This window comes from Macrotis lagotis, chromosome 1 (assembly GCF_037893015.1).
Source record: "Macrotis lagotis isolate mMagLag1 chromosome 1, bilby.v1.9.chrom.fasta, whole genome shotgun sequence".
Classification (NCBI taxonomy): domain Eukaryota; kingdom Metazoa; phylum Chordata; class Mammalia; order Peramelemorphia; family Peramelidae; genus Macrotis; species Macrotis lagotis.
The window spans coordinates 918899503-918971323 of record NC_133658.1 but is presented as its reverse complement, the minus strand read 5'-3'; the positions used below and the strand labels follow the sequence as shown (position 1 = coordinate 918971323).

The following is a 71821-nucleotide window of genomic DNA, read 5'->3' as shown; positions in this document are numbered from 1 at the left end:
TGCCACTATCCATATACTATAGTAATCTGGATTTGGTCAGATCAGGGCATGGTATAGTTAAGATGATTCACATTTATTTTCCTAACATTGTACATCTTTTAATCCAGGTGAAGATCTCAACTGTATTTAGGGCCATCATCTCCTTACCTTGTTGATTTCTCTAGGTTTCCAACCACTAAAACCACTAGATATTCAGATAAAAAAAGTCACCAAGTGAAATTTCCCCTTCTCCCTTTCTTGAACACCATAAAATGTCATGTCTAGATTGGTCTCTAAACTTGAAAAAAAATTCTCTTTTGGTCAGCTTGAGAATGAGTAAAGCAGGAAGGGAGAATTTGTGGGAAAATCTTGAAGAGGAGATGTAAGATACTGAAATATTTTCTCTCCTATTCATGTCCATGGAGCTCAACTGTGGGATAGGTTTGAGCAGTTGAGGAACTCTCTTCCTCTTCCCTCTATTGGCAAATAGAACATGAACATGGGTTAGGGTTTTCTCCACAGAGTATAGGCAGGGACCTGGCACTCTTACTACCAACCATCTTGTACTGATCCTTTCTATCACAGATGCTGGACTGAGGGGTCATTTCTACCCTATGTCTGGATCTGGTATACATAAAAGTTTCAGGTATCCAGATGATGGGCAATTTAGTAAAGAAGATCCAAGGTCCTCAGTAGACATGGATCTGAACTATTGGTTTCTAAAAGGTAAATATCCCATTTGGATGATTGAAAAAGATAGGTAGGAAGAATAAGATACAGGCTTTGAGAGACCTGGTTTTCACTTGGTGAAGAATATCAGAAGACATTGAAATGAGAGGAAGATAGTTGGTCAATGTAATCAGGAGAGTGAGATGAGAGGGAGAAAGGTAGTTTTGTGACGTTCTTAAAGTTGGGTGACCATTGGAACAAGGAGTAATCTTGTATCCTCTTTAAAATCAGGTGATTTACCAGAAACTGAAACTTAGCTTCACAAAATAATGGAGAAAGGCAAAATGGTGTCACTAATGTTATTTTTTTTTTTCTGAAGCAAGTAAAGCGGTGTTGATCTATCCATGATTGCAATCTCTCTTCAGGTATCATTTCCCTGTTTTCTTCCTCATTCAGCTCCCAGATAGATATTGGTGTCTAATAACAGAATTATGGAATACATTGTAAGGGACTTGAGCAATGATGTGCTCCTACACTTTCATATAAGTAGCTCCCAGTATAGCATACCTTACTAATGATCACATTTCATTGATAAGTCAAGTCTTCATACCATCAGATCCTATATTATGGATGGAGAAGTAGTTTCCAATGTTGCTCAATTTCTCAGATCTCAGAAGTTTTTATTTTTAAGCAGAGGGAATTCATCTTACCAGGGATACCTGGTTATGAAGGTTCACATTTGACTTCCAAGAATCTATGAGGCATCAAATTGAGGCATCAAAGGACATCATTATGTCCTTGGAAGAAATAAAATTCTGATCTTCCAAAAGAGTTTTTAGTTTTTACTGAATTTTTCTAGTCCCATTTTCCTCAGATTCAATGAGGAAATATTTTTGCTAAGCAGGAACAAAAGAAACTTGAAGGAGAATGATGTGCCCTCCTCTTTTTTTGTTTTGGAAAGTGGACCCATTACACACATATAATTCTTCTCCCAGGAAATAACCATTTTGCATATCCATCCCCTTTCCTCTGTTCAAGAGACTAGATGAAGTTTAGAAAGAGACAGAGACACAGAGAGACAGACAGGCAGACAGACAAAGAAAGAGAGAGAGAGAAAGAGAGAGAGAGAGAGAGAGAGAGAGAGAGAGAGAGAGAGAGAAAGTGAAAGAGGATCTGTTGATCTGTTCTATATTCTCCTTAGTTTAGAGGGGCCCATTTTGTCCTTTGAAGCCTTCTTTCCAACAATCTCATCAGCCCTAGAAATCACTAGGCAAGGACAGGGAGGCGAGTGCCTAGTACCCACTCCTGTTGGGTAGACTGAAGGAGATAACAGGCTAAAAAGTGGGTAGAGGACATAGAAGAAAAGTTTGATAAGGAGGAATAATTAAACTGAGTAGTTATATTCAGAGAATGATTGATTGGGCAAAATGTTACAAGGTGCTCTGTAGTCATTGATTTTTACTATTGGTTTCTAAATTCAAAATATCTAGATACATGTACACACCCCAGCCCATACTAACTCTTCAGAAAGTTGAAAAATTAAGAGTCATATTCCCATTTCCCCTTATCAGCAACTTCTTCAAATCCCAGAGGTCTTAGATCCTACCTTTAATCAAAACCTCAACTCCTGCCCCATCATGGGATCATTCTGCATATACCTCCTTCTGGAGAGTATATTCAAAGACATGCATTTATAGATTATAGAAGGTCAAAGTGAGATGACCTGACTTGACTGGGCTAAGGGAGCAAGAACTAAGTGCAGGAGACTGAAAATAATACTCATAAACAAATATGTGTAAGAAAATGGGGAGGTATGACTAAACTAAGGTCACTGGGGCATGAGGACTACCTTCTAGGATGAGAAGATCTTTCAGAGGAAGCCCTAGGGACCAAGGTTATTCTGCAAGGTCCCAGGGAAGAAAACTAAGAGTGAGGTGGGGGAACTATGAATGACCCAGAATCAGCTGAAGGTAAGAAAGAATCTCTTACAGTCAGATGTATACTACTATGGACCAGGCGGCCTTTTGTGGTACTGAACTCCTTGTCCCTGGTGGCTTTCATCAGATTACTGGAATATCCCTTTACATTCTAACTGTCAGGAAGGACCAAAGCTCTGCCTCCTCTCTCAGTTCACACTAGCTTCTGGTTCAGGAATAGTGATGCCTTTGATGTCTCCCCCAACTGGGAGGACATCATCAACTCTGCAGAAATGAGTTGCCTTGACTGTGGCGAGCAACTCAAATATAATTCATCACTTTATAAACAATTTATCTTCAGGGCTCCACTGATCAGAGTTTCTTGTCACCTTAATCTGTCCTCCCCAAAGTTGACAAAATTTCCAAGAAAAAAAAACAAAAACACCCCCAAAACAGGACTGATCCTGTCATCACCTTACCTGTAGGATAAAATATAGGGCTCTGAGGGCAGATTTTGATGGCCTTATCAGTCTGGTCCCCAAGTTTCCTTCTCACCTTCCTGTGCTCTAAGGTCAGGGAAAAGAAACCCCTTTCCTTAAACTGATCTCCATCTATGATCTCATGCCATGACTGTGATACCCTCTTGGTTTTGAATTTATGAGCTTACATTTACAAGCCAATAACTGACTATCAAACTTTCCTAATGAAAAAAATTCAGAGCTGAACATAAAATTTGATCTTCAAACATGAAACTCAAGAGATAAATAGAAAGGGAAACAAGAAAAAAGAGAAAGACTATTATTCAAAAAGATTAAATGAGTTCCAACCCTATATGAGAGGAAGATCCTCATAACTCTTGAGAATTGTAACTCTGCTATAAGGAGCATACTAAGACAGAAGGTATGAACTTCATCTGATTTTGATGGGATGTTTGTAAAAAAAGAATTAAGATATTTTTAAAAAATGATCATCATGAAATAGGAGGAATGTGGGAGGCAGATTGGGTGAATTACACAGTCATAAAAGACCTATTATAGTAGAGGGAAAGTTTGAAATTTATTTTCCTCAGATTTGGTTCAATGTGAAAATATTATGCACTCCAGTTTAAAAATTTATCTTACTCTTCAGGCAATAAGAAAGTGAAAGAGGGGAGGAGAAAGAGGGACTTATAGAATGAATGGAAGAAATGAAAAGAACAGTAAAAGGGATGAAAAGGAAAGAAAAGGGAAGGAAAATTTAAAAGGAAAACATAGGTGAAGCAGGATGGGTTATAAAGAGAAAGAAAAGTACAAATAGTAGGGAGATAGGTTGGAGAGTAATAAAGAGTTAGTAACTGAAAGTGTGAATGTAAGTGGAAAAAGCTTTCCTATACAAGGGAAGTGGAGTGCAGAGTGAATTATAAACAGAATCTTACAATTTGTTGTTTACAAGGAATACATTTGAAGCAAAGGGATTCAACAGCTAAGATAAAAGGTAAAAGTTAAAAAAAATCTTCAGCTGAAGTTCAAAAAAGCAGGGGTATCAATCCTCATCTCAGGTAAGGTAGAAGCAAAAAGAGATCTCATAAAAAGAGAAAACTAAGGAAACTGCATCTTCCTAAAAGGCACCATAGACAATGAAGAAGTTTTAATATCAAATAAAGATGTACCAAGTGGTGTAGCATGGAAATTCTGAGAGGAATAGCTAAATGAGTGACAGGAAGACATAGCCAGCAAACTCCCTCTCTCAGAATTAGTTAAATCTAGAAAATAAGAAAAAGGAAACTAAGGAGGCAAGTAGAATTTTAGAAAAGTTAGATAAATTAGGCTTCTGGAGAAAACTACATGTGGACAAAAAGGAATATACCTTCTTCTCAGTGATAATTTGTACCTACATAAAAAATAGACCTGAATTGGGGCATAAAACCTTGGGATTAGATAAATCACACCATAACAAATTTCATGACATTAGATTAAAATTCATCTTTATTATAAAAAAGAAACAAAAAACAAAAACCTCAAATACTAAAAGGAATAACTTTCAAATCATGATGCAAAAATAAAATTACATGGAATTAAGAGTCATGGAAACATAAACTAAAAAACATCACTTGTACAAAAATATTCATAGCAACTCTGTGAGGGGTAAAGAAATGGAAATTGAGTGAATGTCCATCAATTGGGGAATGACTGAACAAATTATGGCATATGTTCATTATGGAACACTATTGTTCAATTAGAAAGCAGGAGGGATGTGAATCCAGGGAAACCTGGAAGGATTTGCATGAACTGATGCTGAGAGAAATGAGCAGAACCAAAAGAACATTGTACACCTTAACAGCAACAGGGGGGTGATGCTCAATCTTAATGGACTTGTTCATTCCATCAATGCAACAAGCAACAATTTTGGGGTATCTGCAATGGAGAATACCATCTGTATCCAGAGAAAGAATTGTGGAGGTTGAACAAAGAACAAAGTCTATCACCTTTAATTAAAAAAAACCAAGCTGTTATCTTATTATGTAATTTTGCTATAGTTTATTTTTTCCTTAATGATTTGATTTCCCTCTCAACACATTCAACTTAGACCAATGTATAGCATGGAAATAATGTAAAGACTAACAGACTGCCATCTGTGGATGATGGGAGGAGAGAAATGAGATTAGGGAAGAAATTGTAAAATTGAAAAATAAATAAATAAATTATAAAATGAAAATACTTTGAAAATCACATAAAGCAGGCAGAAATAAAATTGGGAAGATAAATGAGAGAGATGCAGAAAAATAATGAAAACCAAGTTAGCAGTTTGGTTAAGTAAAGACAAAAAAGAATACTGAATTAAATAACATGTTGAAAACCTGTTTAGACCAAATGGGGAAAAAAAGCATAAAAGGCCAATGAGAAGAATGCCTTAAAAAAGCATAATTGGCCAGTTGGATAAAGAGATTTTTAAAAAACCGTCTGAAGAAAATAACTCCTTCAGGGGCGGCTAGGTTGTGTAGTGGATAAAGCACCGGACCTGGAGTTAGGAGTACCTGGGTTCAAATCTGATTTCAGACACTTAATAATTACCTAGCTGTGTGGCCTTGGGCAAGCCACTTAACCCTGTTTGCCTTGAGAAAACCTAAAAAAAAAAAAAAGAAAATAACTCCTTCAAATGTAGAATGGAGCTAAATAAACCTGATGAATTTATGAGAAATCAAGACATACACACAAAAAATATTGAAACACTGAAAAATTAGAAGTAAATGTGAAATATCTCAATGGAAAACAACTGAACTGGAAAATAGTTCCAGGAGAGATAATTTAAAAATTATTAGGCTGCTTGAAAGTCATGACCAGGTAAAGAACTGAGCCTTCACTTTACAAGGAATAATACAATAAAATTGGCCTGAGGTGCTAGAAACAGATGGCAAAATAGAAATGAGTGAATCCACTGATTTCCTCCTAAAATAGATTCTCCTCGAAAACCTCTCCAAAATATTATAGACAAATTCTAAAACTCCCAAATCAAAAAGAAAGTGCTATAAGCTGCCAGAAAGAAAAATTTTAAGGGGTGGAGCCAAGATTGTGGCAGTACAGCTTTTCTTAGGATCTCTAAAATATTTTAAAAATCTTAAAATTATGATTCCAACTAAATTTTCAAGAGACAGAATCCACAGAAAGATCCAGTGAGGCAATTTTCCAGACCAATGGAACCTGGAAAATTGTGGGAAGGCTCTGTTGGAAGGGGGTGGCAGCATGCCAAGTGAAGGAGCTTCAGCCTTCTGGGAACAGCAGCATAAGCAGTTTCCTGACCTGCCAACCCAGGATGCACCAAGAACAACTTGAAAGATCAGAGGAGAAACCTCTGCCAGAGTGAGCACTAAGCCTGGGTCAGCATGGCCCTCCTGAACACAACTGTGGCCTTCAGTGAAGCCCAGATCTAAGGAAAAGGAAAAGGAAGCAGTCCCATAGAGCCTTCCAGCAGGGAGCCACCAGACACTTGCTCCCAGAGCACTCAGCTCATGGAAGGTAAGGGGACAGGGGGAGACTGTCATGGTCCATCCTAGAACTCTGGGGCTTTGTCCATATTCAGACCCTGGTCACAGTCTGGACTCCCATGGGGAAGAAGGGTGTGTTTGGGGTTATGCACAGACCAAAGCAGAAACAGAAGAGCAGTCAAGAGTCTCTCATAAGGCCTTGAAGAAACTGAGTCCTTGCAGGAGCATCCCAATAATACTGAAAAACTGAGGAAGCACTCTAAAACTAGGGCACAGACTGGGGAATGAGCAAACAGAAAAAAAGAACACTGTATACCCTAACAGCAACAGGGGGTAATGATCAATCTTAATGGACTTGTTCATCCCATCAATGCAAGAAATGACAATTTTGGGGTACCTGCAATGGAGAATACTATCTCTATCCAGAGAAAGAATTATGGAGGTTGAACAAAGAACAAAGTCTATGAGCAAACAGAAAAAAAGGAACCTGACCATAGACAATTTCTTTGGTCCCATGGAGGATCAAAACATACACTCAGATGAGAAAGTTGCAGCTTCTGCATCTATATCCTCCAAGAAATGTAGGAGTTTGTCTCAGGTTATTTCAGAACTCAAAAAGGATTTTGAGAATCAAGTAAGAGAGGGAGAGGAAAAATTAGGAAGATAAATGAGAGAGATGCAAGAAAAAACATAAAAACCGGGTCAGTGAGAAAGAAAAGCCAGGAGAAAGAACAGCTACCTCAGAATTTGTCTCCCGCAGCAGCCTTGGATGAATCCAGGTAGGTGAGTCTGGGCTCCGAGGGAGGATCGGCCCCAGATCAGCCAGATTAACAGCTCAATTGGAACCCGGAGTCTGAGGGCCTGAGAGCCGGACCTGCTGGATCAGCGGTGGGGCTGGATGAAAGGGGCTTGAGTCCGCGAGGAAGCAGAGGTGCTGGTGTTTGTGCTGTCACCCTGGAGCTCGGGGACCAGGCTGTGGGAAGTATTCTGGTGCAGGAGAACTGCAGACACCATCCCTAGGCTTCTCTGGTCTGAGAAACTCTGAGGGCATGCCTCCATTGCACAGAGGCCTCTCCTCAAACAAAGGCAAATTACTTCTGCCTCAGGCCCAGGTGTGTGAGCAGAAGAACCAGCCCAGCTGAGGAATCACCTCAGGCCAGGGTAAAGCCCACCATTTATTGAAGGCAAAAGAATTCAATAGTTCCAACTCCTGCCTTTGGGCAAAGGGAGAAAGTCTCCCAATAAAGGTCACAGACACCCCAGAGAGGGCAACCAGCACCTCCTACTGGCCAGCCAGAGAAACCGCATGCAGAAACTGCACTTCAGCGATCTCAAGCCCAGGTGAACCAGCCCCCCCTCCCCCCAACTCAAGGTCTTAGGATAATGAAGAAGGGTCAGCGGAAAGGTGGATCCATAGAAAAATTCCTGGAAGGGAAAGACCCCAACTCAGAGAGACCTGGAACCTCTGAGGAGAATACAATCTGGTCTCCAGCACAGAAAGACTTCCTTGAAGAAATAAGGAGGGAGCTTAAAAATTTGGGAGAGACAATACCTTAGAAAGTACAATTGGACAAACACAAAAGGAGAATAAATCTCTCAGATCATCAATTAGACAATTACAAAATGAGAATAATTCTCTCAGATCCTCAAACGAACAAATGCAAAAAGAAATTCTCTCAAAACCTCAATTGGTCAAATGGAAAGCTCTTTCAAAAGTAGAATTGACCAATTGGAAAAGGAGTTGCAAAAGGTTAATGAAGAAAAATAATGGAGTCTACAGAAACTAATGACTCCATGAGACAGCAAGAGTCAGTTAAACAAAATCAAAAACTAGAAAAAATAGAAGCAAATGTAAAATACCTCATAAACAAAACCACTGACCTTGAGAATAGATTGAGGAGGGGCAACCAGAAAATTATAGGACTTCCTGAAAACATTGAAGAGAAAAAAAGCCTGGACTTAATATTACAGGATCTAGTGATGGAAAACTGCCCTGACATCATGGAATCGGAGGGCAAAGTAGTTATTGAAAGAGTACATTGATCCCCACCAGAAAAAGATCCTAAAATGAAAACACCAAGGAATGTTGTGGCCAAACTGCAGAACTATCAGATAAAAGAGAAAATCCTGCAAGCATATAGAAAGAAACAATTTAAATATCAAGGAGGCACAGTAAGGATCACGCAGGACCTGGCTGCATCAACTTTAAGGCATCGAAGGGCCTGGAACAAGATATTTCGAAGAGCACGGGAGCTTAGAATGTAGCCAAGAATCTACTTTCCTGCAAAGCTGAGCCTTCTCTTCCAGGGAAAAAGATGGACATTTAATGAAATGGAAGAATTCCAAAAATTTCTGATGAAAAGATCAAAGCTAAACAGAAAATTTGGACATCAAACAGGAGGTTCAAGAGACACATGAAAAGGTAAAAAAAAATGCAATACAGTAAGTTGAAATTGGCTAAACCCCAGCATGAAGATAAAAAAAAAAAGATTCTCATAAACCTTGAGAAATGTAACTCTAACACAGAGAATACACCTAGCCAGAAATGATGGACATTCATGACCTATCCATGAGACTACTATCTAATAGGATGTAACTGGCTTTAACCCCACTTGGAAGAAACACTCTGAAACCAGGTCAGCAGGTTAGTCAAGGAGATCTAAAAAATGCTGAAGAAAAAAAAATTTAAAAACTAGATTAGGTAAAGTACATAAAATAAACCATAAAGTTAATGAGAAGAAGAATGCCTTAAAAGATGAGAATTGGCCAGATGGAGAAATTTCTCTGAGGAAAACAAACCCTTCAAATGTAGGAAGCTGATAACTTTGTGAGGAATTAAGACACTATAATTCAATAACAAAAAAATGAAAAATGTAAAATATTTCATTGAAAAAAAGAACTGATCTGGAAAGTAGATCCAGAAGAGACAATTTAAAAATTATTGGTTTATTTGAAATGCATGATCAGGAAAAGAGCCTTGACTTCATTTTTAAAGAATTTCTACAGGAAAATTGCCCTCGTATTCTACAAGGAGAGGGTAAAACAGAAATTGAGAAAATCTGCCAATCTCCTCCTGAAAGACATCCAAAGGGGAAAAAAAGGAATATTTTATCCAAGTTCCAAAACTGTCAAGTCAAAGAGAAAATATTACAAGTAGCCAGAAGGAAACAATTCAACTATCATGGAACTACAGTCAGAGAGGGTGGACAAGAATGGAAAATTATGAGGGATTTCATGATTATGAATTGTGTGTATTCTTGCATGGGAAGAAGATATGTTATGATAATTCATATGAACCTTCTCATTTATAAGAACAGTTCGAAGGAGCATATATAGACAGTGCACAGGAGGGAACTGAATATAATGGTTTAATATGGTATAAAGATAGAGTCAATGGTTGATAAAGGAAAGTACTCAGAGAAAAGGAAAGGAGAGGTAAAATAGGTGAAGATATTTCACATAAAAGAGTGAAGGAAAAGCTTTTGCAATGGAGTGGAAGGGGGAAAGGTAAGAAGGAATGAGTGAGTCTTCATTCTCATCAAAATGGTTCAGTGAGGGGCGGAGCCAAGGTGGTGACAAGAAGGGATCCAGTCTTAGGTGCTCTCTGATAAAACTTGAAACTAAGGACTCTAACTAAACTTTCGAGAGACAGAAACCACAGAGGGACACAGAGAGGCAGTTCTCCTACTCAAGGTAACCTGGAAAAGAGCAGAAAGGCTCTGCTCCCCGGGGTCAGAGGGGCAACCCACCAGAGGGGTGGCCTGCCTGAGCAAAAGAACTTCAGCCTCCTGAAGGCAGCCCCAGGGTGCTGGGAGCCTTAGCTCACAGCAGCAGGGGAGTCTCCTGAGCTGCACCCTGGGGAGCAATGGGCGCAAAGTGGGGGAACAGTGGGGGACCTTTGTCAGAGTGAGCACATGGAGCCCAGACCTCAGGGTACACAGCAAGCAGCTTGGCCAGCACAGTGCTGATCCAGAAATGGAAGCAGGCAGAGCCAGTAAGCAGGAGCCCCCAGGGCATGAGCCCATTGAGCTGAGGGAGGGAGAGCTCTATCCTCTGCCCCTGGCACAAGACTTTGGGGCTCTAACAACATTCAGATCCTGATCGCAGTCTAGGCCCCCCCATAGAACAGCAGGGCCCCCCCATCTCAGCCCTGTGGCAGAAGAGGGCGCTTATGGTCATTCACAGACCAGGAGGGAGGACAGAGCTTCACACACTGAGGCCCTTGTGGGAGTGTCCCAAAAACTCAGGAAGCACCCCAAAACCAGGCCTAGGCTGGGAAAATGAGAAAGCCGAGAAACAAGAGGAAGACCATTGAGAAATATTTTGCATATGAGCCCAAGAAGGATCAAAATACTAAGTCTGAAGATGAGGAAGCACAAGCTCCTGCATCTAAAGACTCCAAGAAAAACAGAATTTGGGCTCAGGCTATGACAGAGCTCAAAAAAAAAAAAGACTGAAAATCAAATGAGGGAGTTGGAAGAAAAACTGGGAAAAGAAAGGAGAGAGATGCAGGAAAAACGTGAAAATGAAGTCAGCAGCTTAGTCAAGGAAATGCAAAAAAATGCTGAAGAAAATAGCATGCTAAAAACCAGCTTAGGTCAAATGGATAAAACAGTTCAAAAAGTTATTGAGGAGAAGAATGCTTTAAAAAGCAAAACTGGCCAGATGGAAAAAGAGATAAGAAAACTCTCTGAGGAGAACAAATCCTTCAGACAAAGAATAGAATTCAAGGAGATTGATGAATTTACCAGAAATCAGGAATCAATACTTCAAAACCAAAAAAATGAAAAATTAGAAGAAAATGTGAAATATCTCATTGAAAAAACAACTGATATGGAAAACAGACTTGGAAAGATAATTTAAAAATTATTGGAATACCTGAAAGTCATGATCAGGAAAAGAGCCTTGACATCATTTTCAAAGAATTACTACAGGAAAATTGCCCTGATATTCTGGAAGCAGAGGGCAAAATAGAAATGGAGAGAATCCATCGATCCCCTAGAGAAAGAGATCCCAAAAAGCCAACCCCTAGGAATATTATAGCCAAGTTCCAGAACTCCCAAGTCAAAGAGAAAATATTACAAGCAGCCAGAAGGACGCAGTTCAAATATCATGGAGCTGCAGTCAGGATCACACAGGACTTAGCAGCAACTACATTGGAAGCTCATAGGGCTTGGAATATAATATACCGGAAGGCAAAAGAGCTTAGAATGCAGCCAAGAATGAACTACCCAGCAAGGCTGAATGTCCTCTTCCAGGGAAAAAGATGGACTTTCAATGAACCAGGGGAATTTCAAATGTTCCTTTTGGATTGGCCAGAGCTGAACAGCAGGTTTGATCTTCAGATACAGGACTCAGGTGAAGCATGGAGATTGGAGGAGAGGGGGAAAATATAAAGGACTTAATTATGATGAACTGCATGTATTCCTGCATAGAAAAATGACACTGATAATACTCATATGAACCTTCTCAGTTAATAGAGCAGGTAGAGGGAGCTTTTATAGTTGAAGCACAGGACAAAGCTGAATTTGAAGATAAAATATGGTGTAAAATGGAGTCAATAGAAAAAAAAAGGGACATGTAATGGGAGAAAGAAAAAGGAGAGGGGGAATAGGCCAAGATATTTTGTATAAGATTTTTTTTTATTACAATGAGCTATTGCAATGATATGGAAAGGGGGAGGCAAGGGGGAATGAGGGAACCTTTGCTCTCATCAGAGGTGGCTAGAAGAGGAAACAGCATATATACTCAATGGGGTATAGGCATCTGGAGTAAGAAGGAGAGAGTGGGGGCAGGGGGAAGGAGTGGGGATGTGAATAAAGGAAGAGAGGATGGACCATGGGGGGAGAGTGGTCAGATATAACACATTTTCTTTTTTACTTCTTGTAAGGGGCTGGGATTGGAAGACCTGTCCAGGACCATGGGGCCAGGTGGATTCTGTGCCTAAGGGGTGGTGTGGGAGCCCAGGGCTTCTTGGCCCCAGGACCAGGGATCTGTCTGCTGCACCACTCAGCTACCCTACAGCAGAGGCAGAGTGAAAGGAGAGAAAAAATATAGTACATGGTAGTGGAGAAATAAGAAAGGAGGGAGTTGCAATCAGCAATGGCAACATTGGAAAAATATGGAAGTAACTTTTGTGATGGACTTATCATAAAGAATATGTTTCACCCAAGACAGAGTTGTTGGTGTTGGAACAAAGACTGAAGCACATTTTTTATTATTATTATTTGGGGGAGGGTGCAGGGCAAATGGGGCTGGGTCACCTGCCTGGGGCCACATGGCAGGGTGATCTTTGAGTGTCTGAGGCCGGATTTGACCTGGGTGCTCCTGGCTCAAGGGCCAATGCTCTGTCCGCTACCCAGCCACCCCTACTGTTATTACTATGTTATTTTATTTTGGGTCTTTTTTTTTTCTTCTTTTTGGTTTTTGCAGGGCAGTGAGGATCAGGTGGCTTGCATGTCACACGGCTGGGTGATTGTTGGGTCTATGAGGCTGGATGTGGGCTCGGGTGCTCGTGGCTCCAGGACTGGTGCTCCATCCATTGCGCCACCTGGCCATACCTACAATTATTACTATTTTTTTTATTTTAATTTTTTTTCTCTCCCCTTTACTTTATCACTCAAGCAAGTCTATATTCATGAGGGAGAGGGGATATTTTGTTTACTCTTAAACAAGAATATTTTATTAATGTATAAAAAAACATTTGTACAAAATGAGAATAAAAAAATTAAATTAAATTGAAAAAGAGTTCAGGATAGTTGTTTAGTAGACTGGCGTAGCAATAACCATGCCTTGAGAGGAGCCAGCACAGGAGCTCAGTGACAGATGGCATTTTCTCCTTCCCAGATGCCTGAAAACGAGCAAATAAAGTTTATAGTTATTGAAGTGAAAGCAAACAGAGAATGTTTTCACTTGCTCTAAATACTGACCCTCAAGGGACAATTCCCATCCCTAATATAATAGTGTCACCAAAATACAGTTTTCTTGACCTATTTATTAATTCATTTCAAAGTTGTTTATTTTTAAAGGTTCAGATTTTGTAACTCTACTAAAAATTAATGAAATGCCTTTATTGTGATTCAGAGTATAATCAGGTTGAGGAGAAAGTTGAAAAACAATAAAATTTAGAAATATAAAAAAAATGGTTCAGTGAAGAAATAACATACACACTCAATAGTGCCTACAAATCAATCTATCTTAACCATCAGAAAAATGAGAGGAAAGGTGTTGGCTAAGGAGGATGGGATGGAGGAGTGGTCAGGTGATAGAAAAAAGGAAGATCCTGGGAGAGGGTAATCAGATATAACACTCTTCTGAAGTGGGACAGGGTTACAGGAGAGAGAGAATAGAATAAATGGAAGTGGGGAAGAATTGAATGGAAGGAAATGCTGCTAGCAATAGCAATTGGGGGAAAAGGATATTGAAACAATTTTTACTGAATACTTATGATAAAGAAGGCATCTCATCCCAGAGAGAGAACTAATGGAAATTGAGCACAGACTGAAGTACACTTTTTTCTCTCACTTCATTTCTCTTGAGGTTTCTCTAGCTCTTTCGGAGGAAGGGAGTTTATGTTTACTTTCTGAACAAGGTTCTTGTAATGATATGAAAATAAACCATAAAATATCTGTAGAAAACATAAAATATATGGGAATCTACCTATCAAGTTAAACACATAAACTATATGAAAAAAATTACAAAAGTCTATTCACTCAAATGAAATCAGATCTAAGTACTCATAGACAGGCCAAGGTAATAAAATAAAAATGAAAAGTCTACCTAAATTAAATTGCTTATTCAATGCATATCAATCAAACTGTCAACAATTATTTTAGAGAACTAGAAAAATAGTAAAAAAAGTTCATCTGTCAGAACAAAATGTCAAGAATATCACAGGATTAATGGGAAAAATTCAGTGGAGAGTGACATAGCCCATCCCAGATATAAAATTATAAAGGATGAGTCATAGCTGTTTGGCACTGGTAAAGAAATAGAATGGTGGATTAGTAAAATAGATTAGTGCAAAAGAAATAGTAATAAATGATTACATACATCTAATGTTTTATAAACCTAAAGACTACAGTTTCTGGGATAAGAACTCACTCTTTATTAAAAAACCTCATGGGAAAACTGGAAGATAGTATAGAAGAAATTAGGTACAGACCACTGTACACTAAGATCGAAATGGGTATAACATTTGGACATAAAAGGTGATACCATAAGTCAATTAGGAGAAGAATGAATACTTTACCTGTCAGATCTATGAAAGGGGAGGGTTTTATGTTCACGAAAGAGATAGAGAACATTATAAAATACAAAATTAATTATTTTGATTATAATAATTTGAAAAGGTTTTACACAAATAAAACCAATGTAAGTAGATTAAAAGGAATTCAATTTAATTGGGAAATAATTTTTATCCTTATTTTTTCTGATATAAGATTTAGTTGACTGTATCAAATTTATAGGAATACAAGTTATTCCACAATAGATAAATGGTTGAAGGATATAATTATTCATATATATATATATATATATACATACATATATATATATAGAGAGAGAGAGAGACAGAGAGACAGAGACAGAAAGAGGGAGAGGGAGAGAGAGAGAGACAGAGAGACAGATAGAGAGAGAGAGAGATATGTAGATATATAGAGATAGAGGTACCACTTCAAACCTATCAGATTGACCAATATAAGAATAAAAGGAAAACGATCGATGTTGGAGGGGTTGTTAGAAATCTGGGACACTAGTACATTGTTTGTAGACTTGTGAGCTGATTCACCTTTCTGGAGAGCAGTTGGGAACTAATTCGAAAGGGCAATAATACTGCATACCCTTTGATCCAGCAATGTCACTACTAGATCTGTATCCCAATGAGATCACAAAAAAGTGTTAAAACCCACATGCACAAAACTATTTAATGCAATTCTTTTCATAGTTGCAAAGAATTGGAAATTGAAGTGCTGTCCATCAACTGGGAAATATCTGAACAAATTGTGGTAATTGAAAGTGAAAGATGACTGGAGTTTTGTAAGTAATCATGAGCAACTGAGCTTTAGAGAAGCAAGAAAACACTGCTTAAATTGAGGGTGAATGAAGGGAGCAGAACCAGGAGAACATTATACACTTTAGCAACATCTTTATGAAATGATCATGTGGGATGCAAATCAAGAACAATGCTGAGAGCCCTACTATAGACAATGCATAACACATCAAGAAATTAAAAAAAATAAACTATGAAGTCTGAATGCTCACTTTTTAAAAACTTCTTTTATATTTTTCCTTTATCATGATTTTTTTCCGTTCCCTTACTTCTAATTTTGCTTTCACAAAATGACTAATATGTAAATATGTTAAAATGGAATGTGCAACTTTTACCAGATTGTTCCCTGGAGGGGGAATGGAAGGCAGGATGGTAGAAAAATGTGGAACTCATTAATTTGCAAATGGAAGAATGTTTAAAAATTCCCCATTACATGTAATTGGCAAAATAAAATAAAATTTCAATGAAAAAAGTAAAGAAGAAAAGAAATCATGAGGAACAGATCTTCAGAAAAGCCTGGAAAGAAGTTTATGAACCGATGCTAAATGAAATGAGCAGAAACAGAACAACATTTTACACATTAACAATAGCATCGTGTGATGATCAGTATGATAGATTTGTTGATATCAGCAGAACAATAATCAAAGACAATTCTAAACTATTTGGGATGGAAAATAAGATTCACATGCAGAGAAGGAACTATGGTGTATGAATGCAAACGAAATTTTCAATTTTTAAAATTTGCTTTACATTATATATTTTTTCTCTCAATTTTTCTTTTTGTTATGATTCTTCTTTTATACATGATTAATATCAAAATATGTTTAACATAATCATACATTTATTTCCTATATTAGACTGCTCTCTTTTGAAGGAGGGGCAGGGAAGGGAGGAAGGGAGAAAAATGTAAAACTCAAAACCTGGCCAAAAAATGAATTTTAAAAATTGTCTTTGAATATTATCTAAAAATAAATAATTTACAAAAAACAGAAATGTTCCATGATGTGTATCAGACAGTACTAGTGCCTATATGTTGCCATAATATGTATGAGCACATTGACCTTAGTCCCTCTTTCACAAGGATTCATAAGCTGGCTCTCATTACCTCCCTTTTCACCACAGTTCAATCCCATCTAAAGCCTCCCCTCAGTATTCTGAACTGTGGGCTGCCTAGGTTCTAATTATCTTTCTGGTCTTCAGACTCTATTTTACCATACCCATCCATTTCAACATCTTTCTCCTCAGTGTTCCCTCCTGCTCTCCCCTAGCCTTTATGTTCTCTACAAGCCCTGTTCTTTTGTTTCTTTTTTTAATCGATATTTTATTTGTTCTTACAAATACATGCTCTGGTAGGTTTTCCACCAATCATCCATTAGCAAATTGATAAGTTACACTTTCTTCTGTAGTCTTCCCTTCCCTCCCTCCCTTCCCCTTGACTGCAAACAGTCTGGTAAAAGTTGTACATATGTTTTATATTTAACGTATTTACTCACTAGTAATTTTGTTTAAGAGGAATTAGGACAAAGGAGAAAGAAAATCATGAGATAGGAAGGAAAAACATAAGAGAAGTTTATAAAAAGTGAACATTGTGTTCATTCAGATTCCATGGTTTATTGATTTTTCCCCTCAGAATGTGGATGGCATTGTTCCTAATAATTCTACCATGACTGTCTAAGCTTTCTGAACTTCTGAGATTTACTTCATTCAAGTTGATAAACTCACTATTTTGTTGTAAAAGTTTACAATATACTCTTGGTTCTGCTCCCTTCCCTCAGCATCAGTTCATGGAATTTTTTCCACACTTCTCAAAAGTTCAGCTATACATGGTTTCTTATAGAACAATAGTACTCCATCACATTCATATGCCATAACTTATCCAACCATACCTCAATTGATGGACATCCCTTCAATTTCCAAGTCTTTGTCATTACACAAAGAGCTGCTATAAATACTTTTGGAAATATGCATCTTTTCTCAATTTTTTTGATTTATTTTAGATATAGGCCTAGTATTCTTATTGTTGGGTTGAAGGGAATATCATTTTTATTACTTTGGGCATAATTTCCAATTGCTTTCCAGAATGACTAGATCAGTTCATAACTCTACCAACAGTGCATTAATGTCCTGACTTTTTCACATACTCTCCAACATTGATTATTTTCTTTTTTTGTCATATTAGACAATCCGATGGTTGTGAGGTAGTATCTCATTGCTCTTTTAATTTGCATTTATCTAATCAATAATGAATCAGAGCCTTTTTATATGACTAAATATAATTTTAATTTGTTCATCTGAAAACTGCTTGTTCATAGGCTTTGACCATTGGGACATCAACTTTAACCTTATAAATTTCATTCAATTCTCTCTATATCTTCAAAGTGAGGCCTTTATCAGAAATAGTAATTGTGAAAATTATTTCCCAGCTTTCTGTTTTCCTTCTAATCTTGGCTGCATCGATCTTATAAGTACAAAAACATTTTAATTTAATATACCATACTTCCCAATGTATAAGATGCACCTTATTTTGAGGGCCCAAAATTTGGGAAAAAAAGTATCACGTAGTTATTGAACTCATTTTATTCACCACAAAATTCCAACTCCTCATCACGGTCAAAACTCCCATCCATGGGCTTGTCCTCATCTATGTTTGATGATGAATCACTGTCTTAGGAGAGGCTCTGCCCGCTCTACTGCCTGGACTCTGGTCTGGTATTGACCAGAAGCCCATCCTGCAAAGTCTGGGGCATGGACACATGGTCAGTCCATTCTGGTTCATGAACCTGAAATACCCATTGTGTCCTCCTTGAAAATAAAGCACTTTTTCTTCATCAATAATTCTTCTTTTCTCCTGCTGAAACAACTTTCTGGAATCAGGAATTCCACTGGATCTTTGCTCTTCCATCAATCTCTTTAATTCCTCTCAAACTCAGGCCATTTGACTGCCTTGTCTCACATACTTCTTCTGCCATGTTGTTGTCAGGAAGGTTTCTTGTTCCCATAGGCAGTCTTGGATTGTTCACGATTTCCATTCACTTTGTAAACTGAATTCAGTACTGGATGAAAATCTTTTCTAAGCTATTTCTGGGCAGAATGTGGCAAAACATAACCTAATATACTGCTAACAAATGCAATAAAATGAGCGCAAAGACAAGCTTGAAAAACTGGAAAATGCAAGTAAAAAAATCTACAACCACTGTATAAGATGCTCCCAAATTTCAGACCCCAAATTTTTTGAAAAAAAAATGCATCTTATACACAGGGAAATACAGTAAGCAGTCAAAACATCCATTTTGTATTTTATAGCTTTCTCTCTTTCTTGTTTGGTCATAATTTTCTCCCTTTCCCATAAATCCCATAGATAGAGTTCTTGATCTTTCCATTGGTATCACCCTTTATGTCTAAATCCTGAGCATATCCAGACCTTATTTTGGTATAGGGTGTGAGACATGGGTCTATGCCTAGATTTTACCATACTATTTTCCAGTTTTACAAAGTTGAATAGTGAACTTTTATCCCAGATACTACTGTTTTTGGATTTGTCAAACGGTAGATTACTATAGTCGTTTACTAGTGTTTCTTTTTTATCTACTCAAATCCACTGGTCTATAACACTCTTTCTTTTCTTTTTATTTAATTTTTTTTTTTTTTTTTGGTTTTTAGATAGCAATGAAGTTAGGTAATTTACACAAGATCACACAACTAAGCATTAAGTGTTTGTGGCCAGATTTGAACAAGGTCCTTCTGACTCCCAGAACAGTACTCTATTCACTGTGCCACCTAGTTGCTACTATTACACTGTTTCTAAGCTATTTCCAGGCAGTTTTGATTACTACCGCTTTACAGTATAGTTTTACATCTAGTACAGCTATGTCATCTTCCTTTGAATTTATTTTTTCTCCACTTCTCTTGATGTTCTTGACCTTTTATTGTACCAGATGGATTTTTGTTACTATTTTTTTCTAGCTCTTTAAAATGATTTGTTGGTAGTTTGATTGAAATGGCACTGAATCAGTAATTTGTCTTGGGTGGACTTTTTATTTTTATTATATTAACTCAGCCTAACTCAAAGAACAATTGATGTTTTTCAAGGTGTTTAGAGGTGACTGTGAAAAGTGTGAAAAATATTTTTTCATTGTGCTCATTTACTTTCTGGGTTTGTTTTGGGAGGTAGCTTGCAAAGTATTTTATATTGTCCACAGTTACTTTAAATGAAATTTCTTTATCTCTTATCCTTGGGTTTTGTGGTCCATCATTAATCCTTTTTTTTTTCTTTTTTTTGTTATGCTTTTTTTCTCATGCAAACATCTTTAGCTATAGCCAGTAATTTTAGAATTTTTTATCAATTTCTTTTGAGCAATAATTATTTTTCTTTTGCTTGTTTCTCCATTTAGGATTTCATTGTTTATCATCTATATTTGAATTTCTGTTTTTTAGTTGTAATCCTTGAAATGAATTTTATTTTTTAATGGTCAAGAAATTGTACATTTTCTACTTTTATATTTTTTCCAAGGTTTGAAAAATCTTTAGGGATTAATACAATCATTTCTGTTTGATATATATATATATATATGTATATATATATATATGTATATATTTATATTAATTAGGAGTCCCTTTTAGAAGATACCATAAGTTTTTTACTTGTAGTTTCTCCAGCAATATTTTTTTTACTTTCCTTTTGTTTGGCTTTCCTTTCCATATATACAAAACTGAGAATAGCAGCAAAACTTTCCATCATTAATTAATCTCTATAGATTCTTGTTTTTTGTGAATTTAGATGTTAAGAGATGTTGCGTCACCGGTCCACATGTTATCTCACCAGAGAATGGAAGCCTTTTTTAATTGTGTGAAATTGAGTAACTGAACCTTTATCTTCCTCAGTCTTCTCATCTGAGAAATGCTGATCATAGAGAACCTACTTCCCATGTTGTCATGAGAATCAAATGAGACAATATTTGAGATATATTACAAAGTTTAAAACGTTGTATAAATGATGAATATTGCTCTTGTTGATGGTGATATTATCGTTACAGTTGTTCACCCCAAAAGAGCAGAAAATGAGAGTGACCCAAGAGCCAATATCACACATGGGACATAAGCTCAAACACCAGCTGAATTGGGACACTGAGACCTGGTCTGCCAGAGCCAGGGTGTGAGGTTCTGTGTACATCCTTGCTCTTTTAACTGTGAGGCTTTCATGGGGGTCCAGTCTTTCTTTCTTTCTTTCTTTCTTTCTTTCTTTCTTTCTTTCTTTCTTTCTTTCTTTCTTTCTTTCTTTCTTTCTTTCTTTCTTTCTTTCTTTCCTCATTGATTCATTCATTCATTTATTTTCATCCATATGCATATGAATATTTTTAAGTTAAAAAATTTCTTTCCATCCTCCCTTCCCATCTCTTGCCCCCATCAATGATCAGTCAGGTTAGCATCATACATACATATTTGGGTAAATATGTTTACAATTTAGTAATTTTTGGCACAAGGAATTAGGATTAAGGGAAAGAGATACATGAGATAGTTTTTATAAAGTGGTCATCAGATTCTGAACAGTTCATGTTTGTGTGTGTGTTTGTGTGTGTGTATGTGTGTGTGTGTGTGTGTGTGTGTATGTGTGTTTAGTTTGGTTTTGTTATTCTTCCTGTGGATGGGGATAGCATTGTCCATAGTCAGTCAAATATTCTTGACTGACTCTGAATTGCCATCAAGGCTGATCATCTCACACTGTTATTAATGTGTACTTTGTTCTCTTGGTTCTGCTCCCTTTGCTCAGCATCAGATCCTGTAAGTCATTCCATGCTTCTCTAGAATGTGGCCATTTATTATTTTACTTATAGAGCAAGAATATTCCTTAGTATTCATGTACCATACTTGTTTGGCCATTCCCTAATTGATGGGCATCTCTTCAATTTCCAATTCTTTGCCATTACAAAAAGAGCTGTTAAGAATACTTTGGAACATGTAGGACTTTTCCCATTTTTTATAATTTTCTTTGGATATAGACTTAGAATTGGAATTGTTGGGTGAAAGGGTATGAACAGTTTCTTTGCTCATTGAGCATAGTTCTATATTGCTCATCAGAAAGGTTGGATTCATTCACAATTCTGCAGCAATGCATCAATGTCCCAATCCTCCCACAACCCCTTCAGCATTGGTCATCTTCTCTTTTTTCCTCATCTTGAACAATCTAATTGGTGTGAGATGATTCCTCATTGTTGTTTTAATTTGCATTTTTTCTAATCAATAATGATTTGGAGCATTTTTCCATTGGATTATGTTTATCTTTAAGTTCTTCATTTGAATATTGCCTGTTCATATCTTTTGACTGGTCTAGTCTATTCCAGGCAAGTCTCAGTATTTTGGGTCCTGGTAGCCACTGATACCCATATTCCAACTCATAGTTCTTGCCAGGTTTCATCAACCTTAAGACTCACTGATCCTCTCAGAGCTCAACCTCGAAGGAACAGGGTCCTGCTTTCATCAGTATAGGATTGTATATTATGGGGCCTAAGTTTAGGAGTGTAGATCAAAAGAGCTGGTCACCACATCCTGGGCCAGTGCCTGGCCTGCCTACTTTTTCCACTCTGCAGAGTTGAGACCAAACAGCCAGAACAGAGCTGCAGAATCACCATGGTACCCACAGTTACATTTTTGATCTCCATTGGTGAGTCTCCAGAGTCAGATCTGGGAAGGGATGGTAATGAGACTAGGCCTTTGCTTGGATGACATTGAAGGTAAGAGAGGAAGCCTAAGGAGGAAGCAGACCCTTCTTGGGGGTTGGAGGACCCAAGTGTTTCATCAAAGGGCTCTTCTTTCATATTCTGATGCAGAATTAGATGCTCAAGGGCTTTGGTAAAAGCTGGGGAGGGGTCAATGTGGGTTGGAGGGGAGCCATCTGAACCCTAATCTTCTCTTTAAGGGCTTTGTCTGGACTGGACACCTAGGGAACCAAGTGAGTCCTGTCCTCAACAATGCTTTCCTTTCCTTATTCCAAATCAATAAAAAAATCTACTCCTAGAATGAGCAGAGAGGGAAGCCATGGGCATTGGCATGAATGCATGGGGTAACTCAGGACGGGTCTTCACAATATGATGGTGATGAAGATAAGGAAGGTAGAGAAATCCCTAGGAATCTGCCTCTTTTTGTATTCAGACACCATTCCCAGGCCTACTCTCTAGGCTGTACCAGGTCCTGTGGTTCCTAAGGGGGCAGATGTGACCCAGGTGGCAGGGCCAGATGGAGAGTGGCAGAATCCAAGTACAGAAGGATGGAGAGCTCAGACAGGAGAGGAAGTCATCCTAGGAGTTGGAAGAATTTGTGCTCTGGAGCATGGAAGACTGGAGAGATGTGGGGAGCTACAGCTGCTGCTCTGGGCAGGGTCCTTGGTGGTCAGAGCTCAATGAGCTCCTGGACCTGGTGGTGACAGGTAAGGGGGTGCTGGGATATGACCCTCCCTGGTGGGAAGGAGGCCAGTCCTGAGATGAGCCCCAGATCCCTCTCCAGAAACTTGGCAACAAGCAGGGTAAAATCCCTGGATTTACAAGCTGCCTATTTTGCTGCCTTCACCTCTCATCTTTGGGAAGCCCCTGTACTTATATTCAATTTGAGGGGCAAAGAGAAGGTTCTTAGATAAAATCCCCTTGATACCTCTCCGAGGAGAGCACATAGGCCATGACTTCTCTTTTAGAGATGGGAGACTGTGGGCTAGAGAGGAGGAAAGGGTGTCTAGAGCAGGTCAACAAATTCATTGATGTCAAGGACAGGATTTGAACCCCTATCTCCTCTCTCCAAACCCAGGGATCTTATCCCCAGGTGACCTTGCCAGGAGAGTCAGGCTCCTCCTCCTTTAGAGGATTCACAGCAGCCTTGGAGACAAGAGTCCAGCAGCTTCTAGTGAGAAAGCTGAACCTAAATCAACATTTCTGGTCTTCTCTCAGGCACACACTAGCAGCATCCAACTTAGACCTTGAATTTCTCTTCAATAACATGAAACTCATGGCTGCATTATCCAATGGGGTTATTTGAACTCAAACCCCTGTGATCCTTGGCACTGTGAGCTCCCTGAGGCAACAGTAGTGGAGTCTTCTCTAAATGTTTGGGGCTCCCCCATCACTAAGATGAGGCACCTGATATGTGTGTTCAGGGAGAGCAAGAGGATCCCAGAAAATTTGATTCCTTGCAGAATTGCTCCAAGGGAGATTCCCCCCCTCCAGTTCCTGGCAACAAAGGGACACCCCAGGTATGTTCAGACTTCACTGTGGAGTGAGCAGGGGGTGGCAGGACAGGGATCTAGCATCACATAAAAGTGAGGGGATCCTGGATTTGGAAATAGGGTCTCTTTCTAATCCCCCCAACTGTAAGAGCAAGGTCTGAATTAGCCAGTGATGCTGCTTTAGGATCCAGCCTTGCCGAGAAGGTTCAGGCTGTAGGGGCAGAGCAGGTCCTCTAGTATGAGAAGAGAGACTGGCAGGGGAAGAGGGGGGCCCTCTCCTTCCCAAGTCCCTTCTTCTCCCTCCACTCTCTGACCTAAGAAATTTCCAGAGCCAGACTATCTTTCTGAGGAGGCCCAGGGAGCTCAGGCTTGAGCAGGCCACTAGGTAGGCACAAGGAGTCTGACCAGGGAGCCACAAATCATCTTCCCCCTCTTCAGTTCTGTTTTATGGAATGATCTGAGGGGATTAAGGACAGACATCAGCTCCCTAACTTTCTTCCTTCCTCTGTTCCCAGGAGCCTTCCCCATTTCCTCCACTATAGCCTCACCTATCTCCCCAATACCCCCAGGCTTAACAGTGACCATCTGGTGCCAAATCCCACTCCAAGTCCCCCCTGAGGACTTCAATTATTCTCTGCTGGAGGCCAAGAGCCTAGAGACCTTGCAGATACAGAACCCCAGAGGGCCCCAGGCTGATTTCTCCCATCTATCTGTAAGGATGGAGGACTCTGGGAGCTACAGTTGTGTTTACTACAAGAAGACAGCCCCCTACCAATGGTCAAGTCCAAGCAAGACCCTGAAGCTGACTGTGCTTTGTGATGGGTGATGGGAATCCCCAAGTCACTGAATTCAACCCCACAGAGATAGTTGCAGGGTTAGAGTAACAGTATGAAACCCTGAGAATTCTGCAGGAATAGTTTTGGGGAGACAGGAGAAATACCTGGAACCCTCTCCTGTTCTACACAGACTCAGAGGTGGGTCCAGGAGAGTGGGGCTGTTCCCAGCTTATGACAAGTCCCAGAGAAGAAATTGAGAACAGAGACAAGATTGCTATTTCCCCTCTCACTGAAGGGTTAGAGGGTTGGGTCTAGAAACAACATGTGACCTTGACTTGTGGCACACCTTTCCCATCAGGACCAATCTGGCCTCATGATGACCCCAGGGGCCAACATCACTCTCTGGTGCTTAAGGCCCAAACTGTCTACCCTGGGAAATGTGACTTTCCTTCTGTGGAAAACCAGGACACAGGAGCCCTTACAGAACCAGACCTCAGCAGATCTCTGGACCAGCTTCCTCCTCCCATCTGTGAGACCTGAGGATACTGGGAGCTACAGCTGTGCCTACAGGAAAAGGACAAGCTCTGGTGAAAGATCAGAGTCCAGTGATGTCCTGGAGCTGGTGGTGGCAGGTAAGGAGAATGTAGGGGCCCCAGATTACCTTGGAATATAACCCAGTACTCTGCCCAAGCAGGGGCCTCACATAGTGTCTACAGGGTCAGCTCTGTCCTAGGTCCTGAAACAATTCTAGGATCTTTGAAGATATGAGGCATTTTTATTCTGGTTTAGAATCCTAAGAAGATAGGTGGGGGGGGGGGGGGGAGTTGAAGAGAAGAGTCACAGAAATCTAGAAGCAGAAGGGGACTTGGTGGTTCCTGTGACCAAACCTTCCCTTATGAATGAGCAAAGGGAAACCTGAGAGAAAGGACATGTCCAGAGTCACACAGCAAGTAAGTGATGGAGCCTAGAGATGAATGTGACTCTTCTGGACCAGGATCTGTGTCCTGGTTTGGGCCAAGCCCTGGGCCGGCCTCTGATCACCCAGGTGAAGAGTGAGGGATCGTGATCTTTCCTCCTGGGCATCATCAGAGGCATCAGACCAGAGACTGGACGAGCTCCCCAAAATGTTGATCTCTTAAACTTCCCAGTAGCTACAGTTAGAAAAGTTCCAGTGATGTTCTGGTCAAACCCTTCATTGACAAAAGTTTCAACTGAGGCTCATGGGCAGCCAAGGGATCTAGAGTCAGGAAGACTTATCTTGAGGTCAAATCTGGCTTCTGACTATAACTAACTATGTGACTCTCAACAAGTCACTTTTCCCTATTTGCCTCAGTTTCCTCATTTGTACAATGAACTGGGGAAAGAAATGATGAGCCACTTCCTACCAAGCAACCCCCAAATGCAGTCAATAAAGAGTTAGACAAGAAGTAGAGAACCAGACTGAGAATCAAACAGGCCCAGTCAATGGACCAAGATCACACAGGGGCTTAGAGGCAGAGTAGGTACTTGACCCAGATGTCCTGACTCCCAGCCCCATGTTCTTCCTCTCACAGGATCTCTCCCCAGACCTTCTCTCTCCACCTTCCCAGGTCCTGTGGTGGAGCCCATGTGATTCTCCAGGGCTGACTGCCCCTTTGGTCATCACTCTGGAGGGTGACATTCTTTCTGCTGAAAGTGGGGTCCCCTCAGCCCCTGCAGAGTCAGAGACCAGTAGGGATCTTGGCTGACTTCTCTCTCCTCTCTGTAAGGGTCCAGGATGCTGGCAACTACAACTGTGTCTACTATGGGAGGATGGCTCCATACCAGGGGTCTGAGGCCAGTGATGTCCTAGAGATCTGGGTGACAGGTGAGAGTGTGTCCCAGTCCCCAGGGCCTAAAGTATAGCATAGGGACACAAGACTGAGAGTCATATCTGGAAATCTAGGAGTGTCAATTGTTCTGGGATCTTTTGACTTATGAGATAGGGGTTAAGCCAAGTGATGAGGGTACCTAAGGAAGGTGAGAGCAATGGAGGCAAGATGGGTCAGCTCAAGGATTTCTCCAAGCTCAAAAGACAAAGGTCGAAGAAAGCAACACCTCCCTATTTCTAGGGGACCCAAAGATCAGGGAAGGAGATTTTGGGCAAGGAATGAGCAAAGAGTCTAAGATAATTAAAGCTGATAGACAGGGAGTTTTTTCCCAAGACCTCAAAGTTCTTGTTTCCTCACCTCCTCTTTCCTACCTTAAGGGACCTTTGCTAACCTCTGGTTTCTGTTTGAACTACTAGATGAACTTCCCAAACCTTCTCTCTTAGCCTGGACTGGCCCAAAAATGTCCTCAGGGGATGATTTAACATTCCTGTGCTATGGGCCCTCATGGAATAGCAAATTTATTTACTACAAGGAAGAAGATGAAATAATCCTAACAAGCATTGAGATCCCATGATGGTACTTGTGCTTCCACACTCATGTCATCCCCAAACACTCAGAAAATTACACATGCTCCTACCAGCTCAGTGCCAATGGAAAATCTTGGACACAATGCAGTGACCCTTTGCAGCTTAGAGTGAGAGGTCAGAGGAAGAAGCCCACAGGACCATTGGAGAGGGCAAAGACCACTCCATCCCTCAGCTGCTAGAAGGAAATGAAATCAGTCTTTGTTCTCCCCAAGAGACTTTGCCCAAAAGACAATCCAGTCTTTGACACTGTCCTCAGTTCAGGACTATAGATACCAAGGCTATAAGCTGGGAGAGGGGCCTTCCCTTCATAATTCTGCAAGTCCCCTTAGCTGTATTTTGAACCAAAGAATAAGGCCATTCTGAACAACGTTTGTGCCACACTGTGGAATCCTGGGGACCTTGGTGCCTGTGGATGGAGATTAGATGAGAAAGTCCAGGGGCAATTTAAGGAGAAAAGGGAGGGTCACCACAGTATATGACTTAGGATGATTCTACTCTCTCCATCCTCCTAGGTGCAGGGAGAGTCACACCCTCATTGTGACCTTCAGCTGTGTTGCCTTCTTCTTCCTCCTTCACTGCCTCCTCATCCTGGAATTCTTCTATCATGGATCTATGCCTATGGGTGAGTGTGGAAAGAGAGCGAAGTCCCATGGGGTTTTCAGGAACAAGGAAATGAGAAAGGAACCTTCATTTCCTCCTGAGAGATTCATTCTAACATTCCATTTCCATCTCTCCCTACCAGTCACCTCAGGGAGACAACTCTAGGAGGTAAGAAGACTTAGCTTCTCCTTGCAGAATTCCCTTTCTTGTCATGTCCCTTTTGAGTAGAGGAAACTCCCAGATCATTCCTGAGTGACCTCCTTCCTCCCCTATCCTATGCCCTCCTCCTCTCCCTACAGGTGCCCAGAATTTTGCAATCCAACTGCATCCTCACTGAGCTTGACTACAAATTCCCTCCAACATTGATTTCTGACCAAGGACAAACTTGGTTTTGTTTGTGAGGAGTCACTGATGGAAGAGTGAACTCAATGCAGGTGGACTCAGTTTCCAGCTTTGGAGGACTGGGATAACAAGACTGGATAGTCAGGGTATTCAGCTCACTCCATTTGTCCTAAAGGCCCTCTATCAATCTTCTCTCCAGGATCCAGAATGATACATTCCTGAGGTCACAGCTGGTCTCCCGAGGGGACAGTTGATATTTTGAAGATCCAGACTCTTAAATATCAGTTTGTGTCTTGTCTTCCTCAAAGTGTTGTGGTTCATTAATAAATGTTCATCTCATGAAATGTAAGGAGAGACTCGACTCTGAGCTTCTTTTGGCATTTCCCTTGGATGTTTAACCTTTTTTTTTATTTCACATTGCCCAGGCAAGTCCAAGTCTCCCCTGACAATTGTACTAGCTCAGGGTAGGCCTGAATCACCCTTTGCATACCTAAGTACCCCCTGGAACTCTCCTTCCTCCAGGATAATTGGACAGACTTACTGTTACTGCGAGTCTTTTATCTTCCAATCTCATCTGCACAAGCCTTGCAATGGTTCCCAAAATTCCTAAAGGAAATGTAATTTTCCTTAGTCTCTCATAGATCAAACCCTTGATTTGTTGTATGAGAGGAAGGAGACTTTTGCATATCTCTGCATGACTTGCTGTGTCTCTTTGTCTCCATCTTTGTCTGTCCCTGTTTCCATCTATCCATTTTCCCTTTAGCTATTTCCAGACTCCTTCTACCATGATCACTCAGAAATTCTCCTTCAATAAGTTCCAAATTATCCACTTCTTATACAGTGTATACTCAAGGGCTCTTCCTTCATATTTTTCAGTGAAGACTTCCATGAAGCAATTACATTTCAAGCTGCTCACAGTATGGCAAAAATAAAATTGAAGAAGTAATATTTTTAAGGGTAGCCACAGTAGAAGACAAGCTTTAGACAATGTAGCTGATGGAACTTGGGATTCACAACTCTATTATCAATACATTAGTGTCCCAGTCTTCCCACATTGATCATTCTTCTTTTTTTCTTTGTTATATTGGCCAATATGATAGTTGTGAGGTGGTATCTCAGGTGGTATCTTAATGTGCATTTTTCCTATCGATAACAATTAGAGAATTTTCTATTTGACTATAGATTGCTTTAATTTCTTTACCTGAAAACTGTCTAGATTCTTTTAATGATTTATCAATCAGGAAAAGATTTTTATTCCCATCAATGATTCCTTTTCCTATATATTTGAGAAATGAAGCTTTAACAGAAATATTAGCTATAAAACTTTTTTTCTCAACTCAATTTGGCTGCATTGGTATTTGTGTATCTTTTAATTTAGTGTAGTATAAGTTGTTAACTTTGTAACATATAATGATTTTTATCTCTTGCTTAGACATAACCTCTTCCAGTTCCCTAGACCCGACAGATTCCTTGTTTTCCTAATTTACTTATGGTATTACCCTTTACATCGAAATCCTGTTACCATTTTGATCTTATTTTAGTTAGAGTATAAAATGCTGTTCTATGTTTAGGTTTTGCCATACTACTTTCCATTTTTCACAGCAGTTTTTGTCAAATAGTGAGCTCTTTTCCCAGAAGCTAGAATCTTTTGGTTTATCAAACAGTAGATTAATCACTTACTTCTGTTTCCTTTGGTCCTAATCTATTACAATGATCCCCCTCAGTGTTTCTCAACCAGTACTAGACAGTTTTTAGGACTGTTACAATTTATTATAGTTTTAGATCTGGTACAGCCTGGCCATCTTTCTTTGCATTTTTTTCATTAATTCTCCTGATGAGATAGAGATAGAGATAGAGAGATAGAAAGATAGAGAGAGGGAGAGATAGAGAGATAAATTTTAATCACTTTTGTTTTTACTTTTTTTAGATTTTTTTATTGATATTTTATTTTTCAACCACAAGTTATGAAAAATTTTCAACATTCATCTATATGCATATGTATATTTTTAAGTTACAATATTTCTTCCACCCTCCCTTCCCAACACCCTCCTCTCATTGGCAAAAAGTCAGATTGATATTGTACATACACATTTGTGTGTAAAACATTTTTTACAGATTAATCATTTTTGGTATGTGGAATGAGGATTAAGGGAAATATACACAAGAAATATTTTTAAAAAGTTAATGTAATGTTCATCTGATTCTGAAGGATTTTTTTCTTTGTTTTATTTTTCTTCCTCTGGATCTGGATCTGGATGGCATTGTCAATATCCAATCTTATAGCGTTGTCCTGGCTCTCTCAATTACTGAGAGGAGCTGCATCCATCAAGGTTGTTCATCTCACAATGTTAATATGTAGAATTTTCTCTTGGTTCTGCTCCCTTTGCTCAGCATCAGATCCCGTAGCTCATTCCATGCTTCCCAAGAGTCTGACAACATGGTGGTTTCATAAAGAATTATAGTACTCCATACCACTCATATGCCATAAATTGTTCAGCCATTCCCCATTTGATGGGCATCCCCTCAATTTCCAATTCTTTGCTGCTATGAAAAAGATATGAAGGAATAAGTTATGAATATTTTGGAACATGGTAGATTTTCCCATTTTTATGGTCTTCTGGATATAGGCATAGTATTATATTGTTTTTTGGGTAAAGTTCCATATTGTTCTCCAGAATGGTTGAATCAGTACACAACTCCACAAAATATGCATTATTCTTCCAATCCTCCCATATGTAATCTCTCAGTGCCTCTCCTCACCCTCTTGTTCCCCAGATACCCCAGCACAGACAACACTGGCTGAGCCCTTTCTGGAAATGTCCCTGCTCCCTCCTGCCCGTTCAGCATTGGGAGTTGTCCTCTGGGCAGCCAGAGGGAAAGGAAGATGGGGCAGTGGGTAAAAGAGAGAATTCTGGGACAGTGCTATTGGTGAGGCCTGGGGAGACAGGGGTGAGGGGAAGCAGGGACCCTTTGGGCTCAGCTTCTCTTGCAGGCTCATTGCCCAGAATGTCCCTCAGGGTTGATCCAGAATTGGTGATCCCCTGGGGGAAGTCAGGGAAAGTCTGGTGTGAAGAGTCTCTGGATGTTGATATGGACCTTCTGGAAAAGGAAGGAGGTCATCAGTACAGTGAGATATCTGTAACTTGGACCAAGATCAAGTTCCTCATCTCTAACACGGGACCAAAATACTGTTAAGAGATAAAGATATCTCTACTTGAACCCATCATCACGGTTAGAGACCAGTGCCTCCTGGAGCTGATAGTGACAGATGATAGTGTACAGGGGACCCTAACCCAAAATGACTACTAGGAGGCCTCTCAAAGTGGCAGCAAAGAGTTAAAATTTATTTCGTTTCTTGCAAGAAGAAGGGCAGTTCCTAACTCTCTATGAGAGAGCAGGAAAAACCGAATTACAGAAATTGAAGCAGGGTTAAAAAAACACAGAAACCACAACCCATTCCCCCTCCTCTTTTCTGCTGCCCCTTACAACAATTGGTCAAACTTGATAGTCTGAAGAGAAGGGAAGTATACCTAAGAGTTCCCAGGAATGTTAGTCTTTGTTTACATCTTAAATGGTTAGGGTGACATCATTTTTCTAGCCGGAGATCCGGGTTCTCACTCTCACCTGATTCTTGAGAAATAGAAACTGAGGCCTATGGCTTAGACTAATTTAGCACTATGTTTCTGATTTAGAATAATTTAGCACTATTGCCCCTCACAATAGAACTCCTCCCCCTCCAACCCTCAGCCCCAGTCTCAGACTTTGACCCCAGGCAGGAATGACTATGGGCCCTGTATCCCCAAATCCCTGACAGCCCCTGATTCCCTTGAAGCCAGGAGAAGGAGAGAAGCATGAACCAGATGCTGTTTTTCCTCTTGCCAGCTCCAGCCTGAACACAGGGAGGGGAGGGCAGTGCAGATTCTAACTTCAGACTCCCAGGCCTTCCCAGGTGGAGCCAAGGAGACAGCATGAAGCTCGCATGTTCCCAGAGCTTTTTCCCTACCAAAGATAAATGAAGCTACTATTCTGACAGTCAAACTACAGATCCCATCAGGAAAAAGATAAGATTCAAAGAAGTTTTCAATGGTAGTCATCCTGGAGGATGTTCAGTGAAGGTTGACCTCTCTAGGGGAAAATGGGAAGTAAAGTTCAGGAGACAGGAAAGCAGGAAAAGGCAGCAGGAGGCTTCTAGCCAAGTGCAATCCAAGTTCCAATGGCTTTAAAAAAATCAGAGGTCCTGGAAACTGGAAAGCAAGCCAGGAGGGAGGATCCTAACCCCAAACAAAGTGTGAACTTTGGGAAATCTGGGATAAAAGACAGGACTGAATTGGAACAAAGCATTGCTAAATCATAATCTGGATATAAGGTAGGAAACAAGTTGGGAACAAAGCATTGCTAAATCATAACCTGGATATAAGGGAGGAAACAAGACACAGAAAAGGCAAGACATGGACTGCATAGGCAACATCTTGGCCAATAAGAAGACAGGCATCAGACCCCAGCCCCAGCAAAAAAAAAAAAAATAGCTTGGGTCTATACTCCCCATAACCCAGGAGCAGAGCTAAAACAACAAAGATGAGGAAAAAAGTCAAAAGAGTGCCTAAAATCGAAAACTACTTTACAGGCAAAGATGATAGCAATGAATTGTCAGAAGAAGAAATGAGTGAAAAATTAAGCAGAGGGGAAGTCTCAAAAAACTCAAATACTAAAACTCATCAAAGAACTTAATAAAAGAGTTTAAAAATCAAAGAAAAGAAGAATAAAAATGGAGAAAAAGAAATGAAAGTCATTCAGGAAAATTAAGAAAAATTGACCAAAGAAATCAACTCTTTTGAAAATGAAAATAACCAACAATAAAAGAAAATACAAATGCCAAATGAAGAAAATAAAACTATAAAAATTCAAATTGAAGAATAGTAAGCAATGAATCTACAAGACTGAAAAAATTGAAGAATATGTAAAATACCTTTTAGGGAAACAAGTGAACTGGCAAATAGGTTCAGAAGAGACAATCTAGGAATCAATGGCCATGCCCTAGGGCACAAATACATGTTTAAATGGTACAAGCTTATTTAGTCCAGAATGATTAAAATGGTTTTTATTGACATCTTAACATGGTGGGATAGGGGTGGGGAAATCCCAAAATACAAGCTCTTTTATGCAGTTTGAAAGACTTTGTGCTCCTTCATGTCAATCATAGGCTGGGGTAACAAATCTAATTGATACATTGGTTCCTATACATTTCCCTGGCACTGTTCATTATGCTAGTGAGCAAGAACAGCTAAATCTCCTTGCACAAGCACAAAGGAGGTCAAGACTAAGTTAACTTAAACAATTTGGGAAGTTTTTGATCAAATGGAAGCTAAATCTTTTATCTTAACTCAGTACCTGCCCATAGGCAACAACATAGGCAGACCTTAGTCTTTGTAATGTAAACTATGCATCCTCCCTTCACATTCTGGTGGAACTCAAACATCCACATTTTCCTCACAATTTCCACTTTTTCTTTTATAATAATAATTTGGGGTTCCACACCTTTTAGTGATTTCTTGCTTGAATCACAATCCTGCTTATAGTAACTACTGACTTTTTCTTCTATCAAGATTTTTGCTTCCTCATTATCAGAGACATGGACCTGTCCTATTTTCCAGGTTTGTGTAGGAGCACATGTCAAATTTCTGATGTCTTATACTACTTGTATATTGACATCTATCTTGATAGAATCAATTTACTAACTCCTCCTTCTTTAATCAATAAATTTGTTTGCATGGCATAGCCAGCTAGCAAGTCGAGGCCCTAGCTGTTTAATTGGTAATTTTTCCACTCTGGGTTAGAATCTAATCAGGATATAAATTAGGGTTTCATAGTCCCAACTCCCATCCTGTGCTTAGGTAGTAGGCCCTTAGTCTAGATAACAACTCTCTGACCAACCCTTTGGACAAATGCATGTAGACAGTAGTCCCACAAATCCAATAATGTCCCTTTAGTGCTGGTGGTCTTCCAGGAATATAGTTTCTTAGTTTCCAAGAAATGCATAATACTGTTCATCCTTACTTCCAAGGGGTCCTCCTAAATAAACCATAAAATTATCATGATCCTAGGTACATTTCCAATGTTACTGTAACTCCTTCCACTGGCAATTTTTAAGCCAATGTCTTTAGATAAGTCTTCCTGGCTCCAAAGTTGATCAAACTAAATCCCTGATTTTGTACCATTGGACCAACTCCAAGAATTGTTAATATATTTAGTGATGTTCCTTAAATTATTTTTCTTTCAAATGTCCATTTCAGCCCTTTCTTTGCAAGTCCATACTACCTCAGAATCAGTTTACCCTAACAAGTCCCCAAGTTTGCAAATCTTTTCAAGGGATCCAGGTACCATCATTACATCTCACAAGAGTCTCAATCACCTATCTCTTTAAGTTGTAAAGTTCAGAATATGTGTATTCTGCTTCTAGACATCTCCAGACATTTATACTCCCCAGGAAATTATCCTGGCCAGACTGGTATAAACAGTCATCCTGAACTGACTCAGTCATATGCCACTGGTATTTCTCTCCTTTCAATCAGGATCCTGTTCACCTCTGATCAGTAACTGAGAATTTAGGCAGGACCCAGAGGGACTGGCACCTAAGACCAATTCTCAAACCACTGTGGACCACTGAAAGTCCAACTGTTAGCTACACCAACAGACTAGACAATGACTTTTGTCAGCTAGATTCTCCTCCCATTCTCTAAATCAGAGAAAGGACTTTCCAAAGATAGTATAAAGGGACTCATGTAGGATATCATCATGCCACCTAATAATCTTCCTCCTTTTTTTCTCAGTAGAGAACATCTTCACCCTGCCTCTCCTCCTCCTTTCCATAAGGAGAGGGACATAAGTATGGGTGTCACACTTACAGAATCAAAGGAAAGTTACAAATAAACAGTGTACACATAGGCTAGAGATGGTGGAGATGAACTAGTCCAGTGCTCTCCTTCTCTTTTCCCCCTGGAGACATCCAGTGTCCTTCATCTTCTGAATCTATTCAAAAAAATCCTGTGACTAGTGGAGTACTTGTCTTCTGGTAAAGAAACAGCTTAACATTTTACTCAGACCAAAACTTATGTTTTCATCACAACACAATGAGATTCTGGAGTTATTACAATTTACATTTTGCCTTATTGCCATATTGACACACATACTTCACTTTAATGCATTAAACATTCATTAGTGATTTACTACGTGAGCAAACTCCCAATGGGAATTATCACATTGACTTAGGCTTGTGACATATACATTCAACAATCATCTTAGTTCAAAGACTACCCAATATATGGCTTAAAAATAAAACAATCTTAACTGTTGATCTCATTACAATAATGACTCAAAATACCCTTAACCAAAATGATTTCTTTTTCCAAAATATTCCCAAATATACCATATATTTTCCTTTTCCTGGTATACTTATCTGACTTACATTCTTTTCTTAAACTAGACCTTGAAACTGTAATTATCCTAAGAATTTTCCATTCTTTTTCTTAAATGAATATCCCTTAATAAAAAATTAAGGAAAGTTCATTCCTATCTTAACATGTAGCTGATAGCAGGTTCCAGAGCCACACACCTAACCTACATCCGGTTATTTGGTCCAATTCACCTAAAACTTCTGTTTTGTTAGTTTGCATAGTAACTATAAAGGTCCAGGATATTAAAGGAAACTTCCTTTATAGACATAAATATAGAATTTCAAGGTTCAGGCAGAGGTCCTTTGGGTAGTCAAATATCTTATGCCAGATTTATTCTTCCAGGTGAGACATTATCCAATTGTCATTTTGGGGTAATCAAATCAAAAGGGTCCATCCTCAGGCCTTACTAAGAAGCTGCCCCTTTGGCTGCACATCCCTGTCACCTGACATCTTTAATACATGGGCTTCCTTGGCTCCAAGAACATGACATTGACCCAGGAGCATTTCCTTTTGTTGATAATCCTGGTAGCTGACATAACAAAGAGAAAATTGATTTTAAAGTCCTATAATCTAAAATAGTTGTTTTACTTAATAAGAACTTCCAGTGAATACAATTCACTAAATTCCAATTACAATCATAATGGAGCCCCAATAATTAAACCCCTACCTAAAGCTGTGAGTGTCTTTCTTGGGTCTGTGCTAAAGCCAAGTATTCTAATGGTAACTGGCCCTACAAGTCTCATCTCCTACCTCTTACTAGAAACACCCCTTTGACTGAAATTATATCTTCTCTATCTCTAAATATAGATGGTGTATCAAATTCCCCTAGATTAGAGAACCTTCCTTCTAGCCTATTGTATTTTACAACAAATAAACACCTCCTTTGTCCAGGAGATTACACAGAAATATCTCCAATTATCTTGTATTTATCTTTCTCATATTACATAAGTGTTTTTACTTCAAAGCAAACAATCACAGCTTTGGAATACACACACACACACACACACACACACACACACACACACATATCCAAATATTGCCAATTCAATTATATACTATATAGCTAGAAAACTTCTATACAAAAACCTATTTAGCTACTAGCCATCCTCAACATACAAATTGTTATTTTTATTTTGGCAGACAACTGGGGTTGACTTGGCCAAGGTCACACAGCTAGGCTTATTAAATGTCTGGGGCTAGATCTGAACACAGGTCCTCCTGTCTCCAGGCCAGTGTTCTATCCACTACACCACCTGGCTACCCCCTTAAAATAAAAATTACCTTGCATACTTCTATAAAACCATTAGAACATCTTAGATGGCTTTAAATTTCCAACATGGGTTATTAATTTCAATATAATAGAACAGCAATAAGAGTAACATAGAAATTACTAGCAATCCTTTCATTATTGATGGACCCACTGATCTATGCCAGAAGGGTTAGGGTTAGGGTTCTTCAAAGCAATCACATTAATCCCAGGCTTTAACAATACAGTATTTAAATAACTTATTTTCACAAAAGATTTGCAGTTATAAAAAAAATCACCTGATAAATACATCTTATTCATCAATAAGTTACCTTACAGTGGGACCACACAACTGTCATTTGTTCAGAGCTCCCCTATCAGCTGTCTGCAATTACCCAGAGAGAAGTCCATATTCTTGACTTCTTTTGTAATTAAACATACATTGTTAATATACATTAAACATAAGATTCTTATTTAAACATTTTATTCTCCATATAACAAGAGCCAAGTGAATATCTCACTATCTTTACACATGTGTCTTCCAGACCTCTTTACCCAGATTCCAAGAACCCAATTTCATACATATAATACATTTAAAACCCATTGCAATTACAATTAAACTTCCCAACAATTAAGTTTGATAAAAGCTAGAATACCTTATACAGAGAAACTAGTACTCACATTCCAAAAGCTCCATCCAAATTAAAACTACAATTGTTATTGTCAAGCTTAACATTAAAATGAATTAGAGCTTTTTCCCCCAAAATAAATCAGTAAATATCCCTTGTAAAATGAATCTTTCTCTTCTTAGTTGACCCAATACTACTTTTCTTTAACCCAAAGGTGTTACAATAAAACTTAAAATCCCAAACCACTTAACTCCCTGCAATAGTTACAATAGTTATTGTGTTAAAATAGTTAATATTACATAAGTAGTTAAAATAATAATAACAATAATAATTTTTTATATAAAATAGTTAAATGTTATAATAGTTTAAAATTCCAAACTAATTTAAAAATAGGTTATTTAATTCCTCCCATTCTGTACAAAATTTGTCAGAATATAACAATGCTAATATCCTTCTTTTAAAACCCTTAGAGCAGGGGCTGCTAGGTGGTGCAGTGGATAAGCACCAGCCCTGGAGTTAGGAGTACCTGAGTTCAAATCCAGTCTCAGACACTTAATAATTACCTAGCCTTGTGGCCTTGGGCAAACCACTTAACCCCATTTGCCTTGCAAAACCCTAAAAAAAAAAACCTTAGAGTGATTCTGAAATCTCCTTTTCAGAAACTTTAAAAACAATGAGAGTCATCACTCTTAGGCCACATAGCCAGTGCAGAGAAATTTATTAAACATGATTTCCTTTCAATAAGTGTGACTCCTAACCCTGATTTATATATTTTCTTCCTTCCCCAATCAACATCAAATCTCTGTGGCAGGGTCTTTTTTCCCATTGAAACTCTTAAGTCTCTTTCCCTTTAAGGCATAGGCATTTTAAATCTCACCCCCCCCCCCCCCCCATGGGAATCTGGAGCTCTCACTTGAACTTAGTTTACAATTCAAGTCTTAATGAGATGGTGGATGGAATCCAGACTACCACATGTCCAACCCACCATCCCCTTCCCTCAATCTATGGAGAAAGTGTGGGATCTTTCCCAGACACTCATAAGGATAGGAAATCTTCCCTCCTATAACTTTTCACTCTTTCTCTTAAAAGTTCTTCCTCTCTTCTAAACTCTTCCCAAACCACAGCTTTTTCTCCTTAAGAATCCCCCTACCCTTTTCTCTTTAACTACCCACCAGCACAGCTACCACCAGCTCAGTGAAGGAGGGGCCACTGCAAACCTACTTCCTTCTCCCACACCTTCTGAAACTCGTTGGCTCAACTCCTAGATCCCCCAGTTTAAAACTTAAGCTGAGTCCCCAGACCCAGAAATGCCTAACACAAACACTTACACAAGACAGGACATTAGAACAAACACATACACTCCTGTGGGAACATTGGAACTCACTCACATAGCATTAGATCCAACTGGCTTCCTTCCTGTTTTCTTGGCTTCCATCTACCAGCCAAGTGGAAATTCCTGGAGAGGGAACCCAAATCCCCCTCCTTTAGGGCACCCTATCATCCTCTGGCCTCTCCTTCAGGACAGCTCTCCCACCTGGAGAATTTTTCAGCAAGTCCGAAGTGGTTCTCGCATCAATGCCACCCTGGAAATCACCCTTTACCTTGGTTCTACTCACAGAAATGTTATTCACTCTTGCCAAACCAGGGCCAATCTTCCCAGGAATCTCTGAGACATTTCCCCCAGTAAAGAACACCAAGAAAGTAGGCTGGAAATCAAGTCATTTGCATGGATTATTTTCTTGTGTTCTTCCTGGAAAATACAGGAAAAAAGATTTACACTAATATCTTGAAACAAGCCCCCAAATTGTTATAAATGACTCCTGAATACTTAGTCCAGAGCAACTAAAATGGTTTTTATTAAGTTATCTTAACAAAATGGCACACCTCTCTCATAGTGGGAGAGAGGGGCAGGGAAATCTCAATATACAAACTCTTTTTTTTTTCTTTTATTAAAGATTTTATTTGAGTTTTACAATTTTTCCCCATCTTACTTCATTCCCCCCCACCCCCATAGAAAGCAATCTGTCATTCTTTACTTTATTTCCATGTTTTACATTGATCCAGATTGAGTATGATGAGAGAGAAATCATATCCTTAAGGAAGAAACAAAAAGTATAAGAGATAACAAGATCAGACAATAAGATAATCTGTTTTTTTTCCCCTAAATTAAAGGGAATAGTCCTTGAACTTTGTTCAAACTCCATGGTTCTTTATCTGGATACAGCTAGTATTCTCCATTGCAGACAGCCCAAAATTGTCCCTGATTGTTGCTGAGTGAATCCATCAAGGGTGAACATCACCCCCATGTTGTTGTTAGAGTATACAGTTCTTCTGGTTCTGCTTACCTCACTCAGCATGAGTTTATGAAAATCCCTCCAGGCTTCCCTGAATTCCTATCCCCTCCTGGTTTCTAATAGAACTATAGTCATACAAACTCTTTTAAGCAGTTTGAAAGGCTTTGTTAATGCCCCTTCATGCCAATCATGGGCTGGGTTACAAATCTAAGTGATACATAGGTTCTTATACATTTCCCCCACCCTGCTCATTATACTAATGAGCAAGAATAGCAAGACTAGGGTAAATTAAAAACAGGTGGGAGGCAACAATATAAGCAGACCTTAGTCTTTGTAAACTATGAATCCTCACTTCACATTCTCTTCTTTTTAGGTTTTTGCAAGGAAATGGGGTTAATTGGCTTGTCCAAGATCACACAGCTAGGTAATTATTAAGGGTCTGAGGCGAAAATTGAACTCAGTTCCTCCAGACTACAGGGCCAGTGCTCTATCCACTACACCACCAAGCCAACTCCAAACATTCATTTGGAACACCCAAATTTTCCTCACATACCTTTTAATCAATTGCAGAAAGGCAGAAAAAATAAATACACACTTCTCAGACCAAGATGCAATAAAAAGTACAGGTAATAAAAGGTCGTGGAAAGATAAGCCAAGCACCAATTGGAAATTATATAACTTTATCTTAAATAATGGGTGGATCAAATAACAAATAATAGGAATAATGAATAAATATATCCAAGAAAATGTTATAAAGGGACAACACACCAAAATTTTTGGGACACAACCAAGACAGTTTTGAGGAGAAACTTTATATCTCTAGATGTCTATATGGATAAAAAAGAAAAAGAGATCAATGAATTGGGTAAGCACCTGAAAAAGCTAGAAAAAAAAAAGAAATTAAAGATCCCAAATTAAATATCAAATTAAAAATTCTGAAAATCAAAGGAGAGTTTGAACATTGAAAGCAAGAAAACCATTAATCTCAAAAATAAAACCAAGAGTAGGACTCATGAAAAAAGTCAATAAAAGAGAAAAACTTTTGGTTAATTTGATTTAAAAAAAAAGACAACCAAATTACCAGTTTCAAAAATTGAAAAGGGTGAACTAACCACCAATCAGGAGGAAAGTAAAGATACAATTAGGAGCTACTTTGCAAATAAATTGGTAAACTTGAGGGAAATGGATGTATATTTTAAAAAAATACAAACTGCCCAGATTAATAGAAGAGGAAATAAATTTAATAATCCCATTTCAAAAAAAAGAAATGGAAGAAACTATCAATAAACTCATTAAGAAAACGTCTCCAAGTTCAGATGAATTTATAAGTGAATTCTACCAAACATTTAAGGAATAATAAACTCCTGTTCTACATACACTATTTTAAAAAATAAGAGAGTAAGGAGTTCTGCCAAACTCCTTTTTTGACAGCAACATGGTGATGATACCTAAACCAGGAAGAACAAAAAATAGACAAAGAAAATTATAGAACAATCACCTGAATAAATATTCATGTAGAGATCATGAATAAAATTTAACAATGAGACTACAGCAAGTTATAACTAGTAAAATACACCATAATCAGGTAGGAATTATATCAATTAGACAAGGATGGTCCAACATTAGGAAAAGACCTAATATAATTAAACATAGTAATAGCAAAACCCAATAGAAATCATATAATTATCTCAATAAATGCTGAAAAAATCTTTGAAAAAATACAATACCCATTCCTACTAAAAAATTCTAGAAAGTTTAGGAATAAATGGAGTTTCCTTAAAATAATAAGTAGTATCTACCTAACACCATCAATAAACAGTATATGTAATGGGAATAAACTCAAAGCATTTCCAATGTCGGGAATGAAACAAGGATTCCCATTATCACCATTACAATTCAATATAGTATTAGAAATGCTAGCTGTAGCAATAAGAGAAGAAAAAGAAAATGAAGGAATCAGAACTGGCAATGAGGAAGGAATGCTTTCATTCTTGACAGATGACATGATGGTATATTAGAGAACTAGAGAAAATCATCTAAAAACCTCCTTGAAAGAATTAACAAATTCAGCAAAATAACATATAAAATAAACTCACATAAAGCATCAGTATTGCTATATATGGAGAAAAAAGCCCAAGAGCAAGAGATAAAAAGAAAATTTCCATCTAAAATAACTATCGACAGTATTAAATATTCAGGAATCTACCTCCCAAGAGAAACCCACAAACTGTAGGAACACTTCTCACCCAAATCAAGTCAGATATAAATAATTGGGAAATTGTCAAATGTTCATGGGTAGATTGACTTAATATAATAAAATGAGAATTCTACCCAAATTAAATTACTTATTCTGTGCCACAGTAATCAAGCTACCAAAATATCTACTATACTGAGCTCGAAAAAAAAATAGTTACAAAATTCATCTGGAGCAACAAAAGGGCAAGAGTGGTAAAGGAACTGATGAAAAAAAAATGTAGTGAAAGTGACCTCACTCTACCAGACCTAAAATTATAGTATAAAGCAGGAGACATGAAAACTGCCTGGAACTGGTTAAGAAACAGAGCAATGGATCAGTGGATTAGGATAGGTTCAAAAGAAACTGCAGTAAGTGACTACAACAGTCTACTGTTGGACAAACCCAAAGACATCAGCTTCTAGAATAAGAGCTGACAATTTGATTAAAATTGTTGGGAAAACTAGGAAATAGTACAGCAAAAACTAGGCATAGATCCACATCTCACAACTTTTACCAAAATAAGGCCAAAATGGGTACAAGATTTAGATAGAGATATCAGAGATAAATTAATAGACCAAGAAATACTCTATCATCAGTTCTATTGAAAGGGGATAAATTTATGACCAAAGAAGAATTAGAGCACATTATAAGATGCAAAATGAATAAGTTTGAGTATATTAAATTAAAAAGGTTTTTGCACTAATAAAATCAATGGTGCCAAAATTAGAAGGAAAGTAGAAACCTGGGAAACAATCTTCACAACTAGGAGTTCTGATACTAGATGTAGAATTGCATCAAATTTATAACATCATAAGTCATTCCTCAATTGATAAAGGGTCAAAAGATATGAACAAATAGTTTTCAAATGAATGAATGAAAGCTATATATATAATTTTATAAAATACTCCAAATCATTATTGATTAGATAACTGCAAATTCAAACAATGAAGCATCATCTCATACTTGTCAGATTGGCCAAGAAAAAGGGAAAATGATGAATGCTGGAGAGGTTGTGGAAGGATTGGGACACTGATGCATTGCTGGTGGAGTTGTGAATGGACCTAACATTCTTGGAGAGCAAAATGGAACTCTGCCCAAAGAACAATAAAACTCTTCAAACACTTTGACCCTGCTATATCAATTCTAGGTCTATATCCAGAAGAAATTATATAAAAGGTAATAGTCTTACTGTTTACAGAATATTCATAGCAGCAAATTTTGGAGTGGCAAAGAATGGGAAATTGAGGGGATGCCCATCAGTTCAGGAATGGGTAGACCAGTTTTGGTACATGAATACTGTGGAATATTATTCTTCTATAAGTAAACATAAATGGTCAGAATTCTAGAGAAGCATGAAATGTCTTCCGGGATATGAAGCTGAGCGAAGGGAGCAGACCAAGAGAATAATGTGCACCTCAACAACATTATAAGATGAACAGCTCTGATGGAAACTGCTCCTCTCAGCAATCCATTGAGATAGAAACACTGTATTAAACTGTCTATGGACTATATTATTCCCTATCCAGAGGAAGAAAAACAAAATGACACAAAATACAAAAAATTTCAGAAACTGATGAACACTTTTTAAAAATTGTCTTTTATGTACTTTGTTCCCTTAATCCTAATTCCTCATACCAAAAATTACTAATAACATGTTTATCAAAATATTCATGTACAAAGCTAATTTACCTGCCCACTGCTGAGGGGAGGGGGGTGGGAAGGCACGGTGGGAGGAAATTTTGTTACTTAAAAATATACATGCCTATATGAATGAAAAAATTTATAAATTAAAAAAACGGTATGAGAACCTGGGCCTCCCTCACATGTACAGACATCTCCATGTTCAGGTAGCTTCCTTCCTTCCTCAGACAGTACAGATCAGTCCCCTAGTACCCCTTACACCAGAGGGTCACTGGCTTCCCCCAGGCAATCCCAGGTCTGCCTCAGCCCTGATGGAAGGTTTGGACAATGGACCTGCAAGAGAAGCAGAGCCCAGAGGGACCCTCAGCCCTGCTTCCCCAGGATTCTTCCCTCCTAGATTGCCCCTCCTAGATTCTTCCCTCAGTCCCGTCTTCCTTTCCCCCTGGCTGCCCTGGAGGCAGCTCCCATGCTGACCAAGCAGGACGAGCAGCAGGCATTTGGGGAAAGGACTCCCCTTCTTGTGCCCAGATGCCCCATCACAGACCCAGTCCTGTAGGAGAGGATCTGGATAAGACTCAGCTTCCTGTCTCAGAACCCATATCCTTGTCATTAAACTTGAGGGACAAAGGAATGAGACCCCAAAGCCCCAGGCTATGACTGGCTACAGGGGGGGCAGCCAGACACCCTGAGCCCTGGGCCACTCTCTTTCTTGTACCTTTTCTCATGGAGCCTCCATCTCCTGATCTGAAAATGAGGAGGGGTCCTTGAAGTGACTCTCGGGGTCCTGCTAGTCTTGAGTCTCCCTCTTGAAGCTCCCCCTTCCTAGGACTTACCAAGGCAGAGTTGGGCAGAGACTATGGGGGCCATTGTGCCCTCCAGGCTGGTGAGGACATAATGGGCACATGAACAGCTTAATAGAGAATCATCAGCACAGGGTGGGGGCCAGGCTGGTTGTATTCCAAGTTACACAATCCCTTTCCATCAAAGGAGAGAGGTTGCTACCTTCCTCTTTGTGGTTTCTCTTGTATTCTTGGGGGGTGGGCTGGGTTTCTTGCCAGGAGGCACTGGCCAGCTCCTGCCCTTCTCTGGGCCTTAACTTCTACTTTTGTTAAATGAAGCAGGGGTAGAAGCCTCTTCTCTCTACTAAAATTCTCTGTTTCTCTCTAAATCAACCAATCAACCAATATTTATGGATGACTCCTGGGTCCCAGTCACTGAGCTTAGTTCTGGGGCTGTAAAGAAAGAAATAAAGACCATCCCTGCCCAGTGACTATCCAGTGGGGGAGACGCCAAACTCAAGTGCATGAGCAGGATCTAAAGAACAAAACTGGAAATGATCTCAGGGAGAAGTCACAATCTTTAACCTGAGTCCCAGAAAGCTTCTTACAGGATATGAGATTTTATTTTCTTTTGATTTTCAGACTTTGGAAATTCAATTCTTTGTTTTCTCTTCCATACTCTCTCCTGTCCACACCCTTCTCCTCCCATTGAGAGGGAAATAAAGGATAGGCCTTACCCAAACAACATCATGCCCAGCATTTCTCATCTTTTCTCCCCTTTCCCCAAATGGAAAGTAAGTCAGAGGAAAGATCTAGAAAATGTCTGCTTCAGTCTGCCTTCAGAGTCCACTAGTTCTCTCTTTGGAGAAGGAAGTATATTTCCCCATGAGACTTTTGGATTTGTGGTAGATCTCTTTATTGATCAGAGCAGCTAAGGCTCTCACACCTGATGATCAGGATAATATTATTTTGGAAATTTTTCTCCATTTTCTGCTCCTAGAGTGTCCTCAGATTTTTCTGCAGTCATCCCAGAGGTTGGATTTTAGCTGGGGCCCACAGGAAGCCTGAGAACCATCAGCACAGAGATGATAACTGGATGAAGAGGAGTTGATGAGGTCACCAATCAAAGTGGCAAAGAGGGAAAAGAGAAAGGACCCAGTACAAGATGGATTTCAAAATTGGGGAGAAGAGACAGAGGGATGGTCAGAGAGAGAAGAGGAGACCCAAGGAGGGTGGGGTCCAGAAAACCTAGAGAAGACAGTGCTAGACAAAGTCATATGCTGTGATGACCACAATCAAGAATGAGGAATAAGAACATGGCAGGGAAGGTCACTGGTCCCTTTGGAGAGAGCTGGGGTGATGCAATGGTGAGGCCGGAAGCCAGACTGTAAGGGGTCAAGCTGAAGCAGGAGAGCTCAAAGAATCCAGGGCAGAGAAGAAATAAAAACAAAACTGGTTAAGAACTCTTGTCTCTGTATGTTTTGTCTTGTCTCTCTATTTTCTGGATTCGTCTTACTTCTTTTAGCATCAATTCATCCAAGTCTTCTGAAATTTTCAAGATTTCAATTATTCTTTTTACTTTTTCATTTTTTAAATGCATTTATTTTTCCATTTATATGCAATGGTAATGTTCAGCATTCATTCTTTTTATTGCAAAATTTTGAATTTTACATTTTTCTTCCTCCCTCCCTTCCTCCCCCCATAGAAATCAATCTAATATAATATTCCTTTATATTGAAGTGGAATACTATTCTGTTTAATTCATTTTCCACCACTAATTTTTTTAATTTCTTTGTGAATTTAAGATAAAGAAGAAAAAATTCCCACAAATAAAAGGAAAGTGAGAGGAAGGAAAGTGGAGACACCATGTGCAGCCCCCCTGCTGCTGAAGCTGAGGCAGGAAAGGATGGGGGGCAGAGACCTGAGAGTGGGGGGCACTTGGCTCCTGCCCCCCAGCCTGTCCCCTCCTTCCCTCAGTGCTTATACTTCCTCCCCAGCTCACTGCCCTTCCTCTGCAGCCTGGTTCTACTCAAGGCACTGAACTGAAATTGTCCCCCCATCCCCTGAAAGTTCCTGGGGAGGTCTTCACTGTCAAGAGGCCCCACACCACCTGTGACTCCCAGCACCCACTCTTTTCTTGGACACAATCCCCCTCCTCAGTCCTCCCACCCCCCCACTGTAAATGGAGGGTCACAGGGAGAAGAAGGAAGGAGCTGGGAAGGGGGGAGGGACCCTCTGGATCTGTCTGATGTGTCTGGGGAGGCAGAGGGGTAAAAGAGGGAGGAAGGGGGAGGAGCCACACTGGGGCTTCAAACTTAGAGGAAATGGGGGTGGGGGCACCTGAATGGCCCCTCCCTCATTTCTGGGGAAGCCAGGGATGGGAGAAGCAGAGCTTCCTGGATTTGACAGTTTGGGTGAGCACGGGGGCCATGGGGGGTTCTGGGGAAGGGAAGAGAAGGAGAAGGGAGGAGGCTCACTGCCCATCCCTGCCCCCCACTTCTCCAAGCCCCTTCCTCTCCTGCTGTATGCTTCCTTCTTCTTCAGTCTAGAGGTGCCCCTGCCCCTGCCCCTCCCCTCTAGCCTCCTGCTTTGATTTATTCTGGGATCCCCATTAACAGAGCTCCCATTTTATAAGAGAGACACTGTGTTAAGTCAGTGCTCATCCTGGTTCCTCATCCCTCCCTCAGCCAACCTTCTCCAAGGTCCCCTTCTTCTGGTATCAGTGTGTCTGCCCAAAGCCTGCTGGTTGGCACATACACCTCTGCCAACATGGGGCCCCCAACCCCTCCTCCTGGGGACCCATTCCGGGAGCCAGCCCCAGCTGGACTCAGGCTCCTTGTCCTGGGGCTTCTCCCCAGCCAGACATCCCTGTTTCCAAGGAGGGCATGAGCCTGGCCAGTTCTGCCTAATGAAATACACCTGGTGGGAGCAGGCACTACCCTGCTTCTGAGGTCTCTTCTTCCTCAGGGTTTCCTGGCACCCCTTATTTGGGGTCATGTTTGGATCATCGTTGGTTGAAGGCAGGGTTGTCCAGGGTCATCCCTGCTGTGGATGGTCATGGGCCTGAGGCCAAAGTGAGGAGAGGAAGGTGAGGAAGAAGAGAAGAGTGGGGTAGGCCAAGTCCCTTCCTCTCTTTGGAGGAGGCAGAGCCCCTTCCTCAGAGCCCCTGTAGTCCAACCAGCCCTTCGTCAAGTGCATGGGAGAAAGAAGGTGACTCCCAGATGTTTATTGATGGAGGAATGGATCTCCATGGGCATCCACAAGCCCCCCAGCACCTGCCTCCTCTCCCTGACCCTCTGCCCCCTTCCACCTCCTCAGAATTCATCAAGACTAAAATGCCAAGAAGAGCCAGGGCAGTGTGGGGCACCAGTGACAACGAGGAGAAAGACTAAATGAAGCCCCCTCCCCAGGTTAACATCTTTATTTCTGAATAAAGCTCTTGCTGAGCTGGCCCTCCTTGACAGGGAGGAGATGATGGGAACAGTGGGGACCAGGCTCTGGTGGCAACACCCTCTGCCAGCCTCTGCAGCCCATACTGAGGGAGGAAAATGGAGAAAGCCACCCCCCCCCAGCAGCAGCTCCTCTGGGAGGGGCGCCAGGGCTGAAGCTGGACCCCTGCAGTCTCCACTCCACCGTATCCCACCATGGTGCTCCACCAAGTTTAGGGCCCCAAAAAGAGGATAAAGGCAGATGCTGCTCTAAATCAGCTTCCAGTCTAATGGAGAGAATGGGCCACATGGAGGAGAAATGGGGAACGGAGGTTGGCAGTGGAATGGGGGGGGCAGATGGGATGGGGCAAGAATCTGGAGGGTCTGGATTAGGGCACAACAGGTGGGCTCAACTGCTGAGGAGCAAGTGTGAGAAGACAGGTGGGAGAGGGCTGGCCTAGGCCTGAAAGGCCTGGAGTGCCCTTTTTCTATGAGTTTCTGGATGAGAGGCGGTCCCCAACAGTGCTTTAGGAAATGACTCTGGTGGTCATTGCAAGAGACTTAGGGTGTGGGAGCATGGGGGACTTGAGGTAAGGGGACAGCCACCTGGCCCCTGGGGTAGTGATCCTTCTCCATTTTTGCTGTAAAACAATCTGTAGGGGGCAACTACCCCGAAGACCATCACCATTGAATTGCACTTATGGAGAGGGCCTGCCATGTGCAGGCACCCTGCTGGGGCTTTGACATGATCCCAGGTCCCTGAGAACAATGGGGAGGTAGATGATGATTTCTTCAGTTGACGAAGTGGGAAACTGAGTCACCAGTCAATGTCTTAGGCCAGACTGGATACTGGATAAGGAAGTTCCTGCACCCAAGTCCTCAGCAGGGTCTAAATGGTCCATTATCAGATCCTGAGGTCATTTCATCAGGACAGATGACATCACCCTCACCTGAAACCCTCCCTGTGTGTTGTCTCCCTTCACCCTCAGAATGGGGAAGAAATGGGTCATAAATGGTCTTTTTCTGGAAGTTTCCCATGAATTGGAAGAGGCTAAGCACCGTGCTGGCAGGCCAAAGGCAAAGAGCAGATGCTTGGGAACCCCAGGGGGGTCCTCCAGCTGTGACTCCGGTGTCTCTTAGGGGAGCTGGTTTAAGCACAGAGCTTCCCCATCAAGTCTGGAAGCTTCAGTTTTCTCAGATGCAGACGTGGAAAGGGTCCCACTTTCTCTTGGGTTCCCCTGGGCTCTGGTGGAGTTCATTTCAGGGCAGCATAGAGGCTGGGGTCTCCTGCTCCAGAGTGGGAAGGGTCCTCAGCCCTACCCTTGAGGCTGTTGAGGTTCAGCAGGGCATATGTCACTTCCTGAGGGTCTTCTCCTACTGGAGCCTGGCAGGAGATGAAGGAATGGAAGGGGACATGGGACAGGGAAGAGAAGGGGAATGACCTGAGCCTCCCCTAGCAGTATGACTTTGGGGGAGCCCCCCCATTCCTCTCAGAAGGAAAGCTCTGCAGAAGGGAGGAGGGGTCTGGGGGGAACTCACAGCCGCGTCCTCTGGTCTGGCCTCCTCTGTGTGTCTGTCCTCACCCACATCTGCATCTGGAGGCAAGAAGAGAAGGCATGAGGGGCCAGGACCCCGGCCCTGCCCAGCCCAGGCCCCGCTGCCCCTGCCCCTCACACTCACACAGGGTCTCCTCCAGGGGGGTCCCAGCTGGGTCAGAGCTGGGGAGCAAGAAGACACAAAATGTTGAGTGGGGAGGTCTGGGAAGGTAAGCAGGTGTTGGGGGAGGGGCTGGGGAGATTCGGGGGTGTCTGGAGCCCCACCTTCTGGTGGTCCTCTTGGCCTCTGTGTCTCTGTCCCCTTTTCCTGCAAAGCAGAGTCGGCCTTTAGTGGGGTTCAGCTCCTCTCCAATCCGTCACTCCCCTTCCCCCCAAGAACTCACTGAGTCTGGTTCGATGTCGCCAGCATCGGCAGAAGAGGAAGAGGAGGAGGAGGAAGAGCAGGATGAGGAAGGTTGAGGTGCCCACCAAGATGCCTACTTGGAGGCTGGAGAGACCTGGAGTGGCTGAGGGTGAAACAAGGGCAGGGGGAAATGACCTTTTTAGTGGCCCTTGGCTGGGGCACACTCACTAATCTGGCCTGACCCCCTTTGGTGAGACCCTAGGTAAGGAAATGCTCCCCTGCTAGGTGGGCCCTCTAGGGCCTCACTTTTCCATCTGTGAAATGGACTCCAGGACCAGTGGGGGGACGGTGGCAGGAGGGACAGAGTCCTGCTGCCTGCCTCTGTATGTGGGGGGGCTCTGGTGCCCCTCAGGGAGAGCAGGACAGCATAGCTGGGGGCTTCCAGAATGAGAGAGACCCCAGCCCATTCTTGGTCATTCTCTGCACACTCTTCTGGAGGCTCCTTGCCTTCCTACCACCTCTCCTGGGGGCCTGCCCCAGGGAAAAGTCCCGGATGACCAGAGTGGGGAATCGACCTGGGGTCAGGGAGGGGAGGCCCCTCTCTCAGAGGATGATCCGGTGCCCAGACTCCCCACCCCCGCCCAGTGAGTCCCCTATCCCCTGGCTCTGTGGCCCTTGGGGCCCTCTGGAGCAGGACCCTGAGGAGGCAGGGTGGGTCCCAAGATCAGTGAGGGAACTTGGAGTGGTGGGATTGGTGGGGAGGCCTGGGGGTCTCTCACCTATGACCCTGAGCACCAGGGGGTCACTGGGGGCTGACCACACATACGGGTAGTTACTGATAAAGCTGTAGCATTGATAAGTCCCTCCATGGGCAGGGCTCACAGCCGGGATGGAGAAGTTGGTCTCATTCTCCAGTTCATTGTTCTGGTCCCCCCAGCGGATGATCTCTTCTCCATCCTTAAGCAGAGCAGAGGTGCCATACCCCAGCTGTGACTGACACCGGAGGGTCACCTCCTGTCCTGAGGGCACCTGGGAGCTGGGCAAGGCTGAGAGGGAGGGCGGGTCATAGGCACCTGGGGGAGTATGAGAGCCTGGCATGAGAACAGGCACAACCCTCTCCCCTCTGTGCCCAGGCTAGAGCTGGCAGAGGAGGAACAGCAGCCGCTTCGTGCTTCTCTCCTCCTGGCTTTAACTTAGCGGAAGTCTGACAGGGGTTTGGGGATTCAGGAGCCGAGAGCCACCCCTGGATGGGGCGAGATTCTGAGACTAGGGATGAGGATGGGCGGGAGTCTCCTCTCACCTGTCACTCTCAGCTCCAGGGGGTCACTGGCCTCTGACCACAATGATTGGTTCATGTAGAGACATTGGTATCTCCCAGTATTTATTGCTGTCATGTGAGAGATGAGGACCTGGGCCCTCCTCCCATCCCCAGACATCTCCATGTTCAGGTCTTCTCCTTCCTTCCTCAGAAGGTACAGATCAGCCCCTGGGGGCCCCTCACACCAGAGGGTCACTGGCTTCTCCCAGGTGATCACCGAGCCTGGCTCAGCCCTGAGAGTGGGTCTGGGCATTTGACCTGCAAGAGAAGCAGAGAGCAGCAGGTCCCCCTCAGCCCTGCCTCCCCAGAGCTCACCCCCAGGGCCCCTTCCAGAATCTCCCCTGGACCCTCAGCCCCAATGTGGGTGGCAGATGAGGAAGAGGAGTATGAGGAAGGTTAAGATGCTCATCCAGATGCTTGCTTGGAGTCTGGAGAGACCTGGTGCCTCTGGGGGGGGGGGGGAGGATGACACAAGGGCAGCAGGGACAGAATGACAGCCTGAGTCCACTTGGGGAGGCCCTAGGTAAGGACCCAGCCTCCCCCCAGGTGGGCCTAGGAGTGCAGAGAACATAAGGGACTCCTGTGATCTGGAAGCTTCCATACCAACAAATCTAGGCAATATTTACAGGAAATGAGGCTGCTAAGATACAGGAAGGGCTGGGGGAGAAGGGTACCCTGGGGGTAAAGTCTAACCCAGAAAAAGTACAAGGAGGGGAAGGAAGACCCCCAACTGGGTCATTCCCCAAAACAGAGAAGTGTGCAGAGGAGTCTGCGGGCTGGCTGGAAGATTCCTGGCATCCCAGCATCCCCAGGGCTCACCCCTAGGGCCCCTTCCAGAATCTTCCCCTGGACCCTCAGCCCCAATGTGGGTGACAGATGAGGAAGAGGAGTATGAGGAAGGTTGAGGTGCCCATCAAGATGCTTACCTGGAGTCTGGAGCAGCAGGGATAGAATGAGCTTTTCCGGGCTCTTGGCTGGGGCTCATTTAATCCAGCCAGACCCCACTTGGGGAGGCCCTAGATAAGGGCCCGCCTCCCCCTAGGTGGGTGCAGGAGTGCAGAGAACATAAAGGACTCCTGTGCTCTAGAAGCTTCCATACCAACAAATCTAGGCAATATTTGCAGGAATTGAGGCTGCTAAGATATGGGAGGGGGTGGGAGAGAAGGGGACCCTGGGGGTAAAGTCTAATCAGGAAACAGTAAAAGGAAGGGAAGGAAGACCCCCAACTGGGCCATTCCCCAAAACAGAGAAGTGTTCAGAGGAGTCTGCGGGCTGGCTGGATTTTCCCTCAGGAAGAGCTGAGTTCCAATCCAGCCTACATCTTTCCTGGCCATGTGACGATGGCCAAGTCCCCTAGCCTCTGCCTCACTTTCCTCTTTGGTAAAATGTGGATAAGAGCAGAACCTCTGGCACAAGTTGAAGGAGCAAAGGGGGATTTCAAGACAGACATCCTGGGGACAGGAAGCCTCGGAGACATCCACATTCTAAGAGGAAGGGGAGGCACACACCTGGTGCCAAGGGGCAGGAGGTGGCAGAGGAGGCAGACTGGACCCTGACTGCCAGCCCAGCCCCTGCCTTGTCCATCTCACAGGGGCCAGCTTCAGGCACCAGTGACCAAGTCTCCTCAGAGAGAATGAAAAGGGGCTCGGTCTGGAGGGAGCCCTGGATGGGGAGTGGGAGGGGGCACGTCCCTGCCCTCTGGGGCCTCATTTTCCCATCTGTGAAATGGGGTCCTGGAACATTGGGGGAGGGGGGAGGAAGGACAGAGTCCTGCTGCCTGCCTCTGTGGAGGAGGGGCTCTGGTGCCCCACGGGGAAGGCAGGACAGCAGAGCTGGGGGCTTCTAGGATGAGAGAGACCCCCGTCCAACCTTAGCCATCCTCTGCCCCCTTTCCTCCTGGAGGTCTCTTGCCTTCCTAGCTCCTTTCCTGGGGAGCTCATATCCATGGGAATGTCAAGGGGGGGGGGGGGGCAATGATCAGAGTGGAGAATGGACCTAGGGACAGGGAGGGGAGGCCCCTCTATCTGAGGATGACCCACTACTCAGAGTCCCCATCCCTTCCCTGTGAGCCTCCGGGCCCCCCCAATCCTTCTAGTCCCTGGTCCCTTGCTGGCAGGTCCCTGAGCAGGCAGAGTGGATCACCAGGATCACTGAGGGAGATTGGGAGGTTGGAAGGGGTGGAGAGGGCTGGGACTCTCTCACCTGTGACCCTGAGCACCAAGGGATTGCTGGGGGCTGACCACACATAAGGGTTGTTACTGTGAAAGCTGTAGCATCGATAAGTCCCTCCGTCGGCAGGAGTCACAGAGAGGATGGAGAAGTTGGCATGAGCCCCCCGGCCAGTGTTCTGGGTCTGCCAGTGGATAATCTGTTCTCCAGCCTTGTACAGAGCAAACCTGCCATAGGTGCTCAATGACTGACACTGGAAGGTCACATTGTGTCCTGAGGTCACCTGGGAGCTCGGAAAGGCTGAGAGGGAGGGGGGGTCATAGGAACCTGGGAGAGGGGAGAGCCTGGCATGAGAACAGGCACAGTGCCCCCCCATGCCCAGGCTGGACTGGCAGGGCAGGAGCACAAGCCTGCTACTATCTCTCTCCTGGTTTCAATGGAGCCCTGGGCTGGCAGGAATGTGGGGGTTTAGGGGCCAGAACCAGTCCTGGATGGGGCCAGAGTCTCAGACTGGGGCTGAGGGGTGTAGGGAGTCTCCTCTCACCTGTCACTCTCAGCTCTAGGTCCTCACTGGCCTCTGACCACGATTGCTTTTTGTAAGAACATTTGTATTTCCCAGCAGTCTCTCTTTCCATGTAAGAGATGAAGGCCTTGGCCTCCCTCCCATCTGCAGACTTCTCCATGTCCACATAGTTTCTTTCATTCCTCAGACGGTACAGTTCGGACCCCAGGGTCCCTACACACCATAGGATCACTTGCTTCCCCCAGGGGATCACCAAGCCTGGCTCAGCCCTGAGGGAGGGTCTAGGCAGTGGACCTGCAAGAGAAGCAGAGCCCAAGGAGTACCCCTCACCCCTGCGTCTCCAGGGCTCACACCCAGCCCACCTCCCAGAATCTCCCCTGGACCCAATTCCCATCGTCCTTTCCCTTCCTGTCCCGGGGACAGCTCCCAGTGCTGAACAGGAAAGAAAGGAAGGGGGCATTTGAGGAAAGGACTCACCCTCTTGTGCCCAGATGCCCCAGCACAGACACAGCCCTGGAGAAAAGGCTCTGGGTTAGACTCAGCTTTCTGCCCCAGAACCCACATCTTAAACTTGATGGACAAGGGAATGAGGCCTCAGAGTCCCAGGCTAGATCTGGATGCAGAGGGGCAGCCAGACCCCAGGAGCCCTGGACCACTGTCCTGCTTGTGCCCCTTCTCCTGGTGCCTCCATTTCTTGCTTTGTAAAATGGGGAGGAGGGGTCCCTGCAGTTCTCTCAGGTTCCTGATATCCTTGTTCTCCCTCTGGAAGGCCACCACTGCCTAGGACTTACCAAGGCACAGCTGGGCAGAGAGTGTGGGGGCCATTGTATTGTCCAGGGCTGGTGACAGAAAGAGTGGGTGCAACCTCTTAGTAGACAGTCATCACACAGGGTAGGGTCAGCTTCCTCTTTTGTGGTTTCCCCTGCTCCATGGGGGTGGGGTGAACTTCTTGGGGGTGGAGGTTGGAGAGTCCAGCTTGAGATTGGCCCAGGTCTTGTCCTTTTCAGGACCTTGCCTTCTCTCTCTGTAAACTGGACAGAAGGTAAATGGCCCTTTACTCTGCTACAACTTTCTGGGAAACCCTCTAAATCAATCAACCAATATTTTTGGAAAAAAACAGTGTTCCAGTTACTAAGCTAAGCTCTTTGGGTGTTAAGAAAGACAGTGAAGACTGTCCCTGCCCAGTGACTGTCTAGTGGCCGGGACACCAGACAATCCAGATGGATAAGCAAAATCTAGACAGGATAAATTGGAGATGACGTCACGGGAACATCACTGACAGTAAAGCAATGATAAAAAAAAAAAATTGGAGGTGAGCTTTCATTTAGTTTTCAAATGGTTGAAAATTCCATTTTATTTCTATTTTCTCCACTCCCTTCTCTACCCATTGAGAAGGAAATAAATGGTAGCCCTTATCCCAACAAAGTCATGCACAAAATTTCTGGGCTATGTCCCCTCTTCATCAGAATGAAATGTAAGAAAGTGAAAAGAGGCAGAAGATGGTGGGATGAGGCTAGGAGTTCTCTTCCAAAATACTTCAGAAAACCTTAAAGTTATTATTCAAAGTAAATTCTCAAGAGACAGAACCCACAGAAAGATCCAGTAAAGCAATTCTCTATCCCAGAGTAACCTGGTAGATTGTGGGAAGGCTCTGTTTCTCCAGGTTGGAAGCGGCAGCAGTGCAGCCAAGGATCCCTGGGTGGGAGTGAAGGAGCTCTAGTGTTGTGGTCCACTCTGGGCAGCCGGGCATCAGCCTAATTTACACAGCTCTTCAGGGCACACCCCAGGACATGTCCTGCATGTTCAATAATGAAAGTCAGCCAGTGAGAGATAAGCAAGGAGTTTAATGCAGGTATATGCTCCATCTCTGACTCACTTAGTTGAGTTAGGGTATATATAAGCCTAGTCCCCTTGTATCAGCATTCCTCATCTCCAGGCACTGTGAAAGTGTAAGGGGCATGCCACAAAAGGTGTGTATCCTGGAATATGTGGATTCTTCAACAAGATAAGGATGAGAGGCAGAGGGATAATGAGAATATTCAACAAGATATGGGTGAAGGGCAGGAGAACAAAGAGAGAGAAGGGCCAGAGCACCTTCCTGAGTTCAGAGCACTCTGGTATAGACATTCCTGTTGTCCCTAGTCTCAGTGACTCTCAGGATGAACTCCTCATGGCCAAGTACTCTGTCTATTAACCCCTTACACTCCAGCCTTCTGGGAACAACCTGCAGGGCACCTGGTCAAGTTGCTTCCTGCAAACCCAGGAAACACCAAGCCCAACTTGGAATATCAGCTGGAAACCTCTTTCAGAATGAGTACAGAGCCCAGGTCAGGGTGGTCTTCAGTGCACCCCAGATCCCAGGAAATGGAGGCAGGACCGTGGAGTCTCCCTACAAGGAACCACTCTTTAACTACTTCCAGAGAGCTCAGACCATGGAAGCTAAGCAGTTGGGGGGAAATTTTTGAGGTTTCTCCTCTGTCTCTTGGGCAGGAATCTTGTTCTTTGTCCATATTTAGACCCTGGTCACAGTCTGGGCCCTCATACTGTCATAGAGCAAGGATACTCCTCATGACTCCAGGGCAGAGGACATTGCTTGTGGTCCTCCACAGACCAGAGCACAGTCCATGAGAGTAGTCAAAGCCTTGCATAGGCCCTTGAAGGAACTGAAGTACTTGTGGTATCCCAATAACACTAAAAAGTTCAGGAAGTGTCCTTCTGCAATACTTAGTCCAGAGTGATAAAATGACTTCTATTAACTCTTCTCTGCAAAGAAAGACCCTTTCTACCAACAAAAGAAAGCCTTAAATTATGAAATGTCCACTCTTATATGGAGTTTGTAAGGCTTGTCCCTCTGCTTCCTGTCAATCACTGACTGGGGTTGCAATCTAATTGATATATTGACCCCATATTGTTTTCTTTCCCTGGTTATTATACTAATAAGCACAAGGAAGAGAAAGCAAAATGCACGAATCTCCTCAAGCAGCTCACTTGTAAAGGACAAGGACCATGAGTCAACTGGGAACCACATGGGGCATGCCTGATGTAATCTCAGGTCTTGCTCAAGTAGAGGTCAACTTCTTCATCTTACACTCACATACCTACCCCTAGGCAACAATGCAGGCAGACCGCAGTCTTTGTAATGTAAACCAACAATCTCCCCTTACATTCTTGTGGAAGCCAAACACCTCTCATGTTGATAAAACAGTTGCTTCCATTTTTTAAATATCAAAATCAAAGTATTGATTTTTATTTCATTTTCAATGGCTATTTAAATAATTATTTCTTTGCTGGCCAGGTTGTTTGATGGTGACGAGCAAATGTTAGGATCTAAAATTTCTCATTGTTATTGATGTCTTTTTTTAATATTAGCCAAATTTCCCTTTGCCCCAGAGAGCCAACCCTAATCACAAAGAATATTGCTAAAATGAGAGAGGGGAAAAGTCAGCAAAACTGATCAATATTTTTTTCAAGTTCAATGAAGGCAATTATTTTGTGGATTATGCTCCCAAACAGTCCTCTGACCTCCCAAAGAGAGATTGCAATCCTACTGAAGAAGAGGGTGAGTTAATAGGGGAAGTAATTAAGAATACTCAAAGACTTAATCCTTTCCATTTCGGGCAGCGAATTATTGTTTTGTTGACAGGGGCTTGTCATTTTTTAAAAATATGAAATTCTGAGAAGTGTCATAGACCTGTGGATTACTTAGCTAATCCCTGCAAAGATGGGGAGGTTTGGTCCCATCTTTGGGTTCAGTCTTGATTTTTATAACTTTTCAACATTCCAAATATTTACTTCCTAACAGGGAACATTGTTTCAAGAATTTTAACCATTAGGGTGTATGTAAGGCAATTTTTACTGTAGGTTTGAAAAAGTATTAATGGAAATCTCCTTATTATTCACTCAGATCTGCTGCCTACATCTGAGCCATGGGAGGGGGTGGTGGGGAGGTTGTCACTGTGTTTTTTTCTGGGAAGAGTCCCTTTCTCTCAGAGGGATGAGAGGGCCCAACTGGAAACACAGGGACTCCCCTGAAAACACAGGGCATGTGGCTCTGGTCTTCCCGGCCAGCGGGAATGAACAGATTGCTATCCAGCCACTGCCTTGGAGTTCTCACACCCATTGCACTGATCTCACACTTACTCTCCAAGCCAAAGCCTCTACAGATGTTCTGAGGTTAGTCCTGATCTCACCCCATGGCTCCTGAGCTGACCCTCTGCTCTCTGTCTACAGATCACTCCCATTCCCCTGAGATAGGTTAGTAGATATTCTTCTCCTTTGCTTTTTCTGGATTTTGTGGATTTGAATTCTGTTAAGATACTCATTTCATATTAATTCTGATGAAAATCCAGGAGACCTTAGCACAGTGCTTGGCTTCTCTCCAACATCTTGGCTGGAAGTAGGATAGATTTTTAAACTCGAGTGTACATATATATATATATATATTTTATTCTCTGGGCCAAATTTATTGAATACAGTTTACTCAGAGTTCACACCCTCCATTCTTTCCATCTGAAATTATAAATCTTTGTTCTTCTTCAAATGGTTTTATTTATCAACTAAATAGTGTATTTGAAGTACCATCAAGCAGAGCTTGACTAATTGATTCCTTGATAAACTCAAAGTATTACATGATAAAGAAGTTGTTTGACTATTTCATAAGTAGCTTCACCTCAAAGTCACTAAGAACCCTTCCCTCTTCTCTTTCATTAAAAGCACAATTCTGAAGAGACTTTAATTGCATCAAATTATAATTTTTTTACCTTTTTTCAAATACCCTTCAAAGACACACAATCCTCATGAACCAAAGGATCTTCCAAAACCAAATCATTTCATAGACAATTTGTACCCCTTCCCCTAAATATACTTTCTCCCTCACTCCTGCATTTAGCTCCCCATCTAAGGTACTTAACCTTTACATGATGAGTAAAATATGGACTAAATCCAACACTGATTCCATTAACTATAGACCCTCAAAATGCTCTAAGTATTGGGATGCTCTGAAGGTCTCTCTTAAGAACTTTACTACTGATTGTAAGGTAAGGGAGACATTGACTCAGGCCCACCCAGTTTGTGTTGCCCTCATCAGAGAAAGGGTTAAGTTTTGTAAATAAAGTCCACAGGTCAAGTAAAACTGAGATATTTAAGTTTGGAGTAAACACCCTTTGCTATTCACCAAGGCTTTTTGTCTCAAACATAGTAATGTCACCTTGGCCCTCTTCAATGGAGGGACAAGACCCAACCATACCTATATGCTCTAAGTTCAATCTCTTTATTTACTTTCAGCCCTACAAGCATCGTGAAAGAAATATTATTCTCAAGAGTTACCAGTGTTATATCTTCCCTTTTAGGACTTTTGATTGTCTAGACTAACATTTAGTTTGGTTTTTCCTTCCCCTTTTAATTTACCTTTTTAATGCATCTCCTGAGTCATGAATTTGAATGATTGAATTCTTTGTTCAGTTCTTGTCTTTTTGACCGGATATTTTGGAAGTCCTCTGTAGTATTGAACATCCATCTTTTCATCTTTTCCTCCTTACAGTATATGCACAATTTTGCAGGGTAATAAATACTTGGTTGTATTTTGTCCTTCGCAATCCAATATACGGTATTCCAGGTCCTTCAGTCCTTCAATGTTGTGATTGATAAGTCCTCTGTGAGTCTAACTGCATATATTTTATATTTCAATTATTTTCTTTTTCTGCTTGCAGTATTTTTTCATTTATTTGCAAATTCTGGAATTTGATTATAACAGCCTTTGAAGTTTTTATCAGGTGTCTCTTTCTGGAGGAGCTCTGTTTATTCTTTCAATGGCTATATTGTATTCTTGTTCTAGGAGATTGGGACAGTTTTCCCTGATAATTTCATGCAAGAAGCTTTCAGGTTATTTTTACTTTTTGTCTAAGCACTCTAGTAGTCCAATGATGCATAATTTTTTTTTCTCCTGAATCTGTTTTCCAGGTTGTTTGTTTTTCCTAAAATATACTTTACATTTTCTTCAATTGTTTCAGTCTTTTTACTTTGTTTGATGTACTCTTGTAGATTCATTGGTTTCTATTTTTTCTATTCTAATTTTTACAGTTTTATTTTCTTCAATTAACTTCTGTGTTTCCTTTTCCAGTTGTTAAATGTAATTCTTTTTGAGGAGTTACATTCTTTTTCCAGTTGGTTATTTTTACTTGTAAAGAAGTTTATACATTTGCTCAATTTTTCAAAGTTTTCTTGCAGGACTCTCATTTCATTTTCCCCCATTTTCATTCATCCTCTCTGATTTCAAATTATTTTTTAAAGCACATCTATGGGCTCTGATGAATTTTTCACTAATTTCTTCTTCTGATATGGCACTGTTACCATCCTTATCCATAAAGTAGTTTTTTATGTTGAGCGCTCTTTTAGCTTTTTGCTCATCCTTTTTGTTTGAGCTCTGTTCCTGGAATATAGGAAGTATAGATTCCAGCTTTTTATGCTGCAGCTTGGGTTGGACATTTACTTTTCATTGGTCAAGATGCTGTCCAGATCTTGCCTTGCAGATGTCTGTTTCCTTCTTTATGTACAGGCTCAGATTATACAGCTGTTTGTTCCCAACTCAGTCCTGTTTTGAGCCCAGTCTTCCCAGGGTTCCATCTTTGGGCTCGGGACTCTCCCTGCTGACTTCCTATATAGCTGCCTGGACCTCTGTTGTTGTCAAGCTGTGGAGACCTAGACTGTACTGTTGCTAAAATCTTGCCACTTGCTTTCTGATTCGCCCTGGACTTGACTTTCCCTTTACCCCAAAGAGACAGACCTTCACTGAAGATCCTCCATGTTGTCTACCTTGAAAACATCTGTGGATCTTCTGCTTTTCCTTGGTGGGATCTGTTCCTTTAATGACAGTGCAGAGACTTCATTTATCTTTGGTAGGGAAAAGTTCTGGGAGCATTTGAGCTTCATGTAATCATCTTGAGTCCACCCTGGGCAATTCCCCAAAAGGTTTTTTTTTTAATAGGAGATAAGAGTTTGCTTTTCAATTTTTGACATTTCAATTCTATTTTTATTTTCCCTTCCATATTCTCTCCACTGCACTCACTTCTCCATCCATTGAAAGGGAAATAAATGATAGTCCTTTTCTAAGCAATGTCATGCACAACATTTCTATGCTAACCATGTCTCCCCTTCCCCTAAATGAAGAGTTGGACAAAGGAATAGAACAGAAAAAAGGTCTGCTTCAATCTGCACTCAGAGTCCACTGCTTTTCTCATTGCAGGTAGACATATTTTTCACCATGTTTCTTTTGGATTTGTTTTAGATCATTTAATTGATGAGACCTGCTAAGTCTTTCATAGCTAATGATCATGACTATACTGTTTTGTAAATTTTTCTCTTAGTTCTGTTCACCTCAATTTTCTGCTCCTTTGAGTCTACTCAGATTTTTCTAAAATCATTCCCTGAGGTTGGATTTTAGCTGGAATTGGCAGAAATCTGAGAAATGTGAGCATAAAGATGATAACTAGATGAAGGGGAACTAATGAGATCACCAATGAAAATAGCAAAGAGTGAGAAGACAAACGGACCCAGATCAAGATCTACTTTAAAATTGGAGAGAAGAGACAGAGGAATGGTCAGTTAGAGAGAAGGTGACCCAGGGAGATTGGTGTCCAGAAAACCTAGAGAGAAATGGGTGACAGACAACTCTAATGCTCTTATGTCCAAGATCATGAATGAGAATAAGGAAATAGTACTGGATTTGGCAATGAAGATCACTGGTAACCTGGGAGAGAACTGTGTTGCTGCAATGATGACACTGGAAGCCAGATTGTAAGGGGGCAAAATGACAGAGGAGATAGAAAATAATCTAGAATATATCAAAATTAAAAATAAAAATGGTTAAGAACCATTTTCCTGATTCTTCTTACTTCATTTTGCATCAGTTCATCTAAGTCTTCTGGATATTTCATGTCTTTAAGTTCATTCCATTTTTAATTTTTTAAAAATTTATTTTTCCAACAATATGCAATGGTGGTTGTCAACATTCATTTTCTTTTACAAAATTTTTAAGTTTTACATTTTCTCCTTCCCTCTCTTCTTTTCTCTACCATCCCCCCAACAGAAATCAATCTAACATAAAAGTTATTCTTTTTTACCGTGTGGTAAGATACAATTGCATTCCTGTTCAATACTTTTTTAAAAAAAATATTTTATTGTGAACTTAAGAGATAGAACAAATATTTGCCATAACAAAAGAAAGTGAGAGGAGAAAAGTGGAGGGACCACTTGTAGCCCTCATCCTCCAGGAACTAAGGCAAAAATGGGTGGGGGAGCACAGCCATGTTAATAGAAAGTGGAGAGGTAGACAGGGAGACACTGACAATACATGAGAAAGTGGTCTTTGAGGTGACCTATGGGGGGGGGCTGGGTTTCTTGGCAGGGCAGACTGGAGAACCCAGCTTGAGATTTTGGTTAATCCTTGATTTCTCTGTGCTTCGCATTCTCCCTCTGTTAAATGAACCAGAGGTCAAAGCCCCTTCCCTCACTAAGACTCTTATTCCCTCCAAATCATCCAGACAACAAAAATTTATGGAGGACTTCTGTATGCCAGCCATGGTTTTTAGCAGGTTATTTTCTTCAGTATTTTTTTTTTTTGTATCTCCTTCACCAAGTTAGAGACTTGGTTTTCATGATTTTTCTGCATTGCTCACATTTCTCTTCCCAATTTTTCTTTCACCTCCCTTACTTTCTTTTCAAAGTCTTTTCTGAGCTCTCCCACAGCCTGAGACCAGTCCTTTTCTTGGAGGTTTTAGATATAGAAGCTTTGACTTTATTATAGTCTCAGTGTGTTTTTTGATCTTCCTTTGGAGCAAAGAAATTATCTATAGTGAGCTTCTTTCATTGTCTGCTCATGTCTCTGTCCATGATCTGATTTAAATGTATTTCCAAAGCTTTTGTGGCTTTTTGAGAGAATCCCCTGGAACTCCAATTCCTTCAAGTTCTTATGAGAGGCTCTGCCTGCTCTCCTGGACTGTGCTCTGGTCTGAGGATGAACACAAGCCCCCACCCCCACCCTCTGCCCTGGAGCTGTGAGGAGGACCCCTGCTTCTCTATGGTCATGTGGGACCCACACTGGGTCCTGGATCTAGGCTTGGGCAAGGCCATAGAGTCCTGCCCCAGGGAGAGCAGAGAGACCCTGCAGAGTCTTATCGGCAGTGGGCTGAGTGTACTGCTAGTGTTGGGGGACTTTTGCAGGTTCCCACTTCAGGGATGCAGCTCTTATCAACATATGGTCCCAAAGAAACAGACCTTTCCCATGAATCTTCCAAGTTTTCTTGGTTGGGGACATTGTGTCACTCAGTCATTCTGTGACATTTTGCTCTCTGAAATTTGAATAGAGTCATAATTTAACAACTTTTGGACATTTCGGGGGATGTTTCTGGGATTCTTGACTTCATGTCATCATCTTGTTTTCACCTTCCCTCCCCCAGTCTTCTTTTATTTTTAGGTTTTTGCAAGGCAAATGGGGTTAAGTGGCTTGCCCAAGGCCTCACAGCTAGGTAATTATGAAATGTCTGAGACCGGATTTGAACCCAGGTACTCCTGACTCCAGGGCCTGTGCTTTATCCACCATGCCACCCATCTGCTCCTAAGTTAATCCCCCAGTCTTCTTTAGCCATGGAGAAGGTTACTCCTTCCTTGGGGTCTCATTTTGATCTGGTTTAGGTGGATGGAAGGTAGGGTAGTCCAGGGTCATCCCTGCTAGGGATGGTTATGGCCCTGAGGGGGGAAGAAGGTAGAGGAAGATGAGGAAGAAGAATAGAAGGGCAGGGTAGCTCAGGTCCCTTCCTCTCTGGTGGAGGCAGCACCCCTTCCTCAGTGTCTCTGTAACCCAACAGCCCTTGTTCCAGTGTGTGGGAGAGAGGAGGTGTCTCCCAGATATTTCTTAGTGGATCGATCTCCTTGGGCATCCACAGATCCCACAGAACCTACCTCTAACTCCCTGCCCCTCTGCCCCTTCCCCCCTCCACAGAATGAAGTTCTCTTCTCTGGAGCTCTACCTTGCAGGGGTGGTCTGTCATGTTAGAGGTTCAGCTCCTGGAGATCCTGAATCATTGGCTGCTCTCTCTTTCATCTCTCTGACTCTGTCTCTCTTGTCCTTGCAATATTTGTATCTGTGCTTAAGACAGAAACCTGAAAGTAGTCTCCATTCATTACATCTTTAATTGCTGGATTCATTAATTTATTTATTCAGTCAGTCACTTGTTTGCTCATTCATTCATCCATTCATTCTTTCATGCATTCATTCATTCCCTCTTCTTGTGGGTTTGTCATACCCAGGATGTTTAGGCTGGCGCTGCCTGCTTGGCTTCTCAGTCCCCCTCATCCCCCACAGGGGCTGTGAAAGCTTCTATGAGTGGGATACCCAGGAGGATGAGGACCAGCCAAGTCAGGAGGAAGGGGATCACACTGCCACAGTGTGATTCTGAGGAGCAACTCGGTTTTGATAGGGAAACATCTAACCAATTCAGAAGCTTTGTTTGTGCAGTTTGAGCAGTTCCTGAGACAGGAAGAGGACCCTGAAGCTGTCGGTTCCAGAGCTGGACATCCTGAGACTGGAAGCTTCCTGACTCATGTTCTCCTTGCCAGGTGTCTCAAGTTCTCTATCAGTTGCTCATAGATATTGTGAGCACCTGGGAGAGAGTATGGTTCTGGCTTCTGTGTGCCTGGCCAAGTATTTTTTTTTTAATTTATTTTTGTATTTTTTTTTGTGAGACAATGGGGTTAAGTGACTTGCCCAAGGTCATATATCTAGACAATTATTAAGCTCTGAGGCTGGATTTGAACTCAAGTCCTCCTGACTCCAGGGTTGGTGCTCTATCTACTGTGCCACTTAGCTGCCTTTTGCCAAGTATTTTAAATTTTTCCTTTATTTTTCTCTACAAAGACCTACATTATTCTTTATTTTACCTTATTGCTGAGCAAATCCTTGTGTTTAAGATCTGAATCCTCATTGGGAGTGGCTGAGGTTGTATCAATGGATGTGGTCACATCCTTAGACCTTGGCCTTATCTCTTTCCTGGGCCATTTCTGGATCAGTGGGATGCTCAGGATGATGAGGGGGTGGGCACATTGCCTACAGGTTTGTCACCAACCAGGTCTTCCTCCCCTCAAGTAAATGTGAGTAAATGCTCAGACTCTCAGTTCCCCCTTCCTGAACCTAGCCTGGGAGACTGGCTGTGTGGGTGGGTGGGTCAGAGACCTGAGAGTTGGGGGTCCACTGGGCTCCTGCTCTCCCTAGCCTGTTCCCTCATTCCCTCATTGCTTCCACTCCCTCCCCTGGCTCACTGCTCCTCCCTCTGCAGCCTGGTTCTGACCAAGTCACTTGACTAAAACTGTTCCCCCAGCTCCTACAAGTCACTAGAGTGGGACTCAGTGTCCACAGGCTTCACCCCACTTATAATACTGGCACCCATTCTGCTCTTGGATACAGTCCTCCTCCTCAGTCTTCCCACTCCCAATGTAAATGGAGCATCACAGGGAGAAGAAAGAAGGAGCTGGGGAGGGTGGAAGGCACCCTCTGGATCCTCAGACCCTTTGTCCTGGCTGTCCCTGGCCCCTGAGGCTCAGGTGTATCTAGAGAATGTTTAGCAGAGAAGGAAGGATGGTGAAGAAGGTCACACTGGTGCTTCCAACTTAGAGGGGTACCATCTGTCATTTCTGGAGAAGCCAGGGATGAGTATAGTAGAATCCTCTCCCTCCCCCACAGCCAAGATGTGATGTTTGGGTGAGGGTTGGGAGTCCATAGGGGAAGGGAAGAGAAGGAAGAGGGTAAGGGGCTCCCTGTCCATCTTTGCACCCCAATTGCACAGGTTTCTTCTTTTCCAGGCATATTCTTCCTTCTTCTCCAGGCTAGAGTTCCCCTGCCCCTGCCCCTTCCCTCTAGCCTTTTTCAACCTTTGAATTTTTTTTTCTTCTGAGAATCAAGAGACTCAGTCCTGGTCTGAAGGGAAGGTGGGGAGTAAGAGAGAAGAGAGAGAGACCTCCCATCCACCCTGTACTTAGGGTCACTGGTTTCCCATAGGTTGGGGTGGGTATCAGAACTTGGGAATTCCTAGACCTGTGGTACCTCAAAAAGAAAGAGAAGGAGAAAGAACCCTCCCTTCTGACTCTCCCTCTGACCTCCTGAATCCCCTTTCCTGGAACCTAGGAGACACCTTAGGGGTGAGATCCAACACAACTGAAAAGGTAGCAGATGTTGATGCCTCCTAGATGGTCAGAGAGGAAGGTCCTCATTGTCTGCCTTCTTTGAGGAAGACCCACTGACCAGACACCCCATCCCCTCCCTCTGAGCCTCCCCTTTGCCTCCCCTCCTGGCCCTTGGGGTCACCTGGAGAAGTGTCTGATCAGGCAGTGTGGGGCTCCAGGGCCAAAGAGGGATGGATCCTAGGGGGGAGGGCTGGGGATCTCTCACCTGAGACCCTGAGTACCAGGGAGTCACTGGGAGCTGACCTTTCATGAGGGTAGTAGTGGTAAGTCCCTTCATGGGATGGGTTCACAGTAGAGATGGTGAAGGTGACCTGATACCCCAGGCCATTGTCTTGGGCAGCCCCAAAGGTGATCTCTTCTCCATCCTTGTAAAGAGCAGACCTGCCATACCTCAGCAGTGACTGACATTAGATGGTTATCTCCTGTGCTGAGGCCACCTGGGAGCTGCACAAAATTGAGAGGGAGGGAAGTCATACAGATCTGGGGGAGGAGGAGAGCCTGGCCTGAGGATAGGCATAGCCCTCCCCTCCCTGAGCCCAGGCTGAAGATGGCAATTCCCTCTCTCCTACCTTCAGGGGAGCCCATAGCTGGCAGGGGTTTGGGGATTAAGGGGCCCAGAGCCAGCCCTGGCTGAGGCCAGCATTTGAGACCGGGGTTGAGGTTGTGGGGGAGTCTCTTCTCCCTTGTCATTATCAGCTCCAGTGGGTCACTGGCCTCTGACCACCATGATTGGTTCAAGTAGATATGTTGTTATCTCCCAGCAGTATTTGCTGTCATGTTAGAGATGGACCTTGGCCTCCTTCCAATCTGCAGCCTTCTCCATGTTCATGTAGCCTCCTTCCTTCCTCACAATTTACAATTCAGCCCCCTCAGACCCTTCACACCAGAGGGTCACTGGTGTCCACAGGCAATCACCAATCCTGATTCAGCACCAAGGGAGGGTCTAGGCAATGGGCCTGCAAGAAAAGCAGATCCCAGAGGGTCCCCCTCACTCCTGACTCCCCAGGACTCACCCCCAGGACCCTCCCAAAGTCCTCCCCTGGAATCACTCCCCATCTTCCTTTCCCTCTGGATGCCCTGGGGACAGTTCCCAGTGCTGACCAGGCAGGAGGATCAGGGGGCATTTTGAGGAGAGGACTCAACCTCTTGTGCCCAGATGCCTCAGCATAGACACAGCCCTGTAGGAGAGGCTCTGGGTTAGACTCAGCTTCCTGACTGTGAAACCAAATCTTTGTTCCCAAACCTGAGGCACAAGGGATTTAGGCTCAGAGCCCCAGGCTGGGACTGGGACACTGTCTTGCTTGTGCCCCTTCTCTTGGTTCCTCCATTTCATGCTCTATAAAACAGGGAGGAGGGGTCAATCCATTGACTCTCAGGTTCCTGCTAACCTTGGTCACCCTCTTGAAGGCCCCCCTCCTCCTAGGACTTACTAAGGCAGAGATGGGCAGAGAGTGTAGGAGTTATGGTGACTCCCAGGGCTGATGATGGACAGACGGGCACATGAACATCTTAGAGTGATCAACCCTGGGTGGCGTCCAGTCTGGTGATGCTCCAAGTTGCCCCATCCCCTGACCCCCAAATGAGAGAAGGGGTGACTCCTTTCTCTTTGTGGTTTCCCCTGCATCTGTGGAGGTGGGGACAGCTTCTTGGCAGGGGAGACTGGAGAGCCCAGATGGAGATTAGGCCCAGTCCCTGCCCTTCTCTGGGCTGTGACTTCTCCCTAGAGAATGGGTGAAAGCTGAAAGCTCCTTCCTTCTGCTAGGACTCTGATAAATCTTCTAACTAACCAGACCAACATGTATGGAATAAACTTGTGCCAATCACAGACCTAAGCTCTGGACTTGTAAAGAAAGACAATAAAGACCCTCCCTGTCCAGCACCTGTCCAGTGGGGGGTGGGCCACCAGACAGTCCAGGTGAATAAGCAAGATCTAGTCAAGGTAAATTGGAGATGAGGTCAGGGAAACACCAACAGTAGTATAACAATGATGAAAATGTTAGGAGTTGAGATTCCATTTAGTTTTCAAATGGTTGAAAATTCCATTTAATTTCTTTTTCACTTCCAAATACTCTTCTCTACACACCCTTCTCCACCCAGTGAGAAGGAAACAAGAGTCCTTATACAAAGTCATGCACACCATTTCTAGATTAACTGTGTCCCCTTTTCACCAAAATTAAAAGTAAGAAAGAGAAAACAGGCAGAGCCAAGATGGCAGCATGAGAACAAACTTTCCCAGGAGCTCCCTTCCAAATATTTCAAAAAATCTTAAAATTATGACTAAATTTTTGAGAGACAGAATCCCAGGAAGATGTAGTGAGGCAATTCTCCAGGCCAAGGTAACTTGGAAGATTGTGGGAAGGCTCTGTTTCATGGGGTTGGAGGGGGCTGCAGCACAGCCAGGATCACTACGCCAGAGGCTTCCGAGAATAGCTCGGGGTCCCCTGTGGAAGTGGGAGTGCAGGCTTGTGGTAGGTCAAGCAATTTCCTGACCTGCCAAACCAGGTAACACCCAGCATAACTTGGAATATCAGTGGGGAAACTACTGTCATAGTGAGCACAGAGCCCAGACCAGCATGGCCCTCAGCTCAGCTGCGACCTTCAGAGCAGCCCAGATCCCAAGAAATAGAAGCTGAAACCCCTGGAGCTGCCCAGCAGGGAGTCACCCAACAGCTGCTTCCAGGGCACTCAGGCCACAAGTCAGGAGGTGGTGGGGGGGGAGACTGTTGAGGTCTCTTCTCTGTCCCTGGACAAGAATCTTGTGCTTTGTCCATATTCAGATCCTGGTCATAGACTGGGCCCCCATCCTTCCACAGTGTGACAGGGACCCTCCTCACAGCTCCAGGACTTGTCATCACCCACAGACCAATGAAGAGGCCAGGAGAGAAGTCAGAGCCTTTCATAAGACCATGAAGTAACTGAGTTCCTTGCTGGGGTTTCCCAATAATACTCAAAATCTCAAGAAACCCCCTAGAGCCAGGATACAAGTTGAGGAAGTGAGTAAGCAGAAAATAAGGAACCTGACCATAAACAATGACTTTTGTCCCATGGAGGATCAAAACACACACTCAAAATATGACAGAGTCCAAGCTTCTGCATCCAAAACCTGCAAGAAATGTAAAAGTTGGGCTCAGGCTAAGGTAGAGATCAAAAAAGATTTTGAAACTCAAGTAAAGGAAGTAGAAGACAATGATACTGATAATATCATATGAACCTTCTCATTTAATAGAGCAGGTAGCAGGAGCTTTTATAGACAAGGCACAGGAGGAGCTAAATTTGAAGGTATAATATATTGTAAAAATGGGTGAAAGGGAAATGTACTGGGAGAAAGGGAAAGGAGAGGTGGAATAGGCTTAGATATTTCATGTAGCTTCTGCAATGGTATGGATGGGGGGAAGGTGAGGGAGAATGAGGGAGCCTTTATTCTCATTGGAAATGGCTCAGAGAGGAAACATTCTCAGAGAGGATGTAGAAATCTAGGGGAAAAAGCAGAGAAAGGGGATGGGAGGAAAGGGGGGATGTAGGTGATAGTGGAGAGCGTAGATCATGGGAGATGGTAGTCAGATATAACACATAGTCTTTTTTTATTTTTTCAAGGTGGTGGCCTTGGGAGGCTTGTGTGGAACCACGGGCTGGGTGGTTGCTGGGTCTCTGGGGTGGGACGTGGGCTTGGGGTGTCCTGCTCCCAGGGCCGGTGTTCTGTGCACCATGCTACTTGACTACCACACAGCACACTTTTGAAGGGGGACAGAGTGAAAGGAGAGAGAAAATAGAATAAATGGGAGTGGGGAGGAATGGAGGGAGCGAATTACAATCAGCAACAGCAACTGTGGAAGAATATGGAAGTAACTTCTCTGATGGATTTACAATAAAGAATGTGATCCACTCCAGAGACAGAGCTGATGGCAATGGAACATAGACTGAAGCACATTTTTTTTCTTTTCCTTTCTCTTTATTTCTTGTGAGTTTATTTTTATTTTTGTGGGGGAAGCAGGGATTATGTTCACTCTTACAAGAAGACTATTCTAGTAATGTGTAAACAAACAAACAAATAAATAAATAAAATGTGTTATATGTAAATGAATAAATGAATAAATAAATAAATAAAACATAAATTGAAATTAAAAAATAAATTTAAAATAAAATACAAAATATTCTCAGATTTAGGTTTACATTTTAATGAATTTTCTTCACTATTTTTCCTCATCAAAATTAAATACAGGATTATGGATCTTCAGGTGCTTCACTAAAATTTATTTGAATCCATCCAATCATTTCTTACCAGATCCCTTTCCCTCATCATACCCCACTTCTCTTTTCTTCCTTATTTTCTCTTAATATTTCTCCTCTCTTTTCCTCTAAGCTAAGTAACTGAGATGAACCCCATTGCTCAGCAGACATTCCGATTCTTTTTTCTTTACTTGCAACTCTCTTTTCTTGAACATTTTTTTTCTAAAATAGAAGTATCTTCCATTTCCTTCATGCTTTAATAATGTTTCCTGTCTTTTATTACTGGCCCCATGACCCATGACTCGGCATATATTGATGAGAGAATTTCTCAAAGACATTTGGGGGGAATAGTGATATTTTGTTGGGGGATTTTTGTTGGGGAATAGTGATGTTTTGAGACAAATGTTCTTACTTTTTCACCTGAATAAATATGAATTTCATAGATCTAATTATCTTTAATCTGATAATGTGATATCAACTGATGGTGCTGGAACACAGTGATGGGCACTCAAGTTCTAATAACAGGGAATCTTCTTTCCCCAAATATGCACTTGCTATAACTCTCAAATTCTCTAGTAAAACTGAGAGATGTGAAATCTCCATTGCTCTCTGTTCACTTCTCTTCTGAGATTCAAATTATCCCAATATTTTTTTTTTTTACACAAACCTGTTTAGCCTTCTCTACCATTACAGATACATTATCTTTCCTCAGTGGGTTTCATCCACATAGTCTTCCTCCTTTCCCCAAATTACCAAGTTAAAAGAAAATAAGATGAAATTAGAAAATGAAAAGATGCCAGTACCTGACTTCTCTGTAAAGGAGAAATCCATACATTTGGTACATTTCAAATCTTTCCAGACTTCTAGAATGCATTGACTAGTCTTGATATATTTTTGCTTCATTTTCTATTTTCTGTCTAAAATACCATTTGGTTTATAGGAAGATGTTCTGAGAAGAAGTAGCAAATGTAGAGTGGAAAAAATTCTGAGAATGAAATAATCAATAATATTTATAAAATTAAAGATACTAATGACAGCCCCACCTTCTTTTATAAAGTCTACTAAATATATTTCAGTTCTTTGACCCTATCTTCATGTGGAATGGTCTTGCTTTTTCAAATTTTGAATATATATCTCTAAAATTTCCTAGGCTCCAATTTCTTCACTATAAATTGAAGGGTTTGACATAGCCCATCACTGAGCACCCTTCTATCAGGCCTTCTATAATTTATGAGGAATCAGGTCCTTGCATCTGGAACCTTCCAGTTTATCCATGTTCTTCCTCCAAGAGAACACAGGTCTCTGGACAGTCCCTCACCCAGACATGATACAGTCTACATCCTCAGCACCGCTTCTCATAATGTCAGAATTCATGATTTTAACTGAAATCAGGAAAATCTAAGTCCCAAAGCTGCTTTAGAGCCTTGCAAGCTATGTGAACCTGAGCAAGTAACTCAACCTCTGTCTCCACCAGTCTTCTCATTGGGAAAAAGGCTGATTGTATAGAACCCACATTCCCTGTTGCTGTAAAGATTAAATGAAACAAGGGACGGCTAGGTAGCATAGTGGACAAAGCACCAGCCCTGGAGTCAGGAGTACCTGGGTTCAAATCCGCTCTCAGACACTTAATAATTACCTAGCTGTGTGGCCTTGGGCAAGCCACTTAACCCTGTTTGCCTCGCGAAATCCTAAAAAAAAAAAAAAGGTTAACTGAGCCAATATTTTCACCATCCACTGCTCAAAGAAACACACAAAGGACAGTTGTGATTACTGTTGTTTTCATTGTTGTACACTCCAGAAAACACGAACAGTCGC

At 42.2% G+C, this 71821-nt stretch overlaps 1 protein-coding gene and 2 long non-coding RNA genes across 4 annotated transcripts; 1 reads left to right on the top strand and 2 right to left on the bottom strand.

Moving 5' to 3' along the window:
* Positions 1-22493: 22493 nt before the first annotated feature.
* On the top strand, positions 22494-27636 carry LOC141509999 (uncharacterized). 2 transcript variants are annotated; one of them, XR_012474756.1, is made up of 4 exons: positions 22494-22994; positions 24915-25188; positions 26305-26402; positions 27506-27636. It is a non-coding gene; the product is annotated as an uncharacterized LOC141509999 (long non-coding RNA). The 2 variants fall into 2 exon arrangements; XR_012474755.1 differs by lacking the exon at positions 22494-22994 and adding an exon at positions 23082-23807.
* A 2354-nt stretch (positions 27637-29990) lies between these two features.
* Positions 29991-44335, bottom strand: LOC141509997 (uncharacterized). The gene is made up of 3 exons (XR_012474753.1): positions 44266-44335; positions 38878-39011; positions 29991-30479 (listed from the first exon to the last, which is right to left on the bottom strand). It is a non-coding gene; the product is annotated as an uncharacterized LOC141509997 (long non-coding RNA).
* A 3235-nt stretch (positions 44336-47570) lies between these two features.
* Positions 47571-54411, bottom strand: LOC141509959 (leukocyte immunoglobulin-like receptor subfamily B member 3). The gene is made up of 11 exons (XM_074219864.1): positions 54340-54411; positions 54026-54061; positions 53570-53842; positions 53059-53352; positions 50839-51114; positions 50318-50611; positions 49579-49701; positions 49460-49502; positions 49320-49357; positions 49179-49234; positions 47571-49023 (listed from the first exon to the last, which is right to left on the bottom strand). The coding sequence occupies exons 1-11, from the start codon at positions 54371-54373 to the stop codon at positions 48895-48897; spliced, it is 1596 nt and encodes a 531-aa protein (XP_074075965.1). The 5' UTR covers positions 54374-54411; the 3' UTR covers positions 47571-48894.
* Between the last annotated feature and the right edge of the window lie 17410 nt (positions 54412-71821).

Coding starts and splice junctions, on each gene's coding strand:
- LOC141509959 (XM_074219864.1), bottom strand. CDS start 54,373: ATGGCCCCCACACTCTCTGCCCAGCTGTGCCTTG. Junction 49,702..50,317: donor CCTGGTGCTCAGGGTCATAG/GTGAGAGACCCC, acceptor TTTCACCCTCAG/CCACTCCAGGTCTCTCCAGC. Junction 49,024..49,178: donor CCAGACCAGAGGACGCGGCT/GTGAGTTCCCCC, acceptor ATCTCCTGCCAG/GCTCCAGTAGGAGAAGACCC.